We start from the raw sequence: 69062 nt of genomic DNA, 5'->3' as shown, positions 1-69062 counted from the left end.
GCCTTTACAGTTTAGTACAAGACAAGTCAGTCAAATCATTTGTACTCAATCTCAACAAAGTGTCATAATAATGTAATGTTTACGCAACACTGTACCCCTTTCTGACTGTAATCGACGAAAGCAAGCTTTGCTAAACATAATGTACGAGTTTGCTTCAGTCCATTATGGACAGTAAGGGGTTGTATTATTGCTATCATTTTATAGTTTTTGGCAACTCAGGGAATTTGTAGATATAGAAAACATCTTGAGCCAAAATACTGAATATTCGAACATCGTCAGTAAAAATCTGAGGCATGACAAAATTCACTGCTATTGATAAGACCATATTATATTTACCAATTAATTATTTTCACTAGTTTTAACGTGAGAACACCGTCAGTCTTGATGCTATTTGCCTGGTAGTTCATAAAATGTGTCAAATTGATAAAAGGTGTGATAAATGGCAATATGAAAATCGTTGAACAGTGTGTATATAACAATTATAACTTAACCCTTGAAATCGGTTATTTGAAAACTTGTTTCCGCATTTAATTTAAACCGATAGCTATCCCTTTGCAACAACATCGTGTGAAATGCCCTTCTCATTTAACTCTACTTCTTTCGGGTTTATCAAAACTAGTGAAAGTTGACTGAAACAGTTCGCTAGATTGACTGAGATCCACCCTAAAGTGCCATGCAAAGTCTCTAAAATGTTTTCAAATCCGGGAGCTAAAAGTGTAATTGATTTTGTACTTGCCTTTTCTTGTGCCTTTTCTACCTATGCTATGCTATACCATGATGAGCTATGCTCTGCTGTTCTGTGCTGAGCGATTTTCTAACATTGCAACTTTGTTTCGTCAATATCCGAAGCGTTGCAACTCCATTTACTGCAGGCTAAAACGGTTCTTAATTGCAAATATCAACAGAACGCTATTAATTCATTACCATTAGGAAATAACTTCCTGTGACCTTCGTTTCCGGACAACTGACTGCCGGCTATCTCCATATTACAGATTGTTAGTCACAACGATAATTAGATGGATCCTACCCTCTTTCGCTCTAGAATCAGACGTAAGCCTTTCCACCCACTTTGGTTCGTAAATTTATCTTGTCTTGATGCAGCTATTTTAAAGTGAGATAACCGTCAGTAAATACCAAATTGCGCCTTTGATTACATAGCTATTCAGAAAGACCTCATCGATAATGAAGAATTTTCCTTATTACTGTATTCCATACGGGTGGCCTGGATGCCGTATGTTGTGAGTTCGAAGCCGATTGTAAACACGTTATTGATTTTAAAGAATAATTATTAAGAAAGATCTACTCACACTATCCATACAAGATCTAATGTATAGAATGATTATCAAAATGTAACGCCTTTTACCACAACCACTACATCATTATCTATAGGTAAGCGGACGAGTAGGAGGCGGTTTACGGAATTTAACGGTACAGTTTGCCAGTAAAACTCCGAGGCCCGCAGAATTCTTGTCGTTCCGGGCTATTTTCGTGAGATGAATGTCTTTGAGAAAGATCTCATACATACAACGTGTTTGTACGTGTCGCATTCTTCATAGATTAACGCACAGCATCACTCAATCTTCATCTTCATGATCTCGCCGTGTCACCGACAACATAACTTAAGCCAGAACGAACGGACCTACATCACTTTTCTTAGGAATTGATGGCAATGTTGAAACGTTGGCATTGATTACTCTTGGATCCGTTCCAAATGCCTATAGTAGTCTATCTGAAGTTATTCTCAACGTTAGAGTGTCTACATTGTAGAAAGCTTCTTACATACTTAGGCGTCATTTTTAGCTCACGTGTGTAAACACGTGGGCTATTGTCATAGCGATGTCTGTCTGTCTGTCCGTGTGTGTGTGTGTGTGTTAGTGTGTGTGTGTGTGTGTGTGTGTCTGTCTGTCTGTTTACACGATAACTCAAAAACGCCTGAACGGATTCAAGTCAGATTTGGTACACAGGTACCATATGCTACTTGCAAGAACTGATTAGATTTTGGTTAGTGTGGTTTGCATATTAATGAAGTTATGCAATATCGTTTTTTTCCGTACAATGGTTTCCCTATGGAGACGGTAATGACAGTGTAGACATATATCAAGAAATACTGCACAAAATTTCATGAAACTTTTCACAGATGACAATCTAAGAACATTATGATGATACTGCGAGTGTCATGTCAATTATCTTCTCATTTGCATATTTAATGAACTTTTGTTATTAGTGAGATAACTCTGATATTCCTGCACCAAACTTGATGATACTTGCAACAAATATTGATCTGATATATATCTAATTATACTTAGAAGCATTAGGCAGTGGCAAGTTAATAAATAGCTCATTTGCATATTTTATGAAGGTTTGTAATTAGTCATATAACTCCGATATAACTTCACTAAATGTGATGAAATCTGCTGCAGATACTGATCCGACTGATATCTAACTGTTGTGCAAAGCATTTAGTAGTGTGAAATTAATTAAGGGTTCATTTGCATATTTAATGAACTTTGTAATTAGGTATATAACTCTGAAATTACGGCACCCAAGTCAGTGAAATTGGGTACAGATATTGTTTTGATAATATCTAATTGTACATAGAAGCATTTGGCAGTGTCAAGTTAACAATAGGTCATTTGCATATTTTATGAAGTTTAGTAATTAGTGATATAACTCCAAAATAACTGCACAAAATGTGATGAAATCTGCTGCAGATACTGATCCGACAGATATCTAATTGTGGTGTAGAGCATTACTTGTGTGAAGTTAATTAAAGGGGCATTTGCATATTTAATGAACTTTGTAATTAGTGATATTACTCCAAAATTACAGCGTTAAATTTGATGAAACTTGCTACAGATGTTGACCTCATAAATATCTTATTGTACTGAGAAGCACTGAGCAGTGTAAAGTTAATAATCAGCTCATTTGCATATTTCATGAAGTCTTATAATTAGTCATATAACTCCGAAATAACTGCATCAAATGTGATGAAAACTGCTGCACATACTGATACGACAGATATCTAACTGTATTGTAAAGCATTTAGTAGTGTAAAGTTAATTAAGGGTTCATTTGCATATTTAATAAACTTTGTAATTAGGTATATAACTCTGAAATTTCGGCACAAATTTGTGAAACGTGCTACAGATATTGATTGGATAAATATTCAATTGTGCTATGAATCATTGAACAGTGTCAAGTTAATTTAGGGTTTATTTGCATATTTAATGAACTTTGTAATTAGTGACATTACTCTAAAATTACAGCATTAAATTAAATAAAACGTGCTACAAATGTTGATCTGATGGATATCTTATTTTCCCATAAAGCATGGAGCAGTGTCAAGATAATTAACAGCTAATTTGCATATTAAATAATTTTTTGTAATTAGTGATTAAACTCTGAGAGTACTGTGCGAAGTTTAAAAAACCTGCTACATATAGTGATAACATATATCTCATTGTTCTGTGAAGCGTATTACTATTAATGAACCTTGTGTAAAACACGTGAGCATATTCAGTTCATATCTGGTTATTTGATTGTCCGTTCCATTGCATGTCCTCTCGGTAGAGCAATGCCCGTTGTAGAGTGTTAAGCTTATGTATCCAAATCTTATTAAAGCATTAACAATTAACAATGGTTATCCTTCTTTGCAGCAAACTGTGTACTGTAGAGGGATCCTGTGTATATATCGGTCATCGTTCGGAAAAAAATTATATTAAATAAAATCAATACACCCTGAGACACACTAATGAAGTATAATACCATTCAAAATACAGGTACAGATCTGTTGTCCTACTAAATCCTTTAGAACATGGCAATTGCAACGATAGAACAGTGCATTGAATGCTAGGGAAATTGTGAACGTTCCCTGCAATAGTATAGATTAAATACATCCCAAATAAACATCCCAGATTTATTTGGTAGGTTTCGTTCAGGTTAAAAGTACGACCAATTAGTTAAATAGTTTTTACTATTCACTTTTCAAAACGCCTTTAGACAAATGTGAAGTTTCAAAGAACTCCCATTTTTCTCGACGTCAATAAAATTATTATTCGTGATGACAATTTCTCGATAATTGTTGATCATTATGCCTATTCAGAAACATTGTGACTTTTATAAATTTATTAATCAGTATTATTCAGTTTTGGCAGTGAAAAATGTGACAATAGCCATTTTAATACACAACCAGAGCCCGCCACCTACATTTGAAAATTCAACATACGACACGCTTCTCCCTTGAGTCCTTTGCATTATTAACGTACTGAAGGCAAGGAATAAAATATTTCGATTGACAAGTTCCCCGCATACTTATAATAATTACTGAAGGCTTTTAGAATTTATTCTAAGGTGTTGACTCACTTGACAGTAAATAGACAGAAAGTAATTCTCAAAGAACTTATGTTTCCCCCGAGGTTCATCTGTTAATACTGGTCTGATATAAGTGTTAATTAGGGTCTAAAAGCATGCAAACGTTATTTTAGTGAAACGCGACGTTCCAGTTTCGAGGCAAATGGCATTGAACGACAATTATTTGATGATATTATCGTTTACTTTCTGCCGTGAGTGAACGACTCCATGTAGTCAATTCTTCATTTTCAATTTAATTTCTTTACGCCACCTAATGATTAATTTCAATCCCTCCTGTGCACACTGTACATTGTTTTCCACCTCATGAAAGTAAATGGATTAGCAGATATAAATATGGATTTAGGTTGCTCGAAATATACAAAGCATAAATTATTCTTCGGGAAACGTGAAAACGTATCTACGGTCACTCTACGTCTGTGTTCAGTAACCGTGATATATCAAATTAAAGCTGCACGCAGCGCTAACCGGGCCCAAGTGTGATGACTTTCTGCAATGTAAACAATTATAGTCAAGTTTGTTAGCTGAGAATGTTTGATCCTTACTGCTCCATAAGAGACCGAAAATCTGTAAAGATATTTTTGTCACCTATAAATAAGGTTGGCACATAATTCATGAGGTGTACTTGTATTTGCTGGAGTTGATACCTTATATCGATTAATACTATACATTTCATTGTTGCAGAAGAAGAAGAAGAAGAAGAAGAAGAAGAAGAAAAAGAAGAAAAAGAAGAAGAAGATGATGATTTTGGATTTTTAAAATGAACGTTTATTACTAAAATTAATCTCCTGTACAGAAAAGTGCATATCAAGTCAATTCAAATTTTGAGAAAAAAAGCAAAAATGAAATCTGACAAATGTTTATAGCAAATGATGGTCAATTACTGAAAATACTAAACACAAATGGACTGTAAAAAATCAGCAAAAACTGCAAAATGGCTATGATACTGATGCTGGAGCGAGACGGGGAGAACTGGTGAAAAGGCAAACAGGTAGCTATATCACTTGCAACATGGGGAAGGAAACCAATTAAATCTGAAAAAAGCACAATTTTGTTAATGACAAAAGGCAAGATGCGAGGTGCATGAAAAATCTCCATTGAAAAGGAGAAAGTAAAAGAAACATCCGAAACAAGAAAAAGCGACAGAAATTTGCAAGGAAATGGGACAAGAGCACCTCACATCTTGCAGGAAAAAAGCCGCCTTACCGCCAATGAGAAGGGACATGCCAACCAAGAATTGTCTCAACTGACTACCCCCTCTCATTCCGTGAAGAGTATGGTGCCCAGGACGAGTTAGATTTTGGCAAAAGGGAAAGAAGTGTTCACAACAAAATTGAATCAATAGTAACTATTCCAACAATGTCTACGGAAGTAATGATGTCATTAATACACCAATGTTTTTGAAAGCACTTATGTTTGAATTGAGCGTGAAGTAATTATATTCTTCTAAAATGCGAGAACAAACTCGCCTTTTAAAAACAGAAACAAGCATATTACTGATTGACCATTAATTGCATTCCGTCCCGTCACATGATTTGCAATTTTAGCTGTCGTAAAAAGATAATTTAAAAGCGCAAAAGTATTCTTGTCCATGTACGATTTATCGAAGGGTGGGCCTAAAACAAACCACCAGTATAAAATCTTGCATTCCTGACCAAGGAAACGGTGACAGAGTTTACGAAGGAGAATACACAAAGGAGAAAGACGTGGGTATTCTAAAAATATGTGTGAAAGGTCATATCTGGCACCACAGAAAACACAATTAGAGGAGGAGCTCTAGCCAGAATGGAACATAAACGAGCCAGTTGCGTACGCAAAATGAAGAAGACGCCATTGAAGATCTCCTTCTTTTCGGAATTGGACTGAGATAACAAGAAGTGAACAAAGGTTAAATATTTTCAGAAAGTGAAAGCAGATCTCTCCAAACTGTATCTTGACGTTTATTGTTCCTATGAAAATTGGACATAATCAAGAATTTATATATGCTACCCTTTTCAAATTTATACAAGGGACAATTCAAAATAATATGGTCATCAGTGCCTTGACAAATAAGTTCGAAAGAGTACGAAGGACGATGACAAGAATGAAAGTCATCCAAATCAATTTCCTCTCGAAAATAACTATGGATTTGTTTTCCAATAACAGGGAATAGAATCAACCAAAGAAGAACAAGAACAAGAACAAGAAGAACGAGAACAAGAAACCAATAGGGGCTCACGCCATGTAGGCTTAGGTCCCGAAATATTTAGACTTAACTACCAACGAGAAACTGGCATGCACGTTACAATCTGCACGTGCATCTCAAGATACGGCAATAGGAACTTGTACGAAATTTACTTACCCATTTTAGCGTCACAATTAGTCCTTTATGTTCGGTCGAACTTGTGGTGAACTGATCAATTGGGTAGAATGTTGCCCAGTATTAACGTAATTATACTCTAGCAATGCTCCCGTCTTTTAGTAGGAACGGAAATCCTGGTGCGTGTCAACTGAAAAGCGTTGAACGGGAATACACTGTCTAGAGAATTATTTTGTCCGATTATTCTTTGTGAACAACCGTTATAAAACTGATTAAATTAACCTGTCTTATTAATGTGATAAAATTGTAAAGATTATTCCGGGAAGAAACGTACAGGGAGAGATATCGATTTCATAACCCTCAGAAAAGCTACCAACATCGTGAATAAAAAGTTTCAACAGTATGATGACTGCCTTTTAACAAAAAATTTCGACACTTACAAATGTTTTACGTCTTCGTCGGTTAATATGCCCTGTGTCAATTCCTGTAAGTTGTATCTGTATGTCTGGGTTCAGCTTGTAAGACAAAGAAATGCGTATTGTCGTTCTAACTGTTTGTATAAAGGGACGCATTCCTATTTTCGTCAATCGTCCAAATTCAGAACTTACTTTCAAAAGCAAGAAAGAGGTTATGCGAATTATTATTTTGACTCTACGTTTACAAGAATTACTGTTCTTATGGCATATAAGTAGTGTTTTCTTGAACAGAGTGCCAGTGAAGCAAAAACACGAGAAAAATAGCTTGCTGAAATCAATGTGGCATGTTTTCGGCAAAAGTCGTGATAATGGGTTTGTTAGCCTTTTTAAATTGAATTAAGGAGCATCTGCACCATCTGCAATTTGACATGTGATGGTCTGTCTTTCCTTCTTTGGCAAAGCAGATTAAATTGATAGGAAACATTGGTCGAAAGAGTTCCGTTGCACTTGCCACTCAGTACAAATTAAAACCTTTTAAGATCCGTTCTGAGTTATCAATTCCCTGAAGCTAGAATGACTGTAAAAGCAGAGAATGAACGAATACGTTTAGTTTGGTTCCGTTTTTTCCCTTTGTTTCCTCCTCAGTATAGCAGCCACACGGCTAGCATTTGCTAGCATGAACTGATACAGTTTTTTCTTCTTCACATCTACATAATGCTCGTATTACCTTTTTAATGCATTTTTTCTAAAGATGTTGATTTTCGTATGTTCATTGAATTAAGATTATTCAAACATAATTAAGTTTCCTAATTTGCTGTAAAAGAATTCCGTTGAAGTTCCAAAAAGGCGACATGAACTAACGCGCATTAAACCAACTGGTTTCACCTCTATAGTTTATTAGTCACCAAATTTTTGAACAGATGATAAGCGTGCACAAAAACTTTTCTTCTTCGTATGAACAATTTTAGTATTTTACATCTTGGCGTATTTTTGACGACATTATTTAAAATCAGCCTCAACTTGATGATCTTTCACGAAAAATTACGAATTATAGTTGTTGATTTACCGTAAAATCTTCGTCTTAAATTTGATAACTTATCAATGTTCCATTCATTACGATTTAATTTGTAGTTCATTAACTTGTCTTTTCATGGTCTCTTCTTGCATGCAACGGGGATAATATACATTTTTCAGTCAACACATACTGGTAAGCACACTATAGGTAAGACTGCTGAGTAAGACGCACTTGATCTTAATTCCGAGTGTTCTTGAATACATTTATATCTTTGAGGCGAATATAAGGGCTTATATATAATTCATTTCTAAATACAAAGCCTCAAATAGTTTTCGTCATGTAAATTTTGGCGTCTAAAATAGAACGAAAATAGCGAGCTTGACATGTGGTTGATAGCTGCCAGGGTTAATTTTATGACTTTTATACATATTTTTAATCGAATCATATGACAATATGACATTAAACTGGTCCAATAATAATTTCCATTCAAGGTAATATATTACCAGATCCATGGGACAATTGTGATTTACAAATTCAAGTAGGACCATCCTGCACCACTGATAGTTAGTGGTGGTACCAGGTGTCCGGAATGGGTATGATTTTATACAAATTGCGAGTCCTTGACTTGAGATGATATTCCACTTACAACGCACACAATTATGTATTGAATCAGAAATAACAGATGCAAAAAGACGAAAATTACAAGAAAAGAAATTTATCTTGTTTTTTAGAACCTGAGTACAACATTGATATATACAATAATCATGTGAATATATTACTTAACATTTAAAAAGTACTCGTATTGGCAAACAGATTGCACGGACGTAATGCTTGAAAACTGCTACCCACTAAAACTGGACATCAAAAGCTTTAAGGCGGTGTAGATTCTTAATCTTTAATCATAAAACAATAAAAAAGCAAATGTATTTAAAGTTATCGAAAGTCAGGGAACTGCGAAAGACTTTTTCATATTTTTATAGCTTAGCCACTTAAGGCCAAACGCGTTACTTTAAAGGATTGATTGTGTAGATGACAAAATATAGATGATATACCAATTTACAATTTTCACGGGCATGAGAACCTCTTTTTTTTAAATAGGATAAGTGAGAAATTAATTTAGGCAACACGTCCTTTATCGCCCTTTGTACCAAGTATTTGATTTTTCGAAAACTATCCTCGGAAGGAAAAACCTCGATTACAACGTCGATGGTGTTTAATTTTTCCGTTACTTTTAAGGTTAGCGTTAATTAAAGTATCAATAACTTTACATAATAATTATGTATTTGTCAACTGAAAACAATTTATGGTGAGGAAAACACTACAATTTGTAACAAACTATTATGTGATGAAGTTGCCATTGGCACTAGTCGAATACAGCCTCATACAGATAATTACATCGATATGCAGTCTGTAGTCAAAATGGCAACTTTTCCATGTGTCACAGAAGATTGAATAACAACAATTTAATGCATCAGGCATGAAGAGACAAATTATAAGAAACCAAAGAACATGAACATACCAATAAAGTGTAATACATGTTGCAATAAGAAATACCAGAAAAAGTCATATTTAAAAGGACAAAACTACAAATGCTCACTAAGAGCGTCGTAACTACAACATCGTAACTACTGTCTGATATAATACCGTACGCAGAATTCTTTTTTAATGACAAAAATATGTACAAGATATGATATGAGAGTTCTACCCTATACCTTAAAATCAAGAGAGATGTGAGGTAAACTGTATTGAATTGTTTTCGGGACATAAATCTCAAATAAGGAAATATACCACTTAATTTACATATAAAACTTCTTTAATGCAATATCCTTTAATGAAAATGAACCTACGATTTTCCTAAGGTTTTTCTTACCGCAAATTATACCATACAAACCGTTTTATAGTTAATGTGCTACAATCACACCGATTTACAATTGCAACCTTCTTAAACTCTGAATTTACATCAGTAAAAGGTGCGGCATTTGAATTATTGTGGATCGATTAGAACAGATTAGAATCATTAATATGAAGCCTAAAATTTAAAAGGTACAGGAGTTTAGTATGTCATCAATATAAATTAGGCCAAGTATTTAGCGCCAAGGAACACCAATATAATCAGTGCTGGAGTACTAGTTTCTTGGTTTCAGATAGCTTTTAAACCGCTTCTGAGGTAACCCTGTAACACCAGCTATTCTAATGAAGATAATAAACTGTCGTAGTTCAAAGCAAAAAAGTATATTCTGCATGATAAGTATATAATTCGGAGAGGGAACACTAGTGTAGTCTTTGCCTCATGCAATACTCTAATTTTGAGTTACTGCAGCCCGTCCCATCAGGGAGAACAAACAGAATAGAATTGGGGGCGGTAAGACACCATCTAAGTCTTAATAGAGGAAAAGAAGATTCACATGTGAATTTCGATTTTTTTATCAAATATTATGACAGATCACTATAACTAAAAATAACAGGAATATCTTCATCAAGACCTTTTTTAACCTTTGGCAATACACTTTTTGGCCAATTAAAGAGATCTTTAAATTTTTTAAATGTTCTTATACATAACGGTATATTACATAAGCTTTATGCTCAATTTTAGGCTAATGAATATTTTCTAGTGATGATTCATAATCGGTTGAGCTGCAAACTATAAAAGTTTTAATTTTTGTACTTTGCATACATGTAAATGAATACAAGTACGCAGAAAATTGAGCATTAGATACATCATTCTGTAGTTATTAATACCATGGTTAAATCTGCACTAACTATTGCCGTTTCTTCAGCCAACCATATGACACAACATCTTACAATTATCTGAGATATTGTTTATAATATTCTAAACTAGAATCAAAAAGAACTGTTTTATTTGCTGTGCACCCGCATGCACGCCTATAGGATAACTTTGCCCAGTAAGGACGGCATTTTTTCAAAGTTTTACATGTGTAGCGATTTTCTTACTTGTAAATATAATGATAAAGGACAAAAGTTCCCTTCAGACGACATTCAAGTGTCCATTATCCCATCTAAGATTTCAATCACAGTCAGCGGTTAATCGATGTTTGATGGGACTGGGCCTATTACCAGATCTAATCAAAGGCAAACCAATGATAACACAAAATACATCTGCATCTCGTTCATTTGTTTGAAGGCTTGCCTACGGCCCTCTTCAATCATCCTAACTACTCGTGGTTCTTCAACCGGATGACATTAAACGGGAACAGTACCAGTTGACATTGACAATATCGATGACCAAAGTAGGCTTACAATTCATTTGAAAAACTTATGCCTATGCTACCAAATATAATTACGCACGTGTAACTGCTAAAACAAAACAAATGGCGCACCATACATGGATAGATCCACAAGGTCTGGCGTAACCGTTGACCCGGAGATCTTAAAATTAAAGCTGAAAGACATACGTAGTTTATATTGAACTATTAGAGCGATGCTTCATCCGTGCGGACACTTGCTTTCTAGTTAGAGGCACGTCTAAGGTCTGGCTTTATTTCGTCGCTAAAAAGCTGCGTCATCATTGCGTTATTCTAATAATATGTACCAAGGTGTCTGGATTTGCTCATGTAATAAGTGACATCTTGGGTCTACGCGAGCCCGAAGACTGCCGTCGTTGGTTTGTCGATATTCCAGTCGCATTCGTATACGCTGTGGATAGTGAAGACAAGTCCTTTCCGGATCGCCGACGAAGCCGTGGCATTTTGTCGGTCCCGCGACAAAATCCACAACGTTCAATCATATCCTTGAGGTCAACCTACAAAAATATTGTCAGTGTTAGAATACGCTTGTGTCTTTGACAGAGGTTGACAGAGAGGTTAAAAGGTTTAGAGAGGTTCGAGAGGTTGAGAGAGAGAGAGGTTGAGAGAGAGAGGTAAAGAGAGAGAGAGAGAGAGAGAGAGAGAGAGAGAGAGAGAAGAGAGAGGAGAGAGAGAGAGAGAGATGAGAGAGAGAGAGAGAGAGAGAGAGAGAGAGAGAGAGAGGTACGTGCGCGCGCTTGCACACGAGGAAATTGGGACACGAGCAAATATATCAATAATTCAACAAGTCAATTTGAACGAACGGGTTATAGTAACATACAGTTTATCAGAAAATACCGGAAAAAGGTGCAACAACAAGTCAGAATTAACATCTATACTCTGACATGATATAGAAAGTAAACTGTTCCTTCTAGTTTTGTTTTCACGTAATTAAACATAAACTTTTTGTAACATCCACATGTACAAATCTTTAAAATTTGTGCCACGTGTAAGCATGTACATAAACACGTGAACTAATAACAAGTCTACTGTCGAACCGACTCGTAGAAATGATAGATAATTACAAAGATGAGAAAGGATGCTATTAGATTATGTTGAGAATACGTATGACCGGGACAATACGACTGGCAATGTGTTATTGGGTTACAAAAAGCATGATATGATATAACATAGTAAATGAAATATAGTCTTTATGATGATATGGGGGCAATTAGAAGATAAGATGCCATATGCTGATTGTTGAACGATGAATATATATTTAGACAACTCAAACTCAAGATATATGACGCAAGTGAGTGAATTATATGTCATAATAATATGACAAAAATCTATCCCGGGGATAATTTGGGCTGTTAGGTTAGCACCATAAACACCAAGATTGTGCTTAATTTCCCGTGCTTAAAGAGAATATCCAGGATGTGATTATAGACCTATAACAGCTGATAGAAGCTCATTTTACTAGAATTCTGTTATGCTAGATATGAAATAGCCAATGAATTTCAGCAATCTGAAAGCCTAGAGGACGGATGTAAATTTCTTGTTGATGTCAAGATAAAGGAAACAGGGGTTGATGTAAATAGCCTCGTGTACATACATTGATGTTATCATATACATGTACCTAGATTAATGTGCCTGTGTAAAGCTATGGGAAGAAGAGCCTCAATACCCGTGTATTTAATGTATCACGTCTCGGTCCGGTGCCTATATTTGGATGAACGCGTCCGATTCCGGATCTTATTTTTTGTTAAGAAAGTTCTACTGTAAAAAAACAGTGCGCACGATTCAAAAGATGTAGTCATGCACAAAGTGTCCATTTCCTGTCGTCAGCGAGCATTTTTAATCCTGGTTACTAAGCGCTATCGGCAATCGTTCCAACTGTACACGAAGCCAATGCAAGATTAAAAAACCCTTTTTCTTTGTAAAGTCAATCCGTGTCGAGATGGGGAAATCGCTTTTTAGAAGAAAATGACCTAAATGGCGTTGATTTTTTTATACAGAAACCAAAGTCCAACAACCCGAACAAAGATAGATAGATAGATAGATAGATAGATAGATAGATAGATAGATAGATAGATAGATAGATAGATAGAAGGGTAGACATAAAGATAGGTATAAGAGAATACGATAAATTGAATAAGAATTGAAATAATTTACCGAACAACACATGCAACATATTCATAATGCTACACCAGTGTCACTATCCACTGTACTCCAATAAAGGAAGTCACATCATGTGTTTTAATGGCTACCCTTGCCATGCCACAGTCGATCACATAATTAGTTTCCTGTTGCAGATAAAATTATCGTCTCGATGTATATGAGCAAAAAATCAATAACAGTTTGGAAGGACATGAATGGGGCTCACATATTTACCTTATAAATGAACGTTTGATCAATTAAAATGCCAATTTCAAATGGTCATGTCGATACCATTTCTTCCCGTTTCTGCTCTTCTGCATGCAACTATATCACCCCAATATTTAATAATTAACGCAATTGTGTATTACTAACCAAATATTTAATAACATTTATCCAAATATGTAATACTAGCCCAATATATATGTTATAACACTTAACCCAATATATGAAACTAACCCAATATGTAATGCACTGAACCTTATATGTAAAATCATTAAACGTCGGATATAATGTTAAGCAAAACAAGATAAAACGCGCCAAGCTACCATGACCACACCCCTTCGTAACCAATGACTGTTCAAAGGTTTTGGTGAGATTGAAGTCGGTGATAAGTATTAGAATGCCAAGTAACCATATCCTCAGCAAGCAAATTAATTTCAAATGAACTCAGGAAACCATGTTCAGTAAATCCATAAAAATAAAATGTAAATATATATGGCCATTTATCATGTCCTTGGTAACCACCTAACAATCAGGTTCTGTTTGTAAAAGGAAACACGACCGTCAAGATCTTTTGGTTAACAAAATTAATGAAAATGCAAAAAACTATAGCAATCGCAGACTCTGCAACCCAATGTTTTGCATCTAACTCCATTCATACGCCTAAAGAATACTGCTATTGATCGTTTAGTGCACTGTTTGGAAGAAATAGAAAAATTTGACCTGCAACCATAGAGGGGTCGCAGTCAGAAAAATTGTAACAACTTAGCTCGGTTACTGAACCACTCTTTTTAGGGTGGGGATATAGCCGAGTGGTTTTGACTGTGGCACCTTCGCAAGGTGACTTTGTGCCGTATGTTGTGAGTTCGAACCCGATCGAAAATTTAATTTATTTAATGGTCACCAAACAAAATTTTCACAAGAACTGTCATGGGTATCTGTTGCTGTATAATGTGAAAAATGTAGGCACCATCAAAATCTGAAAATGTTCTATCATACGTATTGAATAGACACGTATCGTCGAATAATACTCAGTAATAGACATATTTTGGTTTAAAGTATCACAAATTTACCAAAACTTACTGCGCCGTTTGATTCTGATAAATTTATTAGGGAAATGGGTGTTATCAGTATAGTATATAGCAATACCAAACCCAATATGTAACACCAACCCAATATGTAATAAAACTTAGCCCAATATATACTAATCGAATACGTAATAACGCTTAGCAAAATATGTAATAACACTGAACAGGAGATATTATACTTACCAAAATGAGACAGACTATGCCTAGCAACCTTGACAACGCCCCTCAACAACCCACGGTATTTCAAAATCGATGAAGGCGATGACGGTGACGATTATTAAGTTTAGCAAAGTTGCAAAAACCAATGCGAATTCACAGGAAATTTAGTCAGCAATTATGGACTGTATCTTAGTATCTATTATCAACCGGTTACAGCATTTCCCTCAGCAAATATTCTTTAGAAGGAAACTATAGATAGTAGCAAGTATCTTCAGCAATCCGAAAATTATGGCACCGTATATATATTTTGATCGTCTACCAAACTTATGTTCATTTGCCATATAGTAATACGACACTATATGTGTGCAGTATTAAGCGTTCTTTGATATTTCTTCAGAGATTTTCTTTTTAAAAGTTTTGCAGAAAATTAGTGTTCCACATTTTCCATAAACTGGTTATTTATGGTTTGCAGTTTCATTGTTATCATATAGCTATCAAAATTCATCTTGCTTCTTAGTACACGGAATAAATATACGAGAGTCTGTGTAGATCATTCAAATCTAATAAGAAACAGAATTATAACGGAAGTAACGTGTGAAGCAATGATAAAATGACAAAAATTAAGACAATCCTATATAATCAAACGCATATGCCATTCAGTTTCATTGTGAATTATACACAACTTTGTTACTCGATGTTTACATTTGACAGCAATACATAATTTTCAGAGTCCAGTCTTTCACAGTTTACTGCTAAATCTCTTCTCCATAGACGACGCATGTTGATTCAGTACATATTGGGTTAACGCAAAATGTAATGAACTTCTATGCATTGTCTATGGAGATGTTATTACATATTGGGCTAACCCAATATGTATAATTTATCCATGCATTGTCTTTGGAATTTTTATTACTTATTGGGTTCATGATCACCAAATATGTAACTTCGCTGTGTTAAGTAGAGAATACCAATTTTTGACACATGTGTTGATCAAGGTGGAAAATCTTTGATGGCTCATTTCCGAGGCCAGACAAAAGTAGCAAGAAAATCGTTGCAAAAATACACAATTGAAGATTTCATCATAATTTGAACATATCACACTAACATCATCCCTGAGAATATGTCAACAAAACATGGCAAAAATTCCCCCCCCCCAAATAAAATAGTGGGGTGATACAGCAACGCTCAAAACAGCCGGGTTGGGTTTTTGCCGTTCAGCGATGTCAGTTCTTTGAAATGGTTAGTTGGTTCGTAACCCGTTTTAGTAGGTGTAAAGGGTTAAGCGATCGACCCCTGTACGATTTCAAAGGGCTGACGTCGCTCAACGTCAAAAAACCTGGTCGTTTTAAACGTGGCAAGGCGAAGAGTAGAAACTGTATTACCCCTATTTGTAACAATCAACCCTATTTGTAACAAATTTAATTTTCAAAAAAACTTTGCCGTATATGTTGAAATATTAATAAAATATGCATATTTGTATGTTTGAGGGCAATTTTCTTTTTTTTTCCTTGTCAAAACTCATTTTTCCGAAACTGCTTTTGTTACAAATTGGGTTGATTGTTACAAATAGGGGTGACATATGTCAACCCTATTTGAAACAATCAACCTATTTGTAACAAAACCTAAATTTCAAAGAAACTTGGCCGTATTTGATGAAATCTTGATGAAATATACATATTAGTATGTTCGGGGCAATTTTTTTGTTTTCCTTGTTGAAACTCATTTTTCCGAAAATGCTCGTGAGATTAAATTTCGTTGTGCAGGTTCCTAGCCTAAGAGCCCTACTCGTAAGATATAATCAAGTCGTGCAGATACATGCCAAAGGTTTGTTTTGGGGCAATTTTCACCAATTTCGGTCAAAAATGTTAAAAATCTTGTTTTCTGACCGAAATCATACTAAACCTATATGGGTTAACTTTTGTTACAAATTGGGTTAATTGTTACAAATAGGGTTGACGTGTCAACCCTATTTGTAACTATCAACCCTATTTGTAACAATCAAGCCTATTTTTAACAAAATTTAACCAACTTGAAACAAAAGTTAACCCAATATAGGTTTAGTATGATTTCGGTCAAAAAACAAGATTTTTAACATTTTTGACCGAAATTGGTGAAAATTGCCCCAAAACAAACCTTTGGCATGTATCTGCACGACTTGATTATATCTTACGAGTAGGGCTCTTATCCCTAGGAACCTGCACAACGAAATTTAATCTCACGAGCATTTTCGGAAAAATGAGTTTCAACAAGGAAAACAAAGAAAATTGCCCCCGAACATACTAATATGTATATTTCATCAAGATTTCATCAAATACGGCCAAGTTTCTTTGAAATTTAGGTTTTGTTACAAATAGGGTTGATTGTTACAAATAGGGTTGACACGTCAACCCTATTTGTAACAATCAACCCAATTTGTTACAAAAGTTAACCCAATATAGGTTTAGTATGATTTTGGTCAGAAAACAAGATTTTTAACATTTTTGACCGAAATTGGTGAAAATTGCCCCGTAACAAACCTATCTGCACAACTCGATTATATCTTACGAGTAGGCCTCTTATGCTAGGCAACCTGCAAAACGTAAGTTAATCTAACGGCATTTTCGGAAAAAAATGAGTTTCGACAAGGAAAACAAAGAAAATTGCCCCCGAACATACTAATATGTACATTTCATCAAGATTTCATCAAATACGGCCAAGTTTTGTAGAAAATTAGGTTTTGTTTCAAGTTGGTTAAATTTTGTTACAAATAGGGTTGATTGTTACAAATAGGGTTGACACGTCAACCCTATTGTAACAATCAACCCAATTTGTAACAAAAGTTAACCCCATATAGGTTTAGTATGATTTCGGTCAAAAAACAAGATTTTTAACATTTTTGACCGAAAATGGTGAAAATCGCCCCAAAACAAACCTTTGGCATGTATCTGCACGACTTGATTATATCTTACGAGTAGGGCTCTTATCCCTAGGAACCTGCACAACGAAATTTAATCTCACGAGCATTTTCGGAAAAATGAGTTTCAACAAGGAAAACAAAGAAAATTGCCCCCGAACATACTAATATATATATTTCATCAAGATTTCATCAAATACGGCCAAGTTTCTTTGAAATTTAGGTTTTGTTACAAATAGGGTTGATTGTTACAAATAGGGTTGACACGTCAACCCTATTTGTAACAATCAACCCAATTTGTAACAAAAGTTAACCCAATATAGGTTTAGTATGATTTCGGTCAGAAAACAAGATTTTTAACATTTTTGACCGAAAATGTTGCAAATTGCCCCGAAACAAACCTTTGGATGTATTTGCACGACTTGATTGTCTTACGAGTAGGGCTCTTATCCCTAGGAACCTGCACAACGAAATTTAATCTCACGAGCATTTTCGGAAAAATGAGTTTCAACAAGGAAAACAAAGAAAATTGCCCCCGAACATACTAATATGTATATTCATCAAGATTTCATCAAATACGGCCAAGTTTCTTTGAAATTTAGGTTTTGTTACAAATAGGGTTGATTGTTACAAATAGGGTTGACAGGTCAACCCTATTTGTAACAATCAACCCAATTTGTAACAAAAGTTAACCCAATATAGGTTTAGTATGATTTCGGTCAGAAAACAAGATTTTTAACATTTTTTGACCGAAAATGGTGCAAATTGCCCCAAAACAAACCTTTGGCATGTATTTGCACGACTTGATTATATCTTACGAGTAGCCTCTTATCCCTAGGAACCTGCACAACGAAATTTAATCTCACGAGCATTTTCGGAAAAATGAGTTTCAACAAGGAAAACAAAGAAAATTGCCCCCGAACATACTAATATATATATTTCATCAAGATTTCATCAAATACGGCCAAGTTTCTTTGAAATTTAGGTTTTGTTACAAATAGGGTTGATTGTTACAAATAGGGTTGACACATGTCACCCCTATTTGTAACAATCAACCCAATTTGTAACAAAAGCAGTTTCGGAAAAATGAGTTTTGACAAGGAAAAAAAAAAAGAAAATTGCCCTCAAACATACAAATATGCATATTTTATTAATATTTCAACATATACGGCAAAGTTTTTTTGAAAATTAAATTTTGTTACAAATATGGTTGATTGTTACAAATAGGGGTAATACAGAAACGGGAAGAAACGGTATCGACATGACTTTAGATATCGCGGAAATTTTCATTCTGATTGATAGCACATTCACTGTACACGGTAATTATGTGAGCCTCATTCATGCTCTCTCCACCTAGCATGGAATTTTAACCACCAGCGGTGAGATAGTCATTTTATTTGCTGTAGGAGAAATTATACCATCGACCATGGCATGGGAAGCAATTACGTCATATTCCTTGTAGGAGTATAGGGGACAATGCCATTGACGTAGCATTTTGAATATGTTGCATGTGTTGTTCACTCAGTTATATCAATGCTTATTCATTTCTTGTGTTCTATTTATTTATTTATTTATTTATTTATTTATTTATTTATTTATTTATTTATTTATTTATTTATTTATTTATTCATTTGGGTTTTGTCAGTTATTTGTTTATTTATTTGGTATTTATAACTTATATTGTTGGTTTTGTTTAACCGTTTATTCATTTGGGTTTTTTTTATTTGAGTGCTTCTTTATTTTGGTTTTGTTTGTCTTTGTGTTATTGTTTGTTTATTTGCTTGTTTATCCTAGCTTCCCTGCGGTATAAGGACAGTTAAAATTATTATTTATGTTGTCTCATGAGCTACACTGAGTTATGTTCGATACATCCTGTAGAGCTGTGCCCGAAGGACAAAATTATATGCAATCTGAAGTCTGTCAAGTGAACATTTCGTTGTCCTGACCCAGAAAGGAGATACGATCGTTATCGATCGTTCTGATTGGTGAAGCTTTGCAAGATGTAGAATTAGGCCGAGGAAGGAATTAGCTTCGTGCAAGCATGGACTCTACAGATTTGATCACGTTATTTTAGCTATGCCTTTCGAGTTAATTACAAACGTTTCACCTGTGACAGATCTTTCGATCAGTAAATCCATGGGGTATGCAACAAAGGGTTGATTCAACTGTGTCTGTCATAACATCGTGGTGGTTTATCTACAACAAGAGCATTCTGGGTGAATAGCCTCCTGACCCCTACTCGCTGTTTTGTACTTGTAGGACAAGACTAGCCGCCTGATACGCAGGTGTCCATTAAAGGCAAAAGAAGGAATCTGCGGAGAAGCTAACAAGGAACATCAGTGACTTGAAAATATCCATTCAGTTTACAACCAAGTAAACACGTCAAAAATTAGCGTTATCTGGTGAAGAATGATACCGATTTACATTAAAGAGAATATCTATGAGAGCAACACCGTCTGCTTATGGTATAAAACATGTTTGATCAAAAGGGTATAGGTCAGAGAGAGAGAGAGAGAGAGAGAGAGAGAGAGAGAGAGAGAGAGAGAGAGAGAATCTAATTCTATGAATCGGTCCAAGTAAATAGCAATTAATATCACTGAAGAAGCCTACTTCATCTACAAACTAAGGTGAAATTAATACATTGAGTACTAGGGCTGTGGATACTGATTACTTATTGGTGAAATGAATTACAGGAGAAGCGGGAGGGTCTTCACGTGCCTATGTTAGTGATCTCCAACACTCGAGTTTGCCTTCATTCTAAGTCTTCGCGGTCTTCATTATTCTTACTTAAAAAGCGTATCCGCTCATAAACACAAATCCGAGGCCAGATTAAGATTTGTTTGCGAGATCTACTATTATGAAGGAAGTAGGGCACTTCAAAAAGATCGATGCAATCCTAATTAATGCAAGAAATTAATTGTTAAGGATGACTTGACTGTTGTACGTAAGTACTCGACTAGAAACCCGTTTATTAAATTCTGTCAAGTTTTAATCAACTTGCAGAGATGTCTGGTTGTGACAAAATGTATAATTTTGTAGCGTGTTTTCTCGCCAAGTTAAGACAGGAAATCCACTGTAAAATGGGAATGCATGTTAACAGATCGTCGTCAAAAGCTGATTTACTGTCGCGTTGTAGTGTCTTAATGTTGCTCAAGATGCACATAACAGACTATTTTAAGCATTCTCATCTGCTTTGCTGCGCACAGAGCAAGTACGTGACTGTTTGCTTTTTCGCGTATTCCGGTTTCGAATATTCGATTTCACGGCAAGGCCATTAGAAGATTTACAGCTTTACCAGAGTTTTAATAAAAACCGTTGCCATGATCAAGTGGCAACCGTAAAGTTCAATCAATGCATGCAACTAAGTACTGTTCCAACCGAGAGCTAAATACAATACCCTCATATTAAAGGTGTTTGCACCATTTATTCATTACAGACCGCTCATCATAAGATCTTTAGACACTTAAAAAAAACATTGCATCGGTCGATTTTTTTGTGCTCGTGAAAAGATGTGTAGTTTTGGATAACATTTTCTATTGTTCTTTTAAAAGTAACATTAGTGACTGTTGTGCAGTCCGTAACAATGAAGATTTTACGCCATTCCTTCTATTTCGATGAACAATGTGCTGCTTATCAAAAGGACCACTTAAGTTATTGTAAAGCTCACACCGAAATGGTCCATTACAAGAAATGTAGAATTATGTACTAGCATTTTATGGTATGTTTATGATAGTTAAAAGTGGACTAACATATGTTGCTACTAAATCATTTCTTCATACCAGATTTGATCCTCCTTACAAGCGTATAATAATATCATTGACAAGGGAAAGGGATTCGAAAAAGCATTGTCAGACTTGATGTTCGATGCATGAATTTGTTTTATCCTAATAACCGCGTTTCGTCAATTCTAACTATTTCGCTCTTGTATACTCGTTGCCCTCTAAAACATACCACCAAGATGAAAATACACTAAAACTGTACTTACCCGAAAAGCGTCGTTTAAGAACGTATAGATGATAGGATTCATGAAACTGTTTGACATTGCCACCCATAAAACACAGGCATTTACTTTCCTCAGCATATCCTGCCGATCCAGATCACCAAACATATACGGTGAGAGCCTCTCAATTAAGTTGAACACTTGAAGAGGCAACCAACACAGAGTGAACATTAGAACTACAACGATTAGCATCTTGATCACCTGCAAGCCAATTGAATGGAGAAAGGCATCGTAAATATTCACGAATTGTTCATTTTGGACGTAGACTGTAACGATAGCCCATTATACTTTCCAAGAGTTTGAAGCACCATGTCAATAGATTTCCGATCTCCGTTTGAAGTGAACATTACTTTAATTATACCAGCTCTATCGGACTCGAAAAACCAGACTGAAATATGCTACCTTTACTGCTAATCCTATATACTTGTATCTGCCATATGTAAGTATGTATGTACGCATGTAAGTAGGTAGGTAGGTAGGTAGTTACGTAGGCGCGTGCGTGCGTATGTATGTATGTATGTATGTATGTATGTATGTATGTATGTATGTATGTATGTATGTATGTATGTATGTATGTATCTATGTATCTATATATATATATATATATATATATATATATATATATAGCTTTGTATCTATGTATCTGTGTATCTAATAATCTGTGTATCTAATAAGATATAAGGTTTATGCCATCCTACTTTTGACGCATATCAGACAGCATTTTGTAATTTGTTGAACTCAAATAAGAATGCGACCTTTTAAACTTATCAATGAATGAATAAATAGAAAAAGAAACAAATGAACGAATGAATGAATTTTATTCAGAAAATATAGATTTAATGTTTGAATATTAAACTTATAGTATAAACAAAGTACTTGTGTTTCCCCTACCTTCTTCTTATTATTCGAATACATTTTGTCCCTTTGTTGGTCTGGATTACCGGGAGGTTTCCTTCCCCATAATTTCTTCCCGATTCTGATGTATGCAAATAGAAGAGCTGACAATGGCAGGCCGTACACTGTTAAAACTACGCAGATTTCGTTTGCTGTTGTACCCGTAGTAGATGGCCACCATATAGTACAAAGGTAGACAGTTTTATCATCGTACGTGAATGGTTTTGCTCGTGCGAAAGCAGCCTGTACAGATGCCAACGGTATTGACGCCAACCATATTGATGTTATCAGGATGTTAACTCTGTTCTTGGTAACCCTTGCCTTCAGGGGCTGCATTATGGCCATATATCTGTCAATGCTAATGGCTGTCAGTGTGTAGATACTCACAAAAACAGATACCTTCGGGTCAGAAATACGGAAAATAGACATTAAGATTGAGGAAACTGCATTTGAAGAAAAAGATGAATAAATCGTATGTTCAAAGGGCTCATTAAGATCAGATCACGTCTCATCGACACCACATACATTTGTAATGATTTTCCATCTCAAAAGCTAACATTATAATGTTTGGCAAGTACGGGCAAATATTGCAACTGATTAATTTGATAGATATGCATTCCTGAAGAAAAGAAATTTGCATATTGCACATTGCAGTTTACATACATTCACCGACAATTACAAAGATATTGTCATAGGGAACCTGTCTCTATGTAGTATATGCTAACAAAACCATTACACTGGGCAAAATGCTTAATATACAACAAATACATATAATATATATATATATATATATATATATATATATATATATATATATATATATATATATATGTGTGTGTGTGTGTGTGTGTGTGTGTGTGTGTGTGTGTGTGTGTGTGTGTGTGTATAGTACACATATATTGTTGCTGTACATGTCAAATACGTTAAGTATACACGTACGTATACTAATAAAATGCAAAACTACAGTATGAACTTAGTGTGCAAACATCTGCATAATGTTTACTCGTGATCAGCATAGAAATACGCTACGCATATCAACGTATTGGAATGTTCCATATATAAAGATATACATTGCGCATGCAATCAATATTGTGTTCCATACACGTCAATATACGTAAATATGCTAAGCGCATATCAAGCATTTTGTCCAGTGTTACCACATGAGTTCTTCTGACTAAAGTTAATAAGCCGGTCAAATAAATATTTATTATTACTATAAGACCATTATAAAATTGTGTTAATTTAATTGAAGAAACTATCATTGATTTGTTGATACGTGCCAGGTGCGTCTCTTTTCAAACCCAAATGCAAATGAGGGACGTCGTAGTGGATGTGACAGTTACAGTATGTATCTTATGATTTGTACAGAATTTAATACTACATGTGACTGGGGGAGAATTTCCGTTGTTATCTTGGATAATACATGATTTCAACATACACAGCTCACAAGAGAGGAAACGAAAGGTAACAACAATTTGAACTCGATGTAGAAATATTACTACGGAAAGGAAATATTAAAATTTCTATAAAAAGAAAATGAATCATAAATTCAAGTTCATGGTGGTTGCGTGTAAAAAAGGAATTCATAGTCCTGGCTAGAATCTCTCCTTTTTGAGACAAGCAGTATATGATTTTATCATTCCCTTCTTTGCTTTTACGATTAGTTTTGTAATTTTTATTTTCAACCCCAACTCACTGAAATTAATAATTACCTGATTGAACATAAGCATTTTCTTTTATGAAGGTCAATGGCTATTCTGAATATTACTTGACTTCACACTACTGGTCCTGCTGATTCGGTAAATTTTCAAAGACTCGAAAAGTGTTATCTGATTAAGTATTTTTTTTCTTTATCAGCACGTTGTACGTGTTTCCAAATAATGAAATCAACTGAAAGTGTTTTTTTATGAAATACTTAATTCAAACCCAATAAAATCTGCATACATCTAAATATCAGCTTTTCGTTGAAAAGCTGCTGACTTCCCATGAGTGGAACTCACTTTCGGCAATTTGTAATTAAGCCACTCATATGTTGAAATGCCTAGACGGCACTCCAAACTTTCCCTTCCTGTCATCATTTTAATCCTTTTAGACACTTCAGCACGTCCAAATTTGACATACCTTTTAATTTAGGCAATCTTGCTTTTGCAGAATACTATTCATCACGATCTCTTCTAGACTACTTTTTGAAATGAGAGGTCTGCTCGAGTAGGCTACATTAACGTCGAACCCTTTTCTCTATCTGTCTTCTTAAAGGCATGTTACAGAAAACATGTTTAGACAGTGATGGTCGCTTTGAACATTACTTTGACTTCGTATCCTATTTGGTCTGAGGTAAAACTGAGAACGAGGGTAAGAGAGTTGTTTCTCATTGTGTATTCCCTTGAGTAATGTTGAGCTGAAATGTTTCCATGGAAAATGGGTACCATATATCCTCTATCCCACTATACGTGACATAAAAGCGTTTTGCATAAGAAACACATCGCTCCCATGAGTAACGTTGATCTAAAGGTTTAAGGTTTTCAATGTAAAAGTGGACGTCTGTTCAAAGATAGCATACGCAGTGATGTTCATTTTACTCGTAAGAGCCAATATGACGGCAAGTTACGACGTCTGCAAAACGATACTGGATATTTCGCGTAATGAAAATCTGTACCATCTGGATCTTGCAACCAAGTGGGAGTGTTTGCAGCCACAGGGACAAGGTGCGTAATGTGCGGGGGTGTATGTGTGATGAAAGGTAGTGAAGATTAGATGAAAGACAAGATAAAACAAAACTGGCTATTTTGCTACGATAAAGACAACCCTAGAAGACTAAAGGCGGAATCAAAGAATACGCACCTCATACTTCTATTCACTTCATAATTGAGTATGAAGAAATGTCTTGTAATATCTGCTTTAATTACGGGAAAGCTCCATTAACTTAGGAATACCCTACTTCCTTACTTAATTATCAGAGGATCAATTTCACAGACTTTCCTTTCCTACAATGGCACCAGCTGGATAAAGATAAACATAACAATGGAACATTCACATCTTGGGGGATTAAAAGTCTTCTGTTTGTCACCCGAGTTGGTCAGCAAGGACCCGGGTTTCAGGTACCATGCAAGTTAATGCAGTCTTTACCTAATGGAAAAACTAATGACGATAACTATCTATTAAAGGCCCGACGCCATAAACCGTTTAACTTCCAGCACCGTGTTCCATTGAGTCTTTTTAGACTGCAGTGTCGAGGTCATAATTAAAAGGTAGGCATAATAATAACTTAATACGAAGTATGGAAATGCCATATAGAATCAGATGAAGCAGATAACTTGGATCTCAAACATAACTGCCAAAAATGCTCACTTTTATTTGAAATGATCATGGGACAATTATTGATTCAAGGTTATCATGATTTGGTTTTTTTACCATAGGGCAATGCATGGCTAGAAATGAAGCACTCGTACCCTTGAAGAGCATTTTCTTGAAGAACATCTGCCTCAATCACCAAAGCAAATTGATTTTCCACGGCCACTTTTCTTTTGCTCAGTCATTATAACGTGATGGCAAAATTTCATGCTACAAGCAAAGGCACAGTTGCGAACCTTATGGACAAATGTAATGATGAAATGCTCGAATCTTACAATTGTACCATATTTGAATGTCAAGCTTTTATTACTAGAAACAACACATGTCGCTCTGCAATTTTCTGGAGAAGGGACATCAAGGTGTATCGAACATATCGCTTAATTCGCTTCGATATACAGTTGTAAACTACAATTTTGTCGTTCTGCACATACCTAGAAGGTTCATCGGAAAACGTGAGTTAACCGAGTGCAGCTAATTTAACTTGATGAGGCTTCAGCGTAAATTAGGCTTGAATTGTTTTGCGACGTTTATTTCCTACCTCCAAACACAAAGTCACTTAATCGTTGGGCCAATAAGGAAAACAGTCACGGAGAAATTTCACTCTCAACCAGGAAATGAATCTTGCTGAAACCATATATCAACTTCATTACGAAAATCATTCAAACTCGATCGACGGAACAATCATAGCTGGCTATCATATCCGGCATGCATATCTATATTTGGGTGTTCCCAGTACCTATAATGGAGGTAGGAAGCAAGCAATGAAAATATTCTAAACTCTACTGAACAATTACAGATACATCAGACGGAGACTGAGGAGCAGGACCCTTGTGTATGCAGATGACCCCATGATTAAAGGCCGGGGAGCCGATTTTAACTTTTAATTGGGATGAGATTGCTTGCCCGCGGAAGCTTTTGTCCGACTTAATTCTATAACGCTGATGTAAAACGTGTTCTTACCAACCCCGCCTTTCCTCGGAAAATCTTTTATTTAAAGAAACGTCCTTGATTTTATAAATTTTGCGGGCATTAATTTAAATTTTCATGATCGACCACTCAGAACTTAAATCGAGTGCTAATAAGTACATGTTGAATATCCCGTGTTTCCACATTTTGTTTAGCAAGGCAATATTCTTCTACTTAGCCGTCTCTTGATTTTAATCTTCTTTTCAACTCAGTATTTAATTTCTTGCTATTGACTTCCTTCTTTGGCGATGTACAGGCATCTAATATATTCCATATCTGATATGTTCTCATTTTTATTGTTACATATTGTTTTACGACCATGTATCGAGCACTTTTTAGGCTTTTGTGAAACAGCTAAATTGGCATAACAAGAATAAGGGGACATTCAGCTCAGTTTTGGAATCATCCTTTGACTAAAAGCAGCATCCAATTAACTCTAGTTCAAATCTGACAACCTCATTTTTCATACACTCAAAATGCTCCCAAATGACGCTCGATGAAACGATACACTAAAGTCACCGAATCGGAGCTAATAGTCATATCCAGCCAAATTCATATCTTAAGATTATCATCAGCCTGAGAAAAAATACGCATTGAACTTCAATGGCAAATGTATACTTAGCTTTCGTCGGTTGTACTAAATTTGCAATATTCGCAATTTAACCAAACTTTCCACACTGTTTCATTATGTGATATGACGCACTCGCTGAAAATTGGGTTTCAACCCAAGGGGCCACAAAATGCAATCCGGATAGAAAATGAAACTAGAGACGAAGCAATCAATTTCCAATCCTATCCACGTTTCATAAACTAAGCTTTATTATTTGACAGCGGTTGAAACTTACAGGTTGTTGCCCAATAACGCCCGTTCCTGTGTCGTATCAGCACTAGTGTCGTTGGTTTGCGTCAGCACTAGACGAAATCGAGTGGCTAACGCTGCTCAAATGCCACGAATGCTAATAGTAGCAATATTTGATAATAATCGATTTATCATTTGCGCATGCCGAGAAGTTTACAAATGATAGGCAAAAGCCTTGAATTTTGAGGATTTCCTTTTATTCAGCGTTGCGCACAAGATGAAGATATTTGTGTAAACAGGCCTCATTTATGAACTATACGTCCTGGTTTTCGCAGAAGTCAACATCACGCGACAATTCATTCATATCTCAATGAACACATAAAAAGATACCGAACAGAATTTTTTTATTTGACAATACATTTATGTCATTGCAGTCGTTACCGATCAAAACGTTTTCTCTGCTTAAACTCTCTCCCGATTTCAATCGCGCTCTATCGTCGTACAAAGCGGAGAGAGGTGGCCGTCCTGTTTGTTTAAACTGAGAGTTGCCATGTCAACAGGTGTCGGGCACGCGACATGATTGTCACACCGTGCGCTCACTATCTGTTCGTAGGTAGACCACAGGGGCTCACAAATGGCTATATAAGTCAATATTACAGCGTTTTTCTTTCTTTTTCAATGTTACAAATAAACTAGCTGAGCCTGAAGAGCACAACACTTAGCGGTCTTTTGTGTAGCTTGTATTGGTATGTATAGTGCGCCCTCAATAGGGAGTGTGATCATATGTAAATGCGACCTTTAGTTCCGTGACCTCTAGCCATTCCTACTTCCTGTCCTCGCTATGCTTACTGTACTAATTTCCCAAGGGGAGCAGCTCTTCGCCACGCCAAGACCATCAGCGCCGCTAAGTACCTGGTTATTTAAAATGCATCATAAATATTCATATATTTATGTGGGCGAGTCTGCATTAATGAGCGTCAAAAAGCACCGGGCAGGGCTACCGGCGACCTCAAGCATGGAGCAACATGTTTGTTACGGCTCTGGCGACTGTTGTTTTTGGCAAAACGCAGAGCAAAGAAAGTCCGGCAAAGTATTCAGTGCGTTGTACGCGCGATCATGGGTGCTATTTTTTACATCCATGGCGCGATCGAGCAAACATCGTAGAAGCCGTCGACGGCTCACGGGAAAATGGTCGAAAATACGTGTTCTTCTTATCTTCAAGAAAGTTAGCAGGCGTACAGAATGAGTCTCAGCATGGAGGTAGCAGAGACATGGTCTCAGATAGTCAATAATAAAGATGATACAAGTTTATTTATTCAAAGTAGTTCATTATTTTGCAAGCTAAATCTACGATACCGGTCGGTCTCGTAGTAAACTGCCAACGAAGCCTATGCGTTGGCTCGCAGCGGGACTATGGCGATGACCTCAATGACCTGAGCGCGTTCGATACACGCCACAAGTGCCGCTGCGATATCACAGCTACATGAAAAGGGGATGGCCCGGTCAGATCTCCACCCAACAATACCAGCACCGACCCATTTGTGAACGCAACACTACATTGTAACCACTCTATGTATAAAACCATAAAAGTTACAAGTACTTTTATTTAGTATGCAGCTTAATCTGAACAACATATCAGGGCTCAAAGTTGCGACCATTTTAGTCGCTGCGACCAAATTTGACAAAGTTGCGCCTAAAAAATGTAGGTTACTCGCATTTTGCGACTAATTCTACGCAAGGAATAATTCCCACCGTATTTCACAGAGTTTGCAAGGGTCGTGACCCTGAAATCAGACGTGCCAAAAATAGATTTTAATAAACATTTGACGTCGCCCAGCCACACAGAGGCGAGCGCGTCTCTACCGCTACTTTTTGATATGAGAGGTTACATGTTGCCAAACAGCTGTCAAGACATGCGATGAATTAATCACAAATTAAATCACGACCCAATCAAATATCAGTATCATGTCAATGCTGTCATAATCAATTTTATTGAACCAATAACCATCACAGGAATTAGCAGTAACTAACGAAATAAATCACAAGCAAAAACTTCCCCCACGTGCACACTACCTATAGGCCTATTTCAGTCCAAGATGTCGGGCCCACTAGATCGTTATTTTGGAAAGCAAGGGAAACTCAAGGTCGATCATGTTGAAACTGGGTCTGCCAGTGAAGGAGACGCAACAACAAAAAACGAAATCCCCAGCAGAACACTAGGGATATTGATAGCACCAGCGATCATACTGTTCACGGACAGTGTACCAGGTCAATCATTCGATGACGATGTTCCGTCTGTGATGTGTACACATGACAAATGGATCCGCAGCACAGCAAGAAACCGAGTCGGAAAGTCGATAGCAGCCACAAAATACAGGAAAAACATGCCAAACAAAAGTATGGGATGAAAAAGTAAAAAAATCCATTGCAAAATACGTGACAAGTCGAGAATTTTGAGATTGGTTTCGGCACGACAAAGAAACGGACTTGAAATACTGTTACTGTTACCAAATTGTATGTATAAACGCAGATTTAGAAAAAAGTACTACGAGATGAATAATGAATGGCAACTGTTCACCTTTATTTGATATGTACCACATTGTTTGAACAGTTTCAAAAATGCTCCTAGTTTTTTTGGGTTTGCTCCTAAAATTTTGGACTTGGGAGCAAATTGCTCCTAGCTGAAAATATTAACTTTGAGCCCTGCATATATATGCATTATTGGATAAGAGGTTGAATGGGTCACAGTATGTGGAAGGACTGTAACTGGGTAAACCGTTCAGTTAATAATGTACCATGGAGGTAGTAGCGGACTACCTCCATGCATATACTATGCATACACAATGGGCAACACGACTCAATCAAATCCCGTGCACTTTTCCTAGTGTTTGACTGTTGCAATTCGACCAGAAAAAAATAATTACGATTTCAAAATCGTCGATTTATTAGGAAATTAAAGCTGCCGAAATAATTTAGTGGTCGAATTAATTGGAACGACAAGGATGAAATTTACGCGAGACATGTTTGCCATGTTGAGACTGCTTCAAAGCATGAACTGTGAAATTTTGTGAGGTCGACAAATTAGGTAACAAAAAACCTCAAACGCACCTGGGTTTCACATCAAAATCAAAGTGGCTGCGATTACAGACGGAGAGATCTGTGACACTGCCACCGCCCGCTCAACGGACGACGCGTAAGTTGACATCGTGTGCCAGCCCTTGGAAATATATTGTAACTCCTGACAGGCAGATGAGATAGTCTAATGGCGTTTGTAGTCTAATGGCGTTTGATGTTATATTCGATATCAGACTCAAAACAAAACGTGAACAATGCTGATAATATATGCATATTTCGTATCGAAAACCGGTAGAGTTCGTAACTGGTGACATGTCGCGGCCTGGAGAAAGTTCATCACCATCGATCGAATGTCCGTGACGCTTTTTCTGCCAAATAGACATATTGACATAAGACATATTGCACAGGGAACTTCGCGATATGGCAATTATATGAATTTTACCGTGAAGAAAATCTGTGAATTTAAACTGGCCGTACAACCAACAGTAAACATGGCGGAGCAATGATACCGACTTCAGAGACTTCGATTTTATTTTCATTGCGATCGCTGGTGAGAGCGAGTCGTCCGGTCGAATTTTTTCCCACTGGCTATTCGGTTTTGAATTTTCAATTGCCCTCATTTGCTAAAAACAAGACGGGCGTTCTCTGTGAATCAATAAGTCTTTTGAATATGAAAAATCAGACATCTGAACCTCAACTCGCAGCTTGAAAGTTGTTCTCCGAATCAGGACAGGGACATCGGTGAGGCCGGATTTCACGTAATAGCTATGGAAACCGACGGCTCGTTCGGTGTAAGAAAGCATGCGATGTACGTCTACGTTATTTTACTGGTTTTGAGAACTTCTAAAATAACTTGTAATCTGTATATCTTCGCACATCGAACCGATATTGTATACCTATCACAAGTGTAGGCCTATAGCTTCGAAATTTTATGGGAGAGACACCACGACTGAGATCGACAGTAGCGGCACAACAAACTATTCCGAATTATGCGTCCGTGTTTAATACAGACATCTCTGTAGGTGATTCTGGTTTCTCAATCGAAATGAATCAAAAGTCCGACATTGACAACATTGACATAAAATATGTCCGAAAACTTTTGTTTTATTCAACCATAGACCTTAAAAACGTTTTTAAGGTCTATGATTCAACCAACTGATTCATCTCCTTTGATACCTTCTAAGTTACATGTAAACAGTCCGGAAAGACTGACATCGATGTCTCCCGGGCCCCCATGCATACAGTATGGCCGTACGAGTTCAAATATTTCAGTGTTATACATTTTCTTGTCCTTCTCTTTCTTTTTGAGCCAGTGTCATTATTGTGAACACGGCTAATAAATAAATAATATTTCTTCACCGTTTTGCAAAATATCTCGTCAACCGGGCGCATGGGCAACGTCTTCGCACGTTAGTCAAAACTAATGACACTGTAGGTCAGAATATAACATCGGTCAAAGTAAGATTGAATAAGGAAGACGAAAATGCTTCATCGATTGACAAAAATGAGAAGTAACGAGTCAGTAAATATCAATCCATAAAGGGGAGACCGAGACTGCCATCCCCCATGATTAATCAACTGAGAACAAAATATATATTTCGATCGACAGACTTACACAACCAGAGACAACATTTTATTCAGCTTTAAATAAGTCACGGCCTTTCCTATAATAACACCCCGTTTGCGTTTCGATCTACTCTGCTCTGTCCCCAATCGGTATGGTGTTAGGTGATAACGCAATCTCGACTGGCTTTTTAACCTCCCAGCGATAAAATGGGAACAAAATAGGCATACAAACTTTAATACCTGTTGCGTACGGGCCATGTGCAATACATCGTGTTTGTAAATATGTTAATTTCCTGTTTATTTCTTGCATAAGGCACGCCCCACCACTCTTGAACGAGCCGTCACTCACCAGATTACGTCCTCATTATAAAGTATAATCAAGTTGCCCGCACAGGTACTTCACGGCGCACATGGGTCGCTTCGGACATGGTGCTGACAGCGTCCAATTTTCTTCACATTCTACATTCACGAAGGTTCATTTTTAGACTTTAATGACATTGTCAGATCCTTGTGCCAAAACAATGGCCGTGTCCGTCAAAAAAAATTACCAAGATTTCATGTTTTCGGAGATTCACCATAACAATCATACTGCGGATATGGCCGGATCTGCCTCCCTTGGGAAATTAGTACAGTAAACACAGCGACGTCTGTACGCATGGCCGGCCATATGGAGAGGGAAGTAGGCATGGCTAGAGGTCACGGAACCAAAGGTCGCATTTACATATGATCACACTCCCTATTGAGGGCGCACTATACATGCCAATACAAGCTACACAAAAGACAGCTACACAAGTGTTGTGCTCTTCAGGCTCAGCTAGTTTATTTGTAACATTGAAAAAGAAAGAAAAACGCTGTAATATTGACTTATATAGCCACTTATGAGCCCCTGGGAAATTAGTACAGTAAACACAGCGACGTCTGTACGCATGGCCGGCCATATGGAGAGGGAAGTAGGCATGGCTAGAGGTCACGGAACCAAGGTCGCATTTACATATGATCACACTCCCTATTGAGGGCGCACTATACATGCCAATACAAGCTACACAAAAGACAGCTACACAAGTGTTGTGCTCTTCAGGCTCAGCTAGTTTATTTGTAACATTGAAAAAGAAAGAAAAAACGCTGTAATATTGACTTATATAGCCATTTGTGAGCCCCTGTGGGTAGACAGTGCCGTTCAGTGGAATGATTGCTTCACCTTTTCGAAAAAATTACAACTTTAATGGAAGAACCAGGGGATAACATGACAAGATTCAACATATTATTTCCGTATACAAAACCCGAAAAATCAGTGTTCCTCAAAACCCTACAACGTTTTATGTCAACATCATCGCATTGTAGGCGGAAAACAGCGGCCATTTTTGTCTGTGTACTTCGTTTACTATAAAATTGCAAACATAGTTGGGGAACACTCCAAAAGGGATGACGTTTATCGTGCATATCTCGATGTTCACCATAATATGTCATGGCAGATTTTACGGTAACGTTACCGGGACGAAGCGACACGGGCATGGGTATATGACAATTAGTATAATACACCGGTAACTCTGAATGAAGGTGAAAAGAATCAGTCATTTATTTTAATATTAATTCGTCAGCATTGTCATGTCTAAAAGGAATATAATTCTTGATGGGGCATCAAATCATGATGTGTTATCGAAAAAAATACGTTGGAAAATATAAAGTCACTTCACTTCTGAATCGAATCTCATTTTTGAAGAACTAATTTTTACATAATAGACGACCCTTAGTATACTCTATCCATGAGATGTATACATTATCAAAACGAATGGTAAATGTGGACCAGTGAAGATTGGTACAAATTGAGGAATTAGAAACTTTGAAGCAACCATTTATATTTAGATAAGAACCTTCAGTGACATTGCTTCTAACTCGCATGATAACAAATTACATTACAGGAAGGCTCCATTAGCTTGGATGGTACCTGAAACCCGAGTCGCTGCCTGTTCAACTCGGATGACAAACAGAAGATTTTTAATCCCCAAAGGTGTTAATGTTCCATTGTTGCGTTTATCTTATCCAGCTGGTGATATGATAGGAACGTCAGAGCTGTAAGGACTCACCCAATACTACGGGCAGACACATATGCTTGCACATGGAACTATGTTGACAGGAAAAAGTGAATTTAATTAAGGCTCTAAACTAAGTTTTAGAAATATTGTGAAACAAAATATCGTTCTTCGTTCATTTTCATTCAAGTTTCCTATTTTCGGACGCTTCACTTCAGTAACGCGTATTGATCATATGTGCATATATGATCAGAACAGCATGGAACGTTCTTTCCACGTGTACAGCATTTTCATGCACATGCTAACAACGTAACATGTCCTAGGTTTTTACTCCAAGAGCTGCGCGTCTCCTGTGACATCTCAAAACTGACGACACCGTATGTGTACAACGCACCTGCGGTCGATTGTGACACAGTTACCTTACACACAATGCAATATCGGTCGACCTGAAATTTGACACTGTGATCGACGTAGCGTTTCAAAACTACGAAAAATGACACCAAGTCATTGTTTGTTATTTAGATTTGATCTAAAACCTCCGACAACCAACAGACAAAGTCCTACTCTTCCGCAGAAAATCAAAGTTTTCAAGCGTCGACTTTCTCTTCCGCTATGCGCTCAACCACGGCCCCTCCATAATGTTAATAATGTTCACTTGTAATGATTTGAAAGTCTTTTACGCATTTTCCTTCTTTTATTGAATTTATGCCCCTGCATTGATTGCTTTATTGCCTGTCTTTATTTTTTCCTCTGCATTGTCGTGTTTGTTGTGCAGATTTGTTATTTTTTGAATATTTTTCATATTATTTGTTGTATTTGCACAGTGAAAGTATAAAATTGTCACTTGTTTAGGATGATTTATATGTTGAAAACTTTGTGTTTGACATTTATTATTCAATTTGTCATTTGCTGCCTGTTTTACAATACGAAAGGTGTGTGTTCCGTTTTTGACAGGATACACTTTTATAAAAAAAGTGGTTCATCACTCAACATGTATGAAATGCAATATTTCATTGCAATTGTAGATGAAAACGTGAACAACAATTCGTTGGATATGCCAAGGAAATTAAATAACATAAAAATTCCACCCATCGACGAAGTGAATTAAGTACAGAAGCAAACGAAATTCGCTGCCAATATAATGATTTAGGGTGCATATATTATCACCAGCACGAACTTCGTCTGGTTTGTGCATTCCCAGTGTCACACATCAGCGGCAGTGGCCTCCTGAGTTGTAAACTTAGGCGTGATATTAGTTTTTAGACCGTCTCAAAACATTTGGCATAATATGGTGTTATGTGCAGAGTTGCTGTGAATCGATGAAGGGGACTGTAAACGTGAAGGACAGAGAATTGAAATATGTTGAACAAGTAAAATCCACAGCTTTATCGCCGAAACGCCTCCACCACATGAACTCATAAAGATAAGTTGGAAATAAGTCTGAAGGTGTGAAGTCAATCCAAGTTCGCATGGCATGCATCCATATGCCTTCAAAGGTGTTGGTGTGGGTGAAGGTTTGAGGATCCACAAAACGAAGAGAAAGATTAGCGGTGAAATCTGAGGAGACTAAGGACAACGAAGAATATGCCCCCTACCATTCATCGGAATAATATTGGAACCTGTAGGAACAAATCGATCAAGCATTGGCATTACGTACGATGGTCAACAGAAATTAAAAAACAAGCACAAATATCGCGACCAATGACTCCAATCACTAAATGTCTGTCACTGTGTCGACCAAAGCTGTATTTGGATTTCCGGAACTTGTATTGATTATAGATGTTTTTTGGTTACATCCGTGTATTCATAAATTTCCATCATACAGCCTGGCTAAAAATCGATTGGGAGGCATATCGCAAAGATAAAGGAAACAAATTTGTGGACAAAAAATTAAACCAATCAATAACAGAGTTTGAACTAATGTACAAGTGTGATTTTCGGTCTGTAGAAGAAGTAATGCAAATGAAAGCATACAAAGATTTTTTAGCAGTCATATTGATTATTATTTGCATTTGAATGAACTCTGAATTCTATTATGTAACTGTGCGCCGTCTTTGGCAACGGCTATATTGAAGAGGGTCAATATGGCCATTGCCCCCGGGGTCAGTTTGTACATGACAACAAGTTTGATGAATAAAACGTGAGAGGGGACATATTGTACCCGGAATGAGACGGAATTATTTCCACAATCACATGAACTAACTGACCCTAACCCTAAAAAGTCTGTGATGGTCTTCATTTGCTTGATTTTGTATCGGGTGAAGCACATTGGGAACCAGGAATTGGGGTTAGCTGACCAAATTGTCGGAAATCCGCTCGCTTCGCTCGCTCCGTTCCGACAATTTAGTCAGCTAACCCCAATTCCTGGCCCCCACTGTGCTTCACCCGATACAAAAACTAAGCAGTCGGAGATCGTGACAGTGATTTGAAGAAAGTGCAAATTTATATTATTTTAACTTTATTAGTTAGTCAGTGCCGCAATTACGGGGCGTCTGTGTTTTGTGTACGGCGATTTTGACGTCATCAGTTTGTGGCTATACCACTTGTAAGATGGTGCCCTAATGTTTTGTTTACACTAAAAGATAATCTGTTCGCATATGTTGACATAGAGATTAATCCTCTGATAACCAACTAGGGTAAGTCGGATACTTCTAAGTTAATGGAGCGTTCCCGTAATGAAACGCTATGCTGAGACGCCCTTATGTTGACTGTCGTTGGACAGTTTTCTATATCCTCTAAAATCATAATAACCACTACTGTCCAGTCATTCTGTCACGATTGGATTGTTAAAAATTGATTTCTGTAACTTTTGCATATTGATTTTCAAGGCCATTTTCAAACGAAGAGGACAGTCCGGGTCAAGTTTCTTTGTTTATTGAATGGCTTATCTTGTCCGTATTGTCTGCCTCTTGACGCTTTTCGATTTCTAAACAGTCTAGTCTTGCAACTGAGGCAGCAGTGAGGTTTGCAAGATGCATTAACTTCACCTATAGCCATGAAAACAAAAGCCTAATGTGGCCGCTAAACGTCATCAATACGTAATGCATTAGGCAAGGCCGACAAGGGCTGTTTCAGTTTAAATAACTTCAAGCAAGCCATTTTTATTGACCTGTCAGTTCTAGCCAAGTAAAGAGGCATGCTCGCCAACGGTCAAGCCATCAAAATGTAACACGAGACCAAGAGTAGATCTACCTTCAGGGCATGTCGATCGTGCTTAACATTACCGATGAAGATAAATTGTGCATGGTGGTGTTCGTGATGTCGCAGAAGGTACATTGATTTTACATTCAAATCAACCCTTCGCATCAAGATTAACTGGATAACTGTTTATTTAGCCCACGTTTGAATCTATTAGACATTTCTCTCAACGTAGACCAATGTAAAAAATCGCATGTTATAATGATGTCCTGGTCGTAGGAGCATCATTGATCACTAACCCTCAGAATTTTAATTGAGTTCAGTGCACTGAATAATGGCAATTGAATGCTCAACTGTAAGAAATCCGTACATCATTTCACAATACCGTAAGTATTGTACCACGGCGATACGGCATGACAAAGTGGTTTGCCAGGGACACTAGATCATCATAGAATAAATCTAAATTAGACAGCTTGTAGGGTCAATTTATTGGTGTGAAAAGCTGTCCTCTGACAGTTAGCGAAAGTGGCGAGGCATTGCTACATGATATGAATTTAACATTATGAGGCTAAAAATAACGTATTTCACTTACGTGCTGTAAGAATATGACCGTCGGGCACATCCCAGAGCTGAATATCCAATGACCGTACATGATGGTAGGAAAAGTGAACGGCATACAGAATGTGGCCATCGTCAAATCAGCGAAAGCAAGGTTCATCAGAAACCTGTTTAAGACTGTTTTGGCTCTACCAAGGAGCAGTACTATGATGACTCCGATGTTTCCAACGATGGACAGTGCAATATTAACACTGAATGCAATAATTAAGATCGTTCTCCACTCGAAGGGAAGAGCCATCTCCTCGTATTCCAGGAATTCTTCGGCAACATTGTCACTGACCGTTTCGTGTTCGTCATCCATTGCCCGCTGTCGAGAGCGATTAATTTCAGCCCGTATCTGTGCTTCGAATAGTTTCAATTGAGCTGCTGTAAAGTTGGTTTCGTAATAGTAATCCATATCTTGGTGATGATGTAGTCTGTGTGAATATGAGGGAACTTGAGATATCGTTCAATACTCAGTAAAATTCACGGGCGAATCTTGAACGCCTTAATTTGTTGCTGATCATACGATTTAGTCTTAGTCGACACAAGCTTTCGACACAACTGTAACTCAACACTGTACAGCCTGTCGTCGTCAACGCAAGGCCTACGATGAAATCAACATAATAAATGTCAGCGACATTAAAACTTGAGTTGAGTATTTGCATCCATGTTTACGACAACCTCATATAGTTGAATCATATTTGTCTGCGCAGTCGATTGCTGTTTATGAAGTATGGTATAATCAACATGCCTGATTTTAGTGGCATTTGCATTAGTGTTGCTTCATCATAAAGTTTAACTTGCCGCCTGTTATCTTGAAGAAAACTATCCGTGGAGACTGCAGCTTGCAATGATATGATCTTTTTCGTGAAAGGCATAACATTACAGACGCAAAGATGAGAAACCACTACTACATCAACAGTTCTCAAGCAGGAAACTCCTTGTATAAATTGACCCCAGTCTCGTGAATGTTATTTGTACCAAGAATGCCGTAATTAAAGCATGTTCTTGCCTGATTATAAGAGAAACTGGCGTTGATCTGAACGACGGCAGAGTATCATCAGTGGATGAGGCGTTTATCTAAAGCTGTGAGATTCTATTATAAAACACTAAAAATAGTCGACATCAAATAGCACCTCCAGGGAAATTAATTCCAATCAGTATCGTTATAGTCTCTCGATTAGCCTTCACTGTAGTAACGTTTACTCTGCAGGTGCATGTAACGTTGACGTAGACGACTCAAAAATTTGTCTTCGGAAATGGGTTTAACTGAGTCTATTTTTGCATTCCAAAAACCAGAAGTTATGCCCATGCCATACGCATGGAATATTTCCATAACAAGGGATAAATTAGAGTTTTCTCCTCGGTCGAACTTAAACAAGATGAAAATGAGCCTACACTGCAAGCTACTACACAGAAAGATAACTGCTTGTGTTACCATGCCAACACAGCCTTAACATTCACCTCTTCAAGCCTAAGACTTATTCAAACAGCGGGTATTGTGGAAACGGGTGATAATTATAGCAGTTGTAAAAGATGGAACGTGTACCAGTCTAGCGGAAAGATCGCGCTCAGCGGCAAAGTACAGAAGCCATAGTACGTAGCATGAAACAAGATGAAAGCTAGGTGAAAGTAGTGTAGCAATATGCGTGACACGAATTCTCATGACAGAAACGGTAAGCATTTCACAAAGCCTACGGACCTCGCTTTCCTTTGAATCTATTCTCGCGCAAAAGTGAAGTTATAATTAAGTCATGACGTCTTTTTTAATGTTCTGTTTCATCCAGTCTCTCAGATAAAACACAATCACGGGTCATCTAATTTGAGCTAAGATAATGCGGCGAAGTTCGTGCTAATGTTATTTCCTAAGAGATAATGAACATGGTCGACTTATCCACAATCCTTTTCTATTCAGTCTTTATTGATCACAGCAATGCATTATCTTGCAAACTCTATGGACCGTAAACAAATCGAATATATAGGGTATTTCATACGTTTCTTCGACTTTCTATATACCATTTATATAACTATTACATATATATTTATATGTAACCAATGGTAATTTGCTCTGTTTGACGTCATTGTAAACTAGTGTTTTTTCGCAGAGCTGTACAACTTCGAGCCGCAGGCGAGATGTTGTGCGGTTTCAAGAAAAAAACACGATGAAAGACAATGACATCAAACAGAGCCCCAGTACTACAGCCATGGTAATCAGAGTTGTTTAGAATATTTTCAAATAATATGTATGAAGTAAATGCAACCGTTACGACAAGATCGAAACAGTCGTTCTTGTCCTAGGAGGTGTCGCGGATTTAAAATATCAAGACTGCGATGTTGGAAAGTCTGGAAGGTTGCGTTCGATGGCACCCGTGCCTGTGGCGAAAACACTGCCGTCGACCGATCGTCAATGTTTACGTCGTATACGGACTTTTGATGTTTGCAGTGACACATATCCCGCACGTAGATACATATAAGCTTGAACGTTTGTCAGTTGACGGAAATTTTTGGTTTTCTTGTCGACTTTCAATAATACATCCACAGTGCTGTAGAGTTCAGGCTCCAGCTGACAGCTGACGTCTTCGCCACATGCAGGTCTACGCTGCAGGTTCAATGCCGATCGATAATTAACTGATTACTTTTGGTAATAAAGGCAACTTGATGTTTTGAGCTTCTATATCGCTTTTCTGGAGACCGTACAGTATTTAATTATTCTGTTGAACTTACGTTTGGATGTACCTTTCAGGTTGATCGCCAGGCACGACGTCCCCATTTAGCGGTACCACCGGAGCGGGGACATTAGTAAGCTAATCGATCGACGGATCACTGCTTGCAGACCATTCGCATTGGGGCTGTGGATCCTTGGCTACCCTTTCGGTTATTGGGAATTACTAAAGCTTTAGCGACTCAAACTTCATTGGACTCGCTTTAGGGTCTAAAATTTATCTCATTGCCTTTTATTGTGCATGTGAGAATATGCAGTATCGATCGCAGCATCGACAGGTTTGTCTGTGCATATTCGCGTGCAGGAAAACAGTACCTGGAGAACGGGGGTTGTGTGGATTTTTTATCTGTCCCGCTAAACGTCACACGGGCCGCGAACCAGGCCAGTTTATATATATATATATATATATATATATATATATATATATATATATATATATATATATATATATATATATATATATATATATATATATATATATAGAGAGAGAGAGAGAGAGAGAGAGAGAGAGAGAGAGAGAGAGAGATAGATAGATAGATAGATAGATAGATAGATAGACAGATAGATAGATAGATAGATAGATAGATAGATAGATAGATAGATAGATAGATAGATAGATAGATAGATAGATAGATAGATAGATAGATAGATAGATAGATAGATAGATAGATAGATAGATAGATATAAACTGGCCTGGTTCGCGGCCCGTGTGACGTTTGGCGGGACAGATAAAAAATCTGTCTATCTATTATATATATATATATATATATATATATATATATATATATATATAGATATATATATAGATAGATAGATAGATAGATAGATAGATAAAATAGATAGATAGATAGATAGATAGATAGATAGATAGATAGATAGATAGATAGATAGATAAATAGATAGATAGATAGATATATCACATGAATTGACCCGTATCTCCACATGTGTGACGTACACCATACAGATAAGAAATCCATATTACCCCTGTTGTACGTCATCAACCTGAACTTTTTTCCCTGCATGGTACTGTTCATACCTGCACCTCGCGACGGACACAGACCGATTTGTCGTGATCGATGCCGTGCTCTCATGACATTTTGACAAAATGTTGACCCGAGAAATTCCACACATTGAAACATAGAAGGCATGACCCGGCAACGAAATTTCGAGTCGCTAAAACTACAGCTATTCCCGAGAATCGAATGGGATACCGTCGATCGTTTTATTTTAATGGCTCAGTAACGTCGCGGCTTCAGTCAAGTCGTAAGGCTCAATGTGGACGTCGTACCTGGTGATCCCAGTTAGCGATAAACCCGAAATATACACCTCAACGTAAGTTCAACTGAATAAATGAGTACCGTATAATCTTCGGGAAAACGACATAGGAGGCAAAAGCATAAAGCCATTCGACTAACAACGAAAAATGTCCTTTGTCACACAAAAAGCTCCGTAAATTCTCGCTCGGAATAAAACCTGTAGCGTAAGGCTGTAGCGAAGACATAAGCTGTCGAGCAGAGCGCTGTGGAATCCGATGTATTTCTAAAGTTGACTCAGACAACACTCACAACAGAACAGAGTGTCCGTCAAGTAACAAAATTAGGATGTATCTAAGGGCGAGATATGTGTTACTGCAAATATCAAAGTCAGTTAGACGAAAACATCGACGACCGAGATCGGGATCCGAGTTGACACCGGCGGAGACCGGTGACGGCAGCGTTGTGGCCACGAACATGCAATTTGGTACTATGAGTGTCATCGAACGGAATTTTTCGCGCTCGCCAAGGTCTTAAACTTTGTGATATTTTCAAAAGCCACGGCATCTCTAAGAATGAGAATTATTGTTTCGATCGTGTCGTTGCATTTTCTTCATAAATCTACTTGTAAATATTCTAAATAACTCTGAATACTATGGCTATCCGTCGCTAGCGCGGTGAAAGCTATGCCCACCGATGGCCAACTTACCTTGGCATCGGTAGAGCGCGAGACAATGATTGACACGTTCACGTGACCGAATCTGTATCTCTCATGGGTGGAGATACCGTTCGATATATCAAAATTTCAACTTGCTGGGATTTATGAATAAAAGTATCTCCTGGGTGACGGACCGTTTTACTCATTTAATGAAAGTAATCCGCGTAAATATAACACAAATCGCGACGAAATTCATACAATTTCTTACAATAATTTTGAGCCATCTACATCAAAACAAAAATAAGAAGACTTTTCATGTGATAAATATTTTCTCTGTTTGACGTCATCGTATACTCGTGCTGTTCGCGGAGCCGCACAACTTCTCGCCTTCGCCTCGAAGTTGTACGGCTCTGCGAATAACACTCGTATACGATGACGTAAAACAGAGTAGAATACCATGGGAATATATATATATATATATATATATATATATATATATATATATATATATATATATATATATATATATATATATATATATATATATGATTGGTATATGCGTATATATATATATATATATATATATATATATATATATATTTGGTATATGCGTGAAACTTGAGTAACTAACAACTGTCATTACCTTATACTTGAAGTAATTAGTGTTATTAGTGTTGTATAGTGTTATTAATATTGCATGTATATATATATATATATATATATATATATATATATATATATATATATATATATATATATATATATATATATATATATATATTATATATATATATAGTGTGTAGGTTTGGATGTGTACCCACTGTTATTTTAATTACGGTTTGTTAGCTGAGATACAAAACCTCTCTGTCGTTGTAATTTTCTACAGAGACCAAGTTGCCAGCATAGACCCCCTATTCACACCTGCGACTTTTACAGTAATTCCACCTAAATACGGCAAATTAGTTCAGTGTATTGAATATTTAGGGTATTCAAGTCTGCTCGAAGTTATCGATGCACAATACTGATCAGTAACATAGTGACAATGAAGCGAATCTTTTTTTTAATCTCGCTTAGTGCACGTGACAACTTTAAATTTTTAATGTCAACTAATTAAAGAGCTATTTTACTGCAAATGACACGAGAGGATAATGAACAATGCGAAGTCATATACTTCATAAGCGAAGAAATCTTGCACGGACAAGAGCTTGTTCTTTATTTCAAGCGTTTGACGTAGAGTACACCCGTTCAGCTTGTAATCAAAGACACAGGGTACAATATAATGAACTGTGCCGCTGAGACGGCATAGCAAATTAGCGGCAACTTTAGATGATATTTGATAAGTGCATTTCGCGACACCTGAGCGGGTCCGACATGTGATGAAAGTGCTAACGGTAAAATAACAGACAAAGCTGAACTAATACCAGTTGTAATAAAATGTTATATGGTACTGCTCACCTTGTTACTGGCTCTTCAGAAGAGAAGTGAGAGCTGCTGGCACAATGAGATGTTGCTTGCCTTGGAAGGATGCAGTTCGGAAATTCTGAGCGTTGAGGCACCAATTTGGCAGTTAACTTATTCGTCTTTTGCGATGTACCGAATGATCGGCCGACACCCCTTTTAAAGCCCTGCTATATCATGGACGAGGGCCACAACCATTCGCTGATGGATTGTATAACGTTTACAGAATATTAATTGATATAAAATAAAGAGCATCAATCATGTGAACATGACACAATGATCCGATATGACAATAATGTAGAGAAATTAAATAAACATACTAAATTATTCAAAAATTAATTACCCAGGGCTTGAAAAGCTGAAAACTAAACCATTTCGTACATTTCACTCTCATCACAAGAACGATGTATATCTACACGTACAAATCATAGTATAATATTTATACTGTGAATTCATTTTGTGACTTTAATCAAAGTGCTGATGACACTTTTAATGGCAGCGACTATATGTCCCTTATACGTTGTGGCTGTTTACATCTTCTGACCTGGGCGTATATGACCCGACAGGGTAGGGAAATTCTGAAAGCGTCCCATGTTTGAACAAAGTATTACTTACAGATCTCGTGATATTTGACAGTCGCGACCTAGTTGTCGTGAACCCTTTTCATCCAGTAACCTTTCCATTACGTTTGAGAATAATGCAAGGGACAGTAGTGTCGAACCAAAGGTTTGAAGTTCGACGATTCCTCCAAAACCAAAGTCTGACAATATAATTAATATTCGACATAAACGTTTCTATCTATGCGTTGTTCAAATTATTTATATCGTAAATTTGAATATTGATGAGCCATGTTCAGTTCTCCGTATTTTGTTTTCTAGCAACCGCCAGGTTCGATTATTCACCCAATATTTCTGTGTCAGTGATCTAGCTAATCAAGCATGGTAAACCTACAATGGCGTCTCCTCTACCCGCTCATGCAAGCAATGTGATCACGTCTCCAGCTAGCTACCAAGTCTAACATAGCTACAAGTATCCAAATGACTTTTTGTCAGCCTACCTTCCTTCAGTTACTCTCGTCCCCGTCCCCATTACCTTACAAGCTCTACGTCAATGTCTCATTTAACGAGGATACTATGGAGATTGAAATAGTTTCAGGTTCGCAGCGGGATTCTGTACTCACATTCATTAATTAAACTGAATGAGCGATGCGATCGCAATTTCCTGGCATCAAGCCACTGGCTGACCTTGTGCTTGGCCTCATCAACAACTGTTCATTGACACCATAGTACTTTACGTGTCTCGTAGAGCGATAAATATATCACTATGTAGACTTCACTTCAGTCTGCGCATTCGTAAGACATGCCACAGCTTAGTATAAAACATGAGAAGACTTGGAATTTTTCCTTTGGGTTTCATTTCTTTTACGTATGAATCACTTTGTAATTACGCTAAGTCTGTAATTCAACGATATGAAACCACATCAATAAGCATATTAGAACTTCACCTTTTTTACAGTACCGTGAAAATACGTGTAATATACCATTTCGGTCAATTTCAGTAACCATCATTTAATCAGAAAAATGCATTCCTTTCGTTTGGGTGCAATGTCTGCCAGTAATATCATACGAGTTGTATTTTGATCTATTTGACCTGCATGGCATTTTGAAATGTTCAACTAAGATCCTTGAACACAATACGATGTCTCGGGCCTTTTTCTCAATTTGTATTATCTGACGACAGATCCTATTTTTATAATAGAAATTGAACTTGTTCCATTAAGCACTAGAACGCTTTAGGGGCCGTGGATAATTAAAACATGCGCACGGTAAACGAAACTAAGTGCGTTTGGCCTCTACCCCCCTCCCCCCTAAACGAATTTTGGAAGTGTGAAAATTCAACAAAGCCTCACTCTGTATCTGCATCCAACAATCGGTAATTAAATACGTCGCTATGCAATCACGTGTACTCTACCGACCGCCCCCACCGCATACCCACTCTAAAATCAATCTCTGTTCAGCGCTAATTTAACAATGACACAACCAATAGAATAAAATGAAACTGTGTATCCAAAATGATTGTAACGTTATTTTGCTCGTGCACTGATCATCACAAGTATGTCAAAAGAATGCTGGTGTAGCGCCGGTGCGGTACTGGCCTGGTACACGCCAAACAATGTAGCGCGATATTTTGCAATACATAAAAACGTGTAGCGAGATGTTGCGATAGGAAAACTTGTAGTGCGATTTTTGCGCACGGTAATCGAAATACAGCCAAACCTCCTCCCCCCCCCCACCCAAACACAGAAGTTGCGTTTACTGTGCGCGTGTTTTAATTATCCACGGCCCCTTAGTGATCGTCAGTGTGAAAGATATGCGCATGCACTGTATCGAATGACGCTGTAAGTGGTTTCAAAGTCTTTATCACGAGCATCGGCTAATATAGCTTCAGAGAATGATTTCTTCCCTTTCAAAATTTATGACCAGTCACCATGTCTGGAGAATTTTTTCGCCTCATAAATAAAAGACTACTATCGGATAAATAATTGCAGCTCTTTCGGTGTCCCGTTAGTAATGAAGACAGCAGTTTGAGAGCAGAAGTCAATAAATCCAGGTGACCTGACGGCCTTTTATCCAATCCTTTTCGAACAAAGTTTGTTACATCCAAACATGTCCCGAGTATTCGTTATACAGTGACCTTGTGGGAAATCACCTCGAATGCGCAATTGTCAAGTAATATGCCAAGACAATGAAATGTGAGTCAATTTACGAGGTGCTTATAACATACACCTTATGGACAACTCTGTCGGTTGCTCAGAGCAACAATTGTGTAGTGTTCAGTAAAACATTCCAGTTATTTATCGCCTATCGCGAATTAGGTGCGCTGTAAGTGTTAAATAAATCAAACTACTCGAACCCTAAGGGAGATCCTTTGATGAGTCTGTCACAGAGACATAGGGCGCCAAGTTCATTGCTGGCATAGACGACAAAGTGCTGGAACAAAAGTATGAAAGAAATCTGTTTAAACTGCTGAAGGGCATTCTGCGCTTTATTTATAGTGCGATGAGGAACAGACGGTACGTTACAAGGTTTTAAAGGTAAAACGAGCCTCGGGGACAGATATTCTGTTTCCCAAACTTTTACCGTTCTTTTCTGATCAACCACGTGTGGGGGTTAACTTTAAAGCTCTTGGTGAGAAAAACTTTTTACTGGCTCAGCTTTTCGAAATTAGAAAATTTGATTTTTATTTTCATAGAGTAAACACAGGAATGGCGGCCATTTTGAATTTCAAATATCGGTATCTTGGATTATTTGTTTCTTAGTAACAAATTGCACGGTGACCCCTCCCATTTTTATTCATGATTTTGAAAGAGAATGGTTTGAAAAATTCCACAAGGAAAGTTCGAGCAAAAGTTAAAATCTTTCACTTTCGAGGCGCATACTACCTTAAGGTTTATTCGTGTCTTAAAGTTGTGTGTGTGGTCTCATACAAATCCGTAATCATACAAAGTGATACTGACATGTAACAGGCACTGGATACAAACCGGTATTTTTATACTTGATTTGAAATCATTTAGATTCAGTGATGAAAGCTGCAAAAGTCTCTGTAATCTGTAAACAACATGGGGCACACAAAATCAATTTGTAATCTCTAGAAGAAACTTGGTTCGTCTCATCATACCCTGGTACAACTTCTGAACAGGGCCTAATAAAGACAATCCTGTATATGCAAATATTAGCACGTTCTTAAAATATTTCATCTCAAGTATATGAATAATATCTTGTACAATATTTATCTCATATGCTTCAGCAACCTCAATTCTTGATCTGATGCAAGATTTATTTGAATGAATACAAGATATGTTTGAATGGCCGAGCTGTGCATAAGCTCGAAAATACAAATGAAGTATGTATAATGCTATATCAGTGTCCATGTTTGTGCTGACTAAAATGAGATCATTGCATTGCCTCACTCTCAGGCTGGTAGACATGAAGGCTAAGAAGTACCTTTACAGTGATGTATATTCACCACATGACAAGATGGTCAGTTGATTAGTCGTTATGAGACACTTTGCTGCTATTATTTAAATTGCTACTATAAATACCGAACGTTTAGTATGCTTTATATATTTTGACTACATTTACAGAATTAACGTCAGTGATATTAAACATCAGTTGGCACTTGAAATTTAAGGACAAACCATTCAAGATATCATGGTCAATCCTATCAAAAGGAAGCAGTTACTCCAATGTGTCTAACAAATACAATCTTTGTCTACTTTGTCATTATCATGAATGTAAATGAGACCAACCTGTTAAAGCTCCATAAGCTGTATCTTTTGGCTATTTTTTCAGAACTGTTGTTTTGTGGTTTCCCTACACTTTCTGCATTGAATCCTTAAACTGCCATTTAATGCCAAGTATTTAGCATATCAACACAACCTATATGAGTATAATCTACATTATTATTGTTGAAAAATTGTATTCACGTCCGGACTAGAGTTCATTTTAAACAATAAACGATGATCACTACACATATGCAAGCTGTTGTTGACAAAAAGGATACTCGAAATTAATTTCAGCATGACAAACGGATAAGGGTCAGACACGGTAGTTGATATACATTTAGCAGAATACTGAAAACTTGCCACAAGCTTAAACAAGCATTCTTGGTTGCTCTCAAAGTGTTTGCATATATGAAAAATTGTTTAAAAGAAGCACGCTGACACTCTGGTTATTTCGTCTAAGATTCTATATATTTCAAGGCTACGACATTTGCTCTATGGCTAGACCCTCTTCGGGTACATTCAAAGAGAGTAATGAAATATAGAGATCCCAGTATACTTGTTAGTTGCAATATAACCGTGAAATTTGTTCGATTTAGCATACACAGAAGTTACATAATACTATGGAACTTATAAAGTACATTGCTTGGGTAGAAAACTTTGAAAATGGTTTTGCTTGTGTGGAAAATGTAGTGGGATTGATGCCAGGATTGAAGTGGATTCAACTAAAAAACATAACAATGCACTCTAAAATGGAAAGAAATGTCTGGCATGCGGAAAAGAATTTACTTGTTAAGCTATGGCACTTATCTCGGTGATACCGGATGATGGTATGCGTGAGAATAAAGGAAAACCGGAATTTATACAGTTTGGTAGGTTATACAGAGGGCGCTCTACAGAGATTCGCAAAGGAGTTTGGGAATTTTTTATTTTCTGGTGTTAAATTTATCCAGAGGGTTTCAAGTTGTTTGCGAAATTTGTCATCTTGTTTATTAACTTGTTCTTCAAGTATGCTTTGTACGTATTACACGACTTGAGTTGTATGCGCCTTGAAATTTGAAAGACTTAAACTTTTGTTCGAATTTTCCTCAGGGAATCTACCAACTATCCTCTTTCAAAATCAAGAATAAAAAGTGAGGGTCACCGTGCAAATTTTGGTACTAGAGAAACAAAGTGACCCAAGATTTACGGATATCTGAAGTTCAAAATGGCCACCACCCGGAAGTTAACTCTATGGAGCAATATCAAATTTTCGATTTTCGAAAAACTAATAAGTCGACAAGGTTTTGTTACACCAAGAGCATTAAAATTCACCCTCACAAGCGGTAGATCAGAAAAGAATTGTAAACGTTTAAAAGAATTGTAAACGTTTAAGAGTCCGAATATCTGTCCTCGAGGCGTCTTCTACCTTAATACGAAAGTCAGTACATCAACGAATACTTACTGTTCCTCTGAATGATAATAGTAATGAAAGAATCCATCATGATGTGTTTTGAAATCGCAAGACATCTCAGTCTGAACTCTTCGAACCACTTGAGGGTATAAGTAAGGAAGGATATTATGAGCACTTGTATAAAAATCGAAACCAGGGAGACCTCACCTTACCAACCCTTGTGTCTGTTTTTGAAGCGTCTGCAGATTGAGTTTCAGAGCAGAAGGAGATTACACCAGCTCAAAATCCCGAGCAATCTGCAGTACTTTGATCTGTATGATATTGGCTGGAATGACAAGCATGCATGAAGGTAGCTGTGAAAACGCAGCTATCTGTTGGCGGGGTAGCGTGTGTCGCTATGCAAGTCATCAAAAGGTCAATATCGGTGGCGGGGTTGACCTTTCGATGACCCGCATAGCGACGCACGCTTCCGGCCCCGCCAACAGATAGCTGCGTTTCCACAGCTAGCATGAAGGTAGCATTGTAGAGTCATATAGTTCTTTGCAGTTCAAGGGTATAGACAACTTTTTTGTACCATTTCTACCCGAGTAAAGTATTTGCACCATATGTCTGAACGACTTAGTGAAAAAGGAAGATACGGTAAAATGAGCGCAGTCAAACCTAAGGGACTGGTCAGTTTCTTCGGCCGGGGGGGGGGTGTGGATTATTTTTTGCCGACGTCAAAAAGTGGCTGACCCCCCTATTCCAAATTTTGAAAACAGGGTGACCCCCCCTATTCCAAATTTTGAAAACAGGGTGACCCCCCCCCCCCGGCGCGACAAAGGTAAAACAAAAGATGGACATAAATTATATATATATATTATATTTTACATTTTACATATATTTATATTTTAAATAGTCATTCTATGTTTTAGTGAAATTGTTGACATGTCAGTTGTAAGACAGGAATTTCAAAGTGTCAATCTTAAAGTTTAAATACAGTACATTTTGAATGAGCTGTATTTTGAATGAGCTGTGAATGTATTTCACACTTTCTCTGCTTAACCAGATGTCCTGAACTGTTGTACAGAAATGGATGTCAATCATTAATATAAAAGAGGAAAAAGCAGTGAATCAAAAACTTTGATGGGTGTTAAGACTTGCAAACCATCCAATTAAATCTACTGAGGAGCCATAGAGAGCTTTTTTAGCCAAATCCGATGTGTACAGTGTCTGAGAGGACCTTTTCTTGTGTAACATTGAAACCATAAAAGCACAGCTAATAATGACAAAAACTGCCTTTTTTAACTGTTATTTTGTTCATAAAAAAGCATCTTTCTACAGAAAACCTATGAAACAAAGGAAAATAATTGCATCAATGAGAAGGAAAGATATCTTGTCATTTTTCTATCTCTAAAATAAGTCACTGTATCAATATATATTGTGAAATATTTGTGCATGTTGCTTTCTCATACTGAATTCTCACAGAGAGAACAGAAAAGTATCAGGAATTTGTCATCCTTTTCATATGAAATGCAGATTTCATAATGGTACACTTTCACTTAGCAAACATCAAGATATCTCTGATTTATTAAAGTATGGCGCCCGAAGGGCGCGCCAAAAAATATGAAACATCCTGATATCTCTGATATATATGCCTTGTATATTAAAGTCATGCACCTGAAGGGCATGCTGAAAGATGTATGATATATTAAAGTAATGTGCTTGAAGAGCACGCTGAAAAATATTGAACATACAGATATCTCTGATGTATGTATGCTTGATATGTTAAAGTTGGGCGTGCTGAAAAATATGACTGATTATTAAAGTTACGCGCCCGAAGGGCGCGCCGAAAAATACAACTGAATGATGAATTTTGTGGCTGACACTAGCATTTTAGGCAATGATGAGCCTGTGTCAAAATTCAAAAACACACTGACCCCCCCTATTGGGCATTTCAAAAACATGGTGACCCCCTCTATCACCAAAGTCAAAAACAGGGTGACCCCCCCCATGAATCCACCGCCCCCCCCCAGGCTGAAGAAACTGACCAGTCCCTAATTTTTGTACAATTTCATTTTGTTTTGTTTATGTCAATTATCGTATAACGTAAGCACAGATTACATTCATTTCTCGGAATGTTTTGACAGTTCGGGAAAAGCTTTGCCTATGCTGAGCTGCAGTACAATTTGTTAGAAAGGGGTTTTGTTTCAGTCACATTTAAATGCATCTTCAGACAAGCCCTCATTTCAGAGTGTGGCCTGGCACTCTTCAGGCATGTCTTGTATTTTTCATACACCCGTGGCAACTTTAGTGTTGATCAAGGCTACTTGATACAGACAGAAATTCTGCTTTTGTACAAAGGCAAAACCAGCTCTGTCTGGGATTGTATATGAGAGTTTACGATTGGCAACCTGTGTTCAAGATTGAGATACAATGTAACATTACCACGCACTGGTCCATGTACAAGTCTTGTTTATTTCTCCGGACACAACTGTCTAAATAGAACCGACAATTTTATTTGCTGCTATAGCAGTGAGCTCATTAAATGTGTTGCCTTAATAAACTAATTATCGAGTAGAGGCTTTCATGAATGGAAGTGGTATCTTGTGTCTCAATTTCCAGCATGTGATGCCAATCGGTAGCTCTCATTTACAACCCTTGACAGGGCCTGTTTTGTCTTTATACAAGCAGAATGATCAAGTAGCCTTCATGAACACTGAAGTGGCCACGGGTGTAATCTAATGAAATATTTAATTGCTCTAACATTCCTTCGTAATGAATTGTTTTGAATATTTTCAAGTTTTAATGGTTTTTGAGTGCGAAAACATTATGATTTGTAGTGAACTTAATGGGAAAGTGAATAATGACGGTACAATGACATTAAAACTACACAATATTTATTTGAATGTACGAATTATTTACAAAGCCAGAGAACGTAGTGGAATTCGAGTAGGAAACACACTCTGCCTTTGGGCTTTATTTCCACATCTGTTAGAAGGGACAGACTCGTCAGAGGGCGCTCCCTTCACTTTCCCGATCTCGAACGACGGATTTCTTTGGCCCGCTTGATTTCTTTCAGTCAATGGCCGATATATGCAAATCAACACCCTGCCGCGAAAATCGACGGGAATTGCCACTCCTTTTTTTCTATATTATCACTCATCGTAGACATCTTTTTCTTGAATTCTCTTCTATACAGTGTTAACGCTACAGTAACTTGGTTTTCCAATAAAACGACATCGTTTCGTGACTCTTGCAAAGTCAACCTTCTTCACAGAGCTGGGGGAGATTTCTGGTGAGAAATATTGTTAATACGTTCATTGCAAGTGAGATGTAGTTTGTTTTGCTTCCTTTTTAAATGTTTTCAGGTTAGACCTGAACACAAAGGAAATGAAAGATCCACCGTGGTGATCCTGATTGATATAGAGAGCAGAACCCTAACTTGGCACAAAAGCATAAAAACAGCTGTTCTGTGATAGTTGTTTTATGATAGTAAAACCAGAACAACACTTTTCTTTACAATGTGTTGTATTTGCTATATATATCTGTTCACTAACTTGTATGGAAATCCGGTCACGACATGCGACATGCGACTGCGACTTCAAAACTGCGACCTGCGTCCTGCGAGTTTCGACCTGCGACTTCGGCATTTAGACCAAGGTGTAACCTGCGACTTCACAACAGCGACCTGCGTCCTGCGTGTTTGTCAAACTGAGACCTGCGACTTCACAACTGCGACGTGCGACAACAACACGTAACGTTTCATGGTGTTTTCCTCAGTATTAGATTTGAGGCGTCTTGCGTGAACTTTAATCCTTTGAGCGCCAAAGTTTATTTTTGTCCCCTTTATATAATAAACCCCTGTCAATTTTCTCCAATTTTTGCAAAAATTTTGGGAAAGACCTGTAGCCAATGAAATGTGATGTCGATTTGGTCCAAAATTATCAAAAAATTACAGAAAATTCTTGGTAAAATTTTGCACTAAAATTTTGGTGGGAGAAAATTACAGCGCTCAAAGGGTAAAACGTGGAATGGAGATTTAACGTTCAACATCGATCAATTAATAAGCCATTGCTTTCGCTTTGGTAAATCGTTCACCAAGTCTGGCAAAACTCAATTCATGTACACACCAGTTCACTCATTTTCATCTGGAGAGATAATTTTATGACGGAAATGTTGACAGTAGTCCGTGTTAATGCATGGAAAATAATATGCTACGTGATAGGCATTTATATGTTTATATTATAATTTCAAATTATTTTAGATATTCTTCGTCTGCCTTACCTCGCTTCTTTCCTTATGTTATCGACAAACCTTTTGATTTTTAGATATCGCCGGTATTTATCCTCATTTTACTGTGGTATAACCATCTAGCTGTCTGTTTAATTCATCAGTTGTTCCCCCCCCCCCATGTATCATAACTGCGTCAGTGTCATTGCAAACATTAGAATTTTCAGTTATTGTCCTTTATTTTCTAACATTTCCAGTTTTGTTCCAATTCTCCAGTGATTGATCATCGGATGTTGCCATCTTTTCGTCTAATTTCATTTTTACTTTTTCGTCAAAAAATCGAATTGATCCAACTTTTGTACAGTTGGAAAAATAAAAATATTCTTACTGGTTTACTTCGGACTACATTTGTCTACACAAATAACATATGCAAAGCAGTTAAAATAATACTGATATTGACAGAAGTGCAATCCAAACATATTTGCTAACCATGAATAGCCAGTGACCGACTTTCTTTATAGATAACGCGAGTTAAAACTGTAAAACAGGACATCATTAAACCTTCCTACAATCCTATTTTCAGTGTTTAAGCCTAATATGTACATACTATAATATGTACATATTATTTTTTGTGTGTATATAATATTTTAGATCATGTGAGCAGAAAAGTTCCAGAAACTAACTCTGATGTAGACGTTTAAAACCCTATTGCTATTGCATTATTTCAGATCAGTTTGCCTTTCGTAAGAAGGAAAATAAATTTGTGCTCTTCCTTTGTGGATTTTCTACCGTCACACCTTCGTGCACTTCTATAGCTGGTTGAATTCTTTCGCTGGCCGATTTTTGCGTAGGCCAGCGGTGCGAAATTAAAATTATGCTCTGGTCGCGAGAATGCGGTAAACCGGCTGTTTTAATGCAGTGCAATGGTGTCCCTCGTGTTTTTCAGGCTCGTGTTCAGAGCAATGGTGCAAATAAATCAAGACTGATGTCGCAGTTTGACAAACACGCAGGACGCAGGTCGCTGTTGTGAAGTCGCAGGTTACACCTTGGTCTAAATATCGAAGTCGCAGGTCGCATGTTTCAAACTCGCAGGACGCAGGTCGCAGTTTTGAAGTCGCATGTCGCATGTCGTGACCGGATTTCCACTAACTTGCGATGAAGAGATGAAAGTCATTTTCGTATTTGCAACCAGATTCTTTGTTTCCGTTAACTTTACTGGGTGCATTGCTAGGATTTTTTATTCGTCTCATGTGTTAGACCTAGTGGTGCGGCATGGCAAATCCATTTTGCATTTTTGGATAAAAGCACCAAATTTGGCGCAGATGTGTCTTAATGTGTGTTGAACAAATTAAGATACCGAGCCACCGAAAATCTGTTGAGGCGTTGCCATGGCAACCATTTTTTCAAAATGGCCGCTTGACAAAGTATTTCTCACCTAGTAAATGTAAAAAGCACAACGCGTTGAGTAATTTTGGGTTAAATATTTTCAATAAGAAACTATGGGAAGAGTAATTTACAATTGTTTTCAACTTCTGTTAATCGCCTGACTTTTTAAACGGCTAATACAGACAAAAACACAATTCGTATGCATAAAATGCACGGTATTAGATCCTATCAAAGGACGACACTATGTCAGCAGTCAAGAAATATTAGGCCATTGGCTAAAGGGGTCCTCATGCACCTCTAGGATAGATCAAACTGTATTTATAGAAGCCTTAGTATTCCTAGAACACGAAATAAAATTTTAACAGAAAAAAAGGGATGCAATAACTGTTACGGTTGTGTTTTGAAGAGTACCGAAAAATCACTATTTTGCTCATACCCACGTGCATTTGGCTGGTAGAACTTGTAAGTCATCTGCTAAGCTTTTTTTAACATAACTTGACTTGTTGGGTATCATTAGAGTGGAAATTTATTCTCCTTTAAAATGGCATATGTAATATGCAATATTTCCATAGATTTCTTTTATGAAATAGGGCCAAAACTTATCCGATACCCAAAAGTTTGCGATGCAAATTATAGTTAATCTCAAATTATACCAATGTTTTACCTTGGCATCATACAAAAGGCAATGATTTGTATGATATCTCTTTATTTGCTACAGGGACATGTTAATCATGTGAAAAAGACTTTTGACAGAAAAAAATATTTGGATGCTAGAGCTCTACTGGTCATATTTTGAAGGGTACCGCAAAATCACAGTATTGCTAACTCTAATGCGTTTTCGTTAAACCTGTCTTCTTGAATGAAATCAGTTGTGTTTGTAACAAACGTATGTCAAGAATATGACATGAACCTTAAACGGGAAGATGACATGATTTAGTAGCCATTGGGGTCATATTTGGAAGGGTACCCAGATATGGCAAATTTCCTGAAACATGTTTTCTTTATCAAACACGCGTTTATAATGAAAGTAGTCAGCCAAAATCATAGTCACAGATGATCTCAAAATATTATCAACATCGCTTATTAAAGTAGTTTGTTTCAAGTTTGCTTTGTAAGATTGGACCTAAAAAGTTCTTATCTGACTATCTAATTTAGTGTTTTTTGGCAGAGCAAGTTTTCGAAAATTAAAACCATTGTGTGCGTTATACCCGCTCTAAAGGAGATGAAAAAGGAAAGACATTATACTGAATTATACAACCAACGGATTGAAGTACTAGGTGCGGAATTGTGCCTTTATAGGTTTTGTTTGCTAAACTGTATGTGAAGTCAATCTGGCTAAACTAGCTTTATACGATAAGCACAGCTAATTAGGAAAGGTTTAGCTGATCCGATAATCGTAATCTAATAATTGTAAATTACATCAAGTTTACCTGGGCGGTCCGGAAGAAAAACTTGTATAGATATGTCAGAAAGCTGCAATCCCTTCATTAATATTATGGATATATCTGATATTTAGCTGCTCTAAATCATCGTTTCTAAACTTAATAAATTTTCAAAAGTTTCTGTATATACGTCAGATAGCTTTGCTTTCTTCATTAACAAAACTATGGATATACATAATACTCAGCTGCTCTAATGATAGTTTCCAGACTTCATAAATAAGCAGAAATTTCTTAAGTACTTTTTCCTAGATATGTCCCGTATTTAGTCAATTTAATTATCATTTCTAAACTTTATCAGATTGCTAAGGTTTAGCTGGGCAATCTTCAGTAAAATATTTCCAGGATATATATGATGTTGAGCAGATCTAATTATCGCTTATGATCTTTAAGAATTAACTCAAGTTTAAAAGGACGTTCTATAGTTTAAAAGCTTGTATCCGATACGTAGTCGATCTAATTATTGCTTTTACAGTTTATAAAGCAGCTCAAATCTAACTGGACTGACATGATAAAAATGTTCAAAATTTTGGAACAACTTGGCTGTAATTGTATGTCACTGAATGTACAATTTATTTATTGTGAATACTGAACCACGTGAAATCTCTGAGGTTTATGTTTCAATCTTGACTGGAGTGTCACTATTTGTGTAAGATGGAATACATCACATTTGGTCAGATAATTAGCCAGCCAACACTACCTTTCTTTGGTCTTGGGTGTACGTGTCAAGTGGATATGATTGGCAATTGTCTAAGATTGTCGTTTAAACTTGTTGTCTCAGCCTATGTAAACACCATGGAAAGGAATAAAATACTCGCCGGTTGACTAGCCATGCAGAAGCAAGCAGAGGTCCGAGGAATGCCAAGCACGGATATCACTGACAAAAGTGCAGAATTGTGTTTGAGCTTTGCTTTCCCTACCTTTCATCTTTGTTAAAACGAAAGAATGTTGAGTAATACAATTTAATGACTATTGTACCATGTTTTTGCATTTGAATAAAAAATTGTGTACTATCAAGATTAGGACCAAAATACACGATGTTCAAAATATGATAAGCATAAATCTATATTTGTGCAATTAGACCATTGACGTGACATTGAAATAACTCTTAAAATAATTTGTAAATCATGAAATTTACATCAAATTACACAAGATCAGTTTTATGTCAAATGAATTATGAAAAGGAATATATAAAACGTAATATACATAGCCAAAAATAATATATAATATGATAGTGTTCTCCACGTGGTCAAATTCTAAACGGCGCCACTAATGTACTAATTGTAGTTTACATGATAAATCTCTAACATTGGCAATTATGGGGACATATAAGAGATTTTCCTTAAGAGTGTTATTGCTTTCAGCGTCTAAACTTAAAGATTTGTTATAAATGTAGACCTAGGTATGAATGTAGATAAACAAGAGTGAGAGATTGGGTTAAATTCCCCGAACAATTTTCCATGTTAGGCCTTATGAGCAAGAACGCCCTGCAAAACTCGTCAATGGCTAATTATAAAGTTTAGAAACGATAATTAGAATGTAAAAATATTGCACATATTCAACGTTTCTACTCAAGAACACCCAATCCATTGGCAGAACATGGGACATGCTGTTCTTACACCACCACCTCCCCATGGGCCGATCTAGGTCAATAGTTTGCAAAACCTGGTGAGTGAGTCGCAAGTGTGATGCACACATACCAGCTACACCCCTAAATATGGTTGAAACTGGTGCATCAATTCAACTTGAAAATAAAATAAAAACCTCTGAACAGTACCTTCTGATATTCTACTTCCACAGGACAGCCAACAGTTGCTCATCGTAAAAAACATTAAATTTAGCAATTTTGAATCTTCCGCTTTGGCTTTATGGCAGCCATATCGTCAATATTTTCATTAAGAGAACTCGCTTTTTTTAGAAAATGAAAAAATCAAATAATAAACAATGCAAATAGTATTCTTAATATGTATTTGTGATGGTAATACATCCTCTATTCACCACAGAATCATCTGTAGAACAGCACCATGGGATTTTACAGTAATTGATGATCGCTATGTTGAAAAATGGCCGCAACACCAGAACGAGGCTCTATGTTTAAGGGCTTGGTATCCAAATTGATTTAAAACAATAAAAATATGCAAATAGTAATCTTAATGGGCATTTATGATGGAAATACGTCCACTTTTCGCCACGGAATCATCAATAGAGCAGCAACTAGGGGATTTTATAGTTACTGATGGTCGCCATATTTTAAAATGGCTGCCGAACCAGAACGAGGCCCAACCTGTGGTGGCTAGGTATCCAAATTGATTTATATTATGATAATCTACATTCATATCAAAATTCATGCTTTCATTACAAAATGCACAATTGTTATGAAAATTTTAGTTATGCCGCTCCACTAACCGTCAATAATGATCTCTTCAAAAACACATCAACAGATACAACTTAACTGTACCGATCCATAGAGAATGCAACACAAGGACATACTCACGAAAGTTTGGAACAGCATCTTAAGATTTCGCGATGTACTGTATTCCTTTTAATTGAACACACTCTGTTAAACTATGATTATTCCATTGATGCCATAGCATGGTACATCACGTGGCCTCAAAAACTTCACCATCTTCGAAATCTAGCTTCAAATCTAACACACACCAGCCTATTAGTTGTTTGGCAACTTTTCGCATGTAAGATCTCATTTTGTATACTGCACGCGTTAAGTACTGTCTTGTCCACATATATTTGTTTGTACCGCTGTAAAATGGCTTATTCAGCGTCATTTCTCCATGGAAATCATAGTAGTCAGTTTGCGACATGTTATTCCACAGTAGGCCAGCTGACACAGTTATGATATTTATAAGGCTACACGCTTTGGGCCTGTCTAAAATGATTTGCATGTGCTTGACTGTTTTTGTCGTTGAAAGATCGCACGTACCCACAGAATATTTCGCCTTTTGCAATTTGTATTTTAAAGGACAGGTTGATGAATGCATCTCAATGTTGTCTTGTTTTGGACTCTCTTTCGGATCGGCATGTTTTGTATTCTCAGCACTTCAACACTATAGCCTCTAGCCGCTATTCTCAGCCACGATGATGGTTTAGATGTTTTCGCATGGACGTATGAATATACACTATGTAGGTGTAGCTTTGACACGTAAACTTCGTTAAAGAGGATATGGAATTATGTTCATCGTCTTTGCTGTGCACTCTTTAAATATAATTGGAAACTATTGGGCAGATACCTGCACTTTTACTTCTAGTCGGTAACAGTTTGCGTTGAACTACCCTCATAAACAAACAAACAAACAAACAACAAGCTTGATTTTTCGAATCTGCCCTTCCTTTAAATTCCCCGCCCCTTTAGCGCAGGGCATGAACGGGCTAGTATATCTCTATAATCGACGTAAACCACTTTGACAGCTTGGAAGGGTTATCCGGTTATAGCAAAGCACAAATATTGAACTGCCTTGCGCTGGCATCCAAACATACCGAGTCCTCACTTGGTCGAGTGAAGTATACATTAAATAGTGCGTTTGTTTTCGACAAACATTTTCCGCTACACTGCGGATGGTCAGGGACTATGTCACGAACGATGACAACTGTTATTTTAATATTTAACCATAAGCTCGTAACGATCATTACAGATTGTGATTAAAATGTTTTAAAAGAGGCCATTTCGGAAGTTGTATGTTGAGCATTAACAGTAGTGTGGACTGTACCTTAAAAAATAAATATAAATGTATTATCAACAACACAAAAAAAGGATCAGAGTTGTCTTTGGGGATTTTAAAGTGCAAGTAGCTGTAATATTCCATGATTTTGTCAGATTGATCTTGTCATTTGTTGATAAAGCATCAACCAATGCATTTCATCTTTGAATAGCAGGCCTTGGTTTAAACCAAAGGGGTCCATAATTTTTACACGGAAAGGATTGAATAGGTCTCGTTTGCATACCTGTTAAAATGTTAGTGATTCTTCTGCCTGCTCTTTTGATTGGTGTTTTGAAAAACATTGCAAGTATCTACTCAGTGCCAGTACTGTATAATTGTACACAATCAGCGCTCTTAAGAGACAAGATTTGCTAATCTGCTAATAAATCAATGACAACGCTTAGAGGGCGTAGTTCGTCGCAGCGCTAGATGGCTTTCTGAACTTACTTGTCGCTGGCATTATAGATGTTACATCATACACACGGGGCAAACACATGACTGACAAATACAGATTACTTCATTTTAAAAAGTGACGAATGATAATATGAGATAACTGGCGTATAGTACGTCATTATGATACTTATCTAAAGTTTGGCCGGGTCAATTCTAAGTCTATGCATTAAGTGAACAACGGGCGAAATTTCTTCAGCAAACATTAAATTACAAATTCCATTGCCATGTGAAGATGTATATTATAGCCGTGATGCTTCAAATAACTTAAAAATTAAAATAAGATAATTTTAAAATCTTTCATTTTGTTCGCGAGAGAGAAAATCTCTGTCGTCCTTCCATCAGCCGATAAAAAGAACTGGGGAAAACTTGGATAATAAGACATCATTATTGCTTTGGCGGCGAAAGTTCAATTCAAAGGTGATTACGTTAATGACGTAATATCTTTTCAGAGACTACAGATCAAAAACAGTCTAGGTAATCAACTTTATCAACCTTACATTATCTCGGAATGGGATGGTCATCAATAGAGAGTTTTCCCGCTCGTCTACCCAAGGCCTCCCGAGGCAAGGTTCCTGAATTTTCCGAAGGCAACGTTCTATCATGACAATTAACTCACGTTCCTTTGAGGCCTATTTTGATTAACAAAGTGCAAATGATAATCGACAGCCACTGTGTTCGTACGAAGGGTTTTGGTTGTATTTATTATTTTTCTAAGAATTAGTGATGTATGTATGCAACAATTACTGTTAAAAGTTCGAAACCCGTTTATGTAACTAAATCGCATTTCAGATTTGGTTTTACACTGTTTGTGTTTCAGACACGTCTCCCCAGTTGAAATACTTGTAACCTTTCTCCGCACCTTGTCATAATTTGGGAGAAGTACAAATCATTATTTTGACCTCGGATTTTCATGCTTCCAGAGATTCAGTAAAGAGAGTGGCGAGGATTAGATGTCATAAGAAACGAATTTCATTTTAAAACTAATGTAAGCGTTTACTTTTTGCAAGGCTCTGGACACAGAAAAAATCATGCAAGCAAGTGCGTCTGTGAATCGCAATACCCACAATCTAACCTTGTCGTTGAAACGAAAATCTTCATCTAAGACGTTTTAGAAAAATACGGTGGAAAGCTGCAGCAAAGGTCATTAAATCGATAAAACACTTTTTTTAGATCTTAAGAACAGAGTTTAATGTCTGGACCTTAATGTCTTCATCTAAGATTTTTTAGGGAACTACGGAGGAGAGCTGCAGCAAAGGCCATCAAATCGATACAACACTTTTTTTAGATCTTAAGAAGGGAGTCTAACGTCTTTAGATAGTTTGATTTCATCACTGCCGGGTCTTGTACCCACGCACAAACTCAACATTTTGATGGCCCGCAATGATTTTTGGAGGTTTTTGTATCTTCAAAGCGTACTGAATCAGATGCCAACCTTTTGAATAGTTGGCTTTGAATCGGCTTCCCAAAACAACACTATGAATTAATGTTTCATCAAAATAGACTCCAACGTATGCGCAATCAATTGTTCATTTCTGACGTCATCCCTGCAGGCGATAATTTTCTCTACTTTAAAATACCCCGTGTAAATGAGCTGACTTCTACAACTTGCAAATCGATTCATTGTCGACCAAAGGATTCCAGCAACGCAAAACATTAATTACCCGGTCTAACGACAAGAGTTAGTAATTGATGACGTCGTTACAAGATCAGTCGATATTGCTTCATTTTCGCCGCTTGACAAAAACAACTATTATTTTTTTCTGAGTCACATTCACCTAACACGAGATACAAATAGCAGGTACTAGCAAAACAGAAACAAGTAATATTAACGTAATAAAACAAATGGCGCCAATTGTGATATACGTATTGTACGAGCAATTGAGTGCACAAACATCGGATATTTTTTGAAGATGTGCTCTTGAGGTTTAACTTACACGTACTGACACAACTGAGAAAAGGGATGACTGCGTAGTCATTTTTTAAAACCCTTGCAAGCTTCATATGACGACTTTATATCCACATCTTTTTTCACAAAGCAGAATATTTTTGAAAGAAGAATGTCATCCTTAGTTTGGTTCTAACAGACTGTCGAAGTTATGATGTGTTCTATTGCATGATGTGCGCGAACTGTACCAGACCAAGCGAAAATTCAATACCTATGTTGTTTTTTTGTAATCAATCTATGGGTTATTCTTTATAAGAATGCTGAAACGTGCGTATTTTATATAACTGGAGCATATTTAACGACGACACTTAAATACACTAATCCATTTGATATAAGTGAAACAGCGTACCTAATATCTGCCAATATTCAAAAGTCAAAATAATCACCATTCCTTTCGTTTACTTTATGTGAAATAACATTTTTGATATGGTGGTGAATACCTCAATGTCTCCGTATGGTTCAAAAGGAGTCATCAGGATGGTTAGACCAGTAAATCATTGCAAAGATATGTGAGTCCCAGCACCTGTTCCCGAAGAGCGTCCTACCTGAAGTAGCGTTCTAAAAATGGGATTAAATATCGATTAGGAAACAGATGTCTTTGTTGGTGTTACGTATATAGTTCTTACCGTGAGACACGTAGTTTTCCTTTTGCATTCTGTACTCGGTAATATAGGGATAGAAATTCACATCGTCATAATGGTATATATGGTAATCACTTTAGAAATTAATAACCTTTTCCCATTGGATTATATGCCGTAATATTACATTCGATGACTTATGAACCTTTTACTGCAAGCTGCCGATGGTAAAATTTCAAATTATTAAAGAAAGGTCTTGTCCGCAGTATTTGGTTTCAATGCATTTGCAAATCACGGAGGGACATACCGTGTGTAAACTACAAACTGCATAGTGAAGAGAAAACAACTTGTACAAAATTAAATATCTAATCAAGACGTTCACACATATCAGACTGAAACATTACTTGATAAAGGCGTTGCACTGTCTCCCTGAGTTACGCTTGAATTCACTTTATTTGACTCAAAGCAGTCAAGCTCGTTGCTGGCTTTGAGTATGTTGGAAAATAAGGAAGAGTGCGGCTCCCTATCACTAAACTGCTCAAGAGTGAAGAAGTACCGAAAACGGAAACGCTGTAATAAAAATTCACACTTATTTGACATAAGTGCCTTAAAGATTTTGACGTGTTCCTCTTCTTAAGACGTTTACAGACGATCAAAATAACGATGCACCATATTATTCTCACAAAAGCCTGCAAATAAACAATGTTCATCCGGTGTTCAAGGTTGAATAACCAAGAAAAGTGCCACTCTAAAGTTCTAAAAGTAACGTAAAAAATCATTTTTCAATAATCTGATTGCAGCATATAACGTTCTCCATGAGCAACGCGCATGCGTGAGGTGATAGTACATGCCGAACGCAGCTCATTGCAAGTTTCGTCCTTTTTCACCATTTTTCTCACTCTTTTTTGTGAGTTTTGCTTTGCACGTTATGTGCAATGTTTGAGTGAGTTTGCTGAGGAAGTTTGGTGTTTATTGCATCGTCGTGTCAATCATTTCCGAGCGTTTTGTTCAACATTGGTCGTAAGGCTGGATCCAGACGTCAGCGCCAGCGGTCACCGAAACCTAAGGTTCCTTCGGTCCCCGTAATGTCAGTAGGTCAACAAGACGTGGCTAATTCAATAACATCTCCGACGACTAGCAGCGCTACAAAAAGTCAAGAAAGCGTAATGAAAAATCAAGATTTAAAGGTAAAATTCAAGATATTTAGTTCGAAACTGCAAGGTTTGAAGGAGCTGGATGTCATTCATGCATGCAAACAGGTGGTCGGAAGGAATGGACTTATTGGTGTGCAATACATTCCTAAGTCAAGACAATGGATTATCTACGCCAGCGACGCAAAAAGCAGAGACAAATTACTCGTTGAAGGTATAGACATTGGAGGCCTACATGTGTTACTGAGCATTTTTTCTTCGCCACAGGAGAATAAAATTAGAGTTTCAATTCACGATGTACCTATGCATGTAACGAACGTCACGGTAGCATCCCTTCTTGAGCGGTACTGTGTGCAGATGGAGCCCATGATCCGCTGTACTGTGACTGATCCACTCGATGGGTCCAAGTATTATGATGGAAATAGATTCTGTTATGTTTCATCGTTGAAGTCTCCGATACCAAGTTTTTTAGAGCTTACAACAGCGGCTGAAAATGGTGTAAAGACCTCGTATCCCATCAGAGTGTTCCATAATGGACAACCATTGCAATGTCATATTTGTAAAGAAAATGACCACACTGCCAGCGACTGCCAAAAATGTCCACCATTAACGTGTTATAACTGCAAACAAATAGGGCATCGAAGTCAAGACTGTTTGGAAGGAAAACGGTGCTACAAGTGTAAAAAAACAGGGCATTTAGCTGCTAAATGTCAAGATGTAACACTTGAGACAGAAGTTGTAAATGACTTCATCGAAACCTACTCAGAGCGTGTAAAAGCCGCAGAGCGTGTAATTGACATGGCGTTGGATGATATCAGACGTTCAAGTATAACGACGACAGCAATGGTACATTCCAAACATACAGGACTAAGTAATTCTCCCAGTGGCAGTCAGTTACACAACACACCGAACATAAGTGAACATGTTTCTCCAACAGAAAGTTGCACATCCCCAACGAGTAGCCATGGTAAGAAAAATCGTGGTATCGTCAGATTTTTTACAAGATTGGGGTCAAGAAAGAAGAAAGACCGATCTCCACCAACACCATCGAAAATCTTCAAAAGAAGAGAAAAGACTTCGTAACAACACCATCGACATGCAGCAACGTCTCAGAACATTCAATTCGTTCACCAGAAGATCAGAGAGAGAAGACTGGAGATGTCGTTAGACCTGTACACTCAGTGTAACGATTGTTTCATGCTATTATGACATACAAAATTATTTCAATCAATGTAAGAGGTCTTCGTGATAAAGTAAAACGAAGAGTTATTTTCAATACTTGCCTCAAAAAGGTTATCATATTATTTGTCTTCAGGAAACATACAGCAAAGTGAGGATGAATTTTTTTGGAAAAACGAGTGGGGTGGGAATATTCTTTTTAATCATGGTACTGTACATAGTTGTGGAGTCACAGTCTTATTTTCAACAAATTACAATATGTAATTGAAACTGTCCGAAAGGACGATGCAGGAAGATTGATTATTGTTAAATTCAGCGTGGAAGGATGTAGCTTTTGCATTTGTAATGTTTATGCACCGAACAGTAATGTGGCAAAATGTTCTTTTTTTAGGTATATTCATCGCATTCTCAGTTCAGAATTTGTAAATGAAAGTATTATTTTATGCGGTGATTTCAACCTAACCTTAAACCCCGTGATTGACAAATTCCCTTTTGTAACTGAAACAGATGGAGACACGTGTACTACTTCTAGGCTAGCCTTACAGAAAATTATTAGTCATTTCAATCTGTGTGATATTTGGAGACTCTTACATCCAAATAACAGGGAGTATACATGGAGGAAAAGAGCACCATAAGTACAGTGTAGATTTGATATTTTCCTTATTTCGCCTGATATAAAGAAAGCCTCAAGTTTGTGTGAGATTTACTCTGCATATAGAACCGACCATATGGCTGTTGAATTGAGTTTTAAATTTTGTAGGCACGAAAAAGGGCCAGGGTATTGGAAATTCAACAATAGCCTGTTGCAAGATACTGTGTTTTTGAATAACTTAGTTATTGCTATCGAAAATTTTTGTTGTACTTATGAGCATTTAGAGTGTCACCAAACAAAATGGGAGCTATGTAAAAAAATGTTAAAGCAGTACACAATTGCATATAGTTGTAAAAAGAGTAGAAAACATCGGAGTAAGAAACAAGACCTTGAGGAGCTGCTTGTGAAAAGAGAGAAGTGTCTTTGTGCTAACCATCAATTGAAAATTTCGCTCTTTACCAAGAAACCCAAGCTGATTTAAACGAAATATTGCTGAGGAAGCAGAGGGAGCTCAAGTCAGAGCAAGATCACGCTGGGTTGAAAAAGGTGAAAAAAGTACAAAATATTTTCTTGGTTTAGAAAAGAGGAACTATATGAAAAAGAATATTGTAAAATTGAAAACAAGAGATGAGAGAGTTGTTACTGACCTTAGTAGCATTTTGAGTGAACAGGTGAGTTTTTACAAAGATTTGTATGCTGAAAAATTGCAGTCGATGAGCTTCAGAGATTTTACAAAAGATATGCAGGTGCCACGACTGAATAGGGTGCAAAGAGAAAGTTGCGAAGGTAAAAATTACAGATGAGGAATGTATAAATGTATTACGTAACATGAAGTCTAATAAGTCACCTGGCTATGACGGCTTGACTGTCGAATTCTACAGAAAGTGTTGGCCATTATTGGGCAAACTTATTGTGAATTCCTTCAACGATGCATATCATAACGGGCACTTGTCAAGTTCACAACAGAAAGCAATTTTGACTCTTTTACACAAAAAGAATGAATTAGAACTCTTAAAAGAATTGGCGTCCTATTTCACTTCTATGCGTAGATTATAAACTTTTAGCACATGTTTTGTCAAAGAGAATGTCAAACGTTATCTCAAACATCGTTAACACAGATCAAGTTGGATACATTAGAGGAAGATATGTTGGTGAGGTAGTAAGACTAATACAAGACATGTACCACTATACTGATAAGTTCAACATTCCAGGTGCCGTTTTATTTATAGACTTTGAAAAAGCTTTCGACTCTGTAAACTGGAATTTTATGTTTGACACATTGCATTTCTTTGGCTTTGGACCCGAATTTATAAAATGGATTGAAGTTATTTATTGTAACGTTAAAAAGCTTTGTCATAAGCAACGGTTGGATGACGAACTTTTTCTCTTTGAATAGAGGGGTTCGTCAAGGGTGCCCACTTAGCGCTTTGCTGTTTATTTGTGTGTTGAGGTTTTAGCATGTAAAATTCGTCAATGTCATGAAATTGAGGGTTTACCTCTTCCATGTGGTGATCTTATCAGGAATGTTTTAAAAATAGCACAGCTTGCAGATGACACTACTATTTTTGTACATAATGAGCAGTCTGTGATAAAGTAATTGACATTATGTATGATTTTGAAAAAGTTGCAGGTTTAAAAATGAATATAGAAGAAACAGAAGCAGTATGGCTTGGTAGTAAAAAACATTGTAATAGGGATATTGCAGGTGTGAAGTGGACTAATAAACCAGTTAAGGCTCTTGGTGTATGGTTCGGGTACGATGAAAAGAAATGTGAAAGATTAAATTGGGAGTCAAAAATTGTAAAATTTGAAAATACTTTAAATTCATGGGGAAAGAGAAATTTAACCTTTTATGGTAGAGTTCTCATTGTAAACTCACTAGGTTTATCGAAGCTGATGTATCTAGCGTCAATGATTGTTGTACCAAATTACATTGTGCAAGCAGTGGATAAATTGATTTATGGCTTTGTTACATAAGGGATCGGCAGATTGTTTTCGGAGGCTGTAATATGCCAATTTTCAGTTTGAAAGTGAAATCCTTCCATTTTATGTTGATTCCCCGTTTACTAAACAGCGTAGAAGCATGCTGGAAAATTTTCCTGTGTATCTCTTTGAGCCTTCTGCACAACATTCTGTTTTAAGAGATGTGATTTCAAATAAGATTATGAAAAATGTTTTTGATCTCAAACTGCCGAAGTTTTATCAAAGTGTGTTGAAATCATGGAATGGTATTAAGCCTCATGATGGAGATCAAAGTCAAACACGTGATATCATGTGGAACCTTAAATATAGTCTTTTTCTCACATGTAGACGTAGCCTAGAATACATGACTTTGGATGAAAAGAAAAAACCTCTTAAGGATTTAAAAAC

General features: G+C 37.0%; 1 protein-coding gene across 1 annotated transcript; it reads right to left on the bottom strand.

The window, feature by feature from the left end:
• Window positions 1-9353: 9353 nt before the first annotated feature.
• On the bottom strand, window positions 9354-38814 carry LOC139122312 (substance-P receptor-like). Its single transcript, XM_070687709.1, has 4 exons — window positions 38271-38814; window positions 22751-23152; window positions 21845-22060; window positions 9354-11858 (listed from the first exon to the last, which is right to left on the bottom strand). The coding sequence occupies exons 1-4, from the start codon at window positions 38691-38693 to the stop codon at window positions 11667-11669; spliced, it is 1233 nt and encodes a 410-aa protein (XP_070543810.1). The 5' UTR covers window positions 38694-38814; the 3' UTR covers window positions 9354-11666.
• Window positions 38815-69062: the final 30248 nt, after the last annotated feature.

This window comes from Ptychodera flava, chromosome 22 (genome assembly GCF_041260155.1).
Source record: "Ptychodera flava strain L36383 chromosome 22, AS_Pfla_20210202, whole genome shotgun sequence".
NCBI lineage: Eukaryota > Metazoa > Hemichordata > Enteropneusta > Ptychoderidae > Ptychodera > Ptychodera flava.
The sequence above is the reverse complement of the archived record's forward strand: the minus strand, read 5'-3'. Positions and strand labels throughout refer to the sequence as shown.

What these genes read in the sequence shown, in the direction of transcription:
- LOC139122312 (XM_070687709.1), bottom strand. Translation starts at nt 38,693, where the DNA reads ATGGATTACTATTACGAAACCAACTTTACAGCAGCTCAATTGAAACTA. An exon ending in ATTCGAATAATAAGAAGAAG is followed by an intron (nt 22,061 to 22,750) that starts GTAGGGGAAACA and finishes ATTGGCTTGCAG; the next exon opens with GTGATCAAGATGCTAATCGT. An exon ending in TCTTAAACGACGCTTTTCGG is followed by an intron (nt 11,859 to 21,844) that starts GTAAGTACAGTT and finishes ATATTTTTGTAG; the next exon opens with GTTGACCTCAAGGATATGAT.